This window comes from Humulus lupulus, chromosome 7 (assembly GCF_963169125.1).
Source record: "Humulus lupulus chromosome 7, drHumLupu1.1, whole genome shotgun sequence".
Taxonomy (NCBI): domain Eukaryota; kingdom Viridiplantae; phylum Streptophyta; class Magnoliopsida; order Rosales; family Cannabaceae; genus Humulus; species Humulus lupulus.
The window spans coordinates 18,812,100-18,884,188 of record NC_084799.1 but is presented as its reverse complement, the minus strand read 5'-3'; the positions used below and the strand labels follow the sequence as shown (position 1 = coordinate 18,884,188).

General features: G+C 36.5%; 3 protein-coding genes across 9 annotated transcripts; 1 reads left to right on the top strand and 2 right to left on the bottom strand.

Moving 5' to 3' along the window:
* The first annotated feature begins 41,249 nt into the window (after positions 1 to 41,249).
* On the top strand, positions 41,250 to 45,314 carry LOC133790851 (receptor-like cytosolic serine/threonine-protein kinase RBK2). 7 transcript variants are annotated; one of them, XM_062228656.1, is made up of 9 exons: positions 41,250 to 41,493; positions 42,733 to 42,839; positions 42,976 to 43,323; positions 43,411 to 43,662; positions 43,749 to 43,906; positions 44,080 to 44,159; positions 44,239 to 44,374; positions 44,465 to 44,614; positions 44,890 to 45,314. In XM_062228656.1, coding segments are annotated over exons 1-9 (1,404 nt in total). In that variant the 5' UTR covers positions 41,250 to 41,491; the 3' UTR covers positions 45,061 to 45,314. The 7 variants fall into 7 exon arrangements, with proteins under 7 accessions (XP_062084640.1, XP_062084642.1, XP_062084639.1 ...); XM_062228658.1 differs by having other exon boundaries at positions 41,251 to 41,518; XM_062228655.1 differs by lacking the exon at positions 41,250 to 41,493 and adding an exon at positions 41,635 to 41,684.
* Positions 45,315 to 58,898: 13,584 nt separating this feature from the next.
* LOC133791449 (uncharacterized) lies at positions 58,899 to 59,339 on the bottom strand. Its single transcript, XM_062229378.1, has 2 exons — positions 59,114 to 59,339; positions 58,899 to 59,023 (listed from the first exon to the last, which is right to left on the bottom strand). Exons 1-2 carry the CDS (start codon positions 59,337 to 59,339, stop codon positions 58,899 to 58,901), a joined length of 351 nt encoding a protein of 116 aa, XP_062085362.1.
* Positions 59,340 to 59,396: 57 nt separating this feature from the next.
* On the bottom strand, positions 59,397 to 60,563 carry LOC133791448 (uncharacterized). The gene has a single exon (XM_062229377.1). It carries the CDS (start codon positions 60,561 to 60,563, stop codon positions 59,397 to 59,399), a length of 1,167 nt encoding a protein of 388 aa, XP_062085361.1.
* Positions 60,564 to 72,089: the final 11,526 nt, after the last annotated feature.

Here is a 72,089-nt window from a genome sequence, read left to right as displayed (position 1 = left end):
ACATGGAAAATCGGTTTAGGCCTTTTTCTAGCTCGACAAAGTACGTGCGGATATTCAGGGCATACATTTGCCCCCCAAGCCCCTGCTCGTGACCTATGACGTCATCTTTGATCTTCACAGTGGGGGCTTTTAAACTTCATTTTTGACTCCTCATGTCCTGCCCACCACTTGGGTGTCGGACACGTGGAACATCGTGGTTGGCGTCTGTTCGGATTCCGAGGATTGTATTAAATGGCCTAGCCACCTTTTTGCCGCCGTTTCGTCTTTCGAGTTATGACCCTCGTATCTCGCATTAATTTGATCGGACGGTCCTCGTTTCCTCATGCCTCTTACGTATATATAAGGTTGGCAGTTTTCAGTACTAGTCACCCTTCATTCGAAATTTTCCTTTATTTTCTCTCTTTAGAGTTTTAGAAGCTTTTCTTCTTCTTCTGGTCATAATCCCAGAAATCCCCACATTCCTGCCACAAGAGCCTTTCAGAAGTCCAACCTTAAGGATTCCACCAGGACTCCTATTCCTACGCTGCCTGCAACTTTTATTCAAAATATACATTGTAAGTTCTCTGTCCCTTGTATGTTTTGATTTCCCTGTTTCTTCGTTATGCAAAACTATGTTTCATAGCCGTAAAAGATAGGCTATTTTTTGGCTGGTTTTTTGGGGCATAGGTTCCGATTCTAGGCATATTGAGTATACCTAAAAACATGTATAGGAATGCGATGTTCACAACTAGGTAACTTTCTGGGTAAATTTAGGAAACACCTATTCGGAAAATGGAAGGTGAGAGGTTTTCAAGGTGTAAAACCGGGTAGCTTAGGGATCACACTTCCTAGGTGGTTTTCCTCTCAAAACCTCTCCTCCAAGGCAAGTAATAATCTGACCCTCCTGACACAAGGATCCCTGGATATCAGGGATCCATTGGAAACCTTGGCGCGTGGCTATGACAGCGCGTGGCATCACACCCCGCGGGCTGAGATTACCTTAGCTCGTGTATGAAAAACCCTTATTCTCGCACTGCTTGTCCTTTCTTAGCTTTTAGGTCGCCTACTAAGTTTTTTCTCCGTCTTGTTCGCTAGGCGATCAGATGGGGCCCAAAAAGAATGTGTCCAAGAAAAGCGCGGTTGACTCGTCGTCCTAGCAATCCAGCAGGGGAAAGGAGGTCGCAGTTGAATCCCCCATCCCCCAGTTCGGTCCCACAGTGGAAAGGGAGATCGAGGTGGGACCTGATGCTTACTTTGAGGCGGAGAGGATAGTCTCGAAGATCACGACCCAAGGGAGGGTCAATAAAATTATGCTGTCCCATAACATCGAGATTGGGACTGGCGTTCTTATCGCCTGACCTCCCTTTGAGGGGGAGAGGAGCTGCACACCCCTCGAGGAAGACTTCGCGGCTTGGAGTGACGAGCATTTGAGGGCCGGGGCCTTCCTCCCCCTCGACCAGTACTTTGCCGACTTCCTCAACTATGTGAAGTCGGCACCATTTCAACTTCCTCCGAATTCGTATCGTCTGCCGGCCAGGTTGAGGTATATTTTCCTGAAGCAGATGTGGGAGGTCCCCACCCTTGCGGATATCCTCTACTTTTTTTGCCTTAAGGCCAGCCCAGATCAACGGGGACGAGGCGACGGGTTCTACTACCTGACCCGCTTCCCGAACTCACCTGTAGTCATCGAACTGCCCAGCCATCCCAACGACTTCAAAGACCAGTTCTTTATGTCTAATGGGTTTCGCAACTGCGACTACCATTACTTCAACCGTCCTCGCAAGTTTCATTTCTATTCTCAGTTCGTGAAATCATTTTTTTTTTCTTTGTCTTTTCAAGTGTATACTGATTGGAGCATCACCAAGCAGCCATTTTTGCGAGGACGGCCAAATCAGTGACCCTTGGGGGTTAATATGACACTTTGGCGGGACTTCCGCCTATTGAGAAGGATTACCGCCAGCTCGTGTCTGATGAGATGATGTTGGCGTGTACGTTAATTTCTGCGTGCCAGACTCTGGCCTTGAGGAGGACACGGGCTAGCTACCCAGTAGCTTGCGAACTGGCGCCTATCCCCGATGGAGATGCCGCAGTCGGCGACGGCAAGGAGTAGGACGAAGAAAATGAGGTGCCGCTCGTGCAAAAAAGGTGAGCTCCTGAGACTGCTCGGGGCCTCGATGTGGAACGGTCTCAATCGGGGGCAGCAGCCGACCCCTCTGGCTAAGGTAACCCATACCCTTTTAGGGACCTAGACAGGGCTGCCGCAAACCTTAGGCTTGTTAGGTTTAACCCAAACCAGCTCGTACACCGTCACAAAAACGACCCATACCGTAACATAACCTTGCTTCAGTGCGTAGATCAACTAGTATTACGCCATGACATGGGCCGTCCTAGGGGTACCGTAGTAGTAGACAACACCTTGTCCTTTAGGCCGACCTTCTTTGAGGAGTACGGGACCAACCTCAGGTTGTGGCCCTCCCTTCTTGAGGGTGTAGTCGCTCCAGGACTTAGACAATACGTAGAGGAGTCCAGTCCTGAGGTAGATCCAGACCCAGAACCCTTTCTGATTCATGAAGTAATAAACTTAGACTCCCCTATAGAAGCTCTGAGGCCGGAGGTCGTGGCAATAGACTCCTCCTCTAGCTCGGAGGGTAGGACTTTTTCAATACACCTTTAGATTTCCCTTGTAATAAAACAACTTTACATGTATAATAACGTCCTTTTCCTTTTGTTTCAGGCGAGGAGATGGCACAGCCCAGAGACAACGACCTGCGCTCCATCTTCCAGGGGGGATCCTTTCCTCCGGGCCATCCGGGCCACTGGTAAGAGACCCCGGCTGCCCAATAAAGCTCCTCCTGCCTCTGGGACAACCTCCAAATCCCTTACCAAGGGGAGAAGTCAGACCCCCGTAGACATAGAGAATATGCCTCCATCTCCCCCACGACACCTAACCCCTACTCGGGAACAGGTGGCACCAATTGGAACTCTGCCAGTCCCTTCTCCCACCGTGCGCATCCCGGTTAACGCCCAAGATCTGGAGAAAATCCCAGACACCTTTCGGGGAACGGTCTATGAGACCGCGAGCTATACGGTGGAGCATTATTACAAGGCCAATCCGAAGGACTTGAGGGAGATCGAGGCGAGGAGCCCCAAGAATGTCATAGAGTCTGCGCTGGGGATGAACCTCACGGTAAGCCTACTTAGTTAAATTTATTCTTTTGCTTTCTTCCCAGCACATGCCTTACTTTCTTTACTTCTTTGCAGGTGGCTTTGGCCCTACACCGCAGCGTAGCTCGGTCCAAGGCCAGGAATGACGAGCTCAGGGGCGAGCTCCAGATTGCTCAGGCCGCTGCCCAGGCCGCCCTCGCATCTGCTCAACAACAAGAGCAAAGTGCCAAGGCTGCCTTGACGGCTACCCAAGAAGGCGAGCAGGCTGCGCAGGCCTCCTTGGCCGCTGTGAAGGTTGAGCTCGTGGAGGCCAGGGCTAAGCAGCTGGAGGCCGAGGCCGCCACCAAGGCAGAGAAGGTGTCCTCCAGCTCCTCCATGGAGGCCATGCTCTACCACTGCTAGGCCTTCAACCAGGACAGCAACTTCTCTTTCCTGGCCCCCGAGGTGTGGGAGCCTTATCTCGAGAAGTTCAAGGCTCGTCTTCAATAGGAGCCACCTTCTGAGACTGGGGAGACCTCTGCTGCCGGCGAGCAAGAAAATGAGGAGGTGACCTCTTCGAGGCGTCCTGGGGAGTCCTAGTTTATTATTTTTGTTTAAAGAACCTCTTTCTCCCTTTTTTTTTGTAACCTGTCATTTTTGGCTTGACACGAGGTTATTTTCCTCGAGACCATTCATCTGTACTTTTGAAATATCTATTTTTCAATTAGTCCTTGATTTTGATTATATATATTTTTTTATATGTCTATAACTCATTCATCCAAAATTAAGGGAATGGACTTTTAGGTCGAGATAGACACAGACTTTGGTCGTGACCAGAATTGATGCTGATTTACATCTTACTTGTTAAACATTAGGCCTTGGACCTGGTTGTATCCAGGGTTTTAAATTAAAACTTAGTTCGTGTTAGTATGATTGATACCTTGTGTTTTTTAGGAAAAACACTGGTCAATCAAATTTTACTAACTTCCAAGTTTTTACCTGGTCGTATCCAGGATTTTAATTTAAAACTTAGTTCGTGTTAGTATGATTGATACCTTGTGTTTTTTAGGAAAAACACTGGTCAATCAATTTTTACTAACTTCCAAGTTTTTACCTAGTCGTATCCAGGATTTTAATTTAAAACTTAGTTCGTGTTAGTATGATTGATGCCTTGTGTTTTTTTACGAAAAACACTGGTCAATCAATTTTTACTAACTTCCAAGTTTTTTATTTCCTTCTCGGGGTATGTGCCCCCCAAGTAATCAGAAAGAGAACTTTCTCGGTTACTTTGGACACACCATCTTTCAAATCCACACGCACACGGAAACATACAATGATATAAGAAATATACTTCTCATTTTTTAATATAAAAAGGGTGGCTTTTATAATTAAGCCTTACAAAGGTACGATCATTGATAATATTTCTTTAGGTGCACAACGTTCCATGTCCGTGGGACTGTTTCTCCATTAAGTCGAGCTAGTTTAAAGGTCCCTTCCTTCACAACTTCTATTATTTGATAGGGCCCTTCCTAGTTTGGTCTCAAAGCTTCGTCTTTGGGATCCTTACCGGCTAAAAAGAGTCTTCGGAGCACCAGGTCGCCTAAGTTAAAGATGCGTCTCTTGATCATTGAGTTAAAATAACGAGTGATTTTTTGTTGATAATGTGCAAGCTGTAGCTGTGAAGCTTCTCGTTTTTCATCAATTAGGTCGAGGGACGCGCTAAGCAATTTATCATTCTGCTCTTGGCTGAAGGCCCGGACCCTGTGCGTAGCTATCTTTGTTTCGACATGAAGGATGACCTCACTTCTGAAAGTCAGGGAAAAAGGAGTATGCCCCGTCAAAGTTCGGTGTGAGGTCGAGTATGCCCACAGCACCTGCGAGAGCTGTTCGGGCCAGACTCCCTTAGCCTCGTCCAGCCTCTTCTTAAGGCTTGCCTTGAGCTTCTTATTTACAGCCTCGACCTGCCCATTAGCTTATGGGTAGACCACTGAAGAGAAACTCTTAATTATGCCATGTCTTCCACAAAATTCGGTGAAGAGATCGCTATCGAACTGGGTTCCATTGTCTGATACGATCTTCCTTGGCAGTCCGAACCGACAGACGATATTCTTAACGACAAAGTCGAAGACTTTCTTCAACGTTATTGTTGCCAGGGGTTCTGCTTCCACCCACTTCGTGAAATAATCAATGGCCACTACTGCATAACGAACTCCTCCTTTTCCCGTGGGCAGAGCTCCAATTAAATCAATTCCCTAGACCGCAAATGGCCATGGGGACGAGATCATTTTTAGCTCGACTGGTGGAGCTTGGGCGATCGTGGCAAGCTGCTGGCACTTGTCACACTTTCAGACGTAGGAAATTGAATCCTTCGATAGAGTGGGCCAATAATATCCTTGCCTTAAAATCTTTAAGGCCAAGTTTTTCCCCCCAGCGTGATCCCCACAAAAGCCTTCATGCACCTCCTGCAAAATAGTTTTGGCCTCCTCTGGCAGAACACATCATAGGAGAGGCAAAGAAAGACCACGTCGGTACAACATCCTGTCTACGATTGTATACCTCAGAGCTTGATAGAGTATCCTCCTCGCATCGTTTCGCTCTTCGGGTAACTTTCCTGTTGTAAGGTATTCGACTATGGGAGTCATCCAGGTTGGCTTAGTGTCGATCATCTCGACCTCTCTTGTATTCTCCTCCACGCTTGGCCTTTCCAAGAATTCCACCGGTATTAGGCTCAAGGTTTCGGCCTCCTTGGAGGTGGCGAGTTTTGCCAAAGCATCTGCATTGGCGTTCTGCTCACGAGGGATCTGCTCGACTCGGCTATATTCAAAATCAAACAACTCCTTCTTCACCTTGGCCAGGTAGGCCGCCATCTTGGCTCCTCGCGCTTGGTATTCCCCTAATACTTGGTTTACCATGAGCTGGGAGTCGCTGTAGCACTGGACGACCCTAGCCTTCAACTCCTTAGCCACTCTAAGCCCAGCCAATAGAGCTTCGTACTCGGCCTCGTTGTTGGACGCCTCGAATCCGAACCGTAGCGCGGAGTGGAAACAATGCCCCTCTGGGGATATCATAATGATTCCAGCTCCAGACCCGTTCTCATTAAATGAACCATCCACAAAGACTCTCCACATGGCCTGCACCGGTTCTCCCAACGGTTCCTCTTGGAATCCAATGCATTCAGCCATGAAATCAGCCAGAGCTTAGCTTTTGATTGCAGTCCATGGGACATAGAATATTTCGAATTGGCTGAGCTCAATAGCCCATTTCAATAGACGCCCCGATGCCTCAAGTTTCTAAAGTACCTGCCTTAAAGGTTGATCGATCATGACGTGGATTGAATGGGATTGGAAGTACGGCCTAAGCTTTCTGGAGGCCATGATAAGGCATAAAACCATCTTTTCCATTAAAGGGTATCGTGATTCAGCTCCGAGAAGTCTTTTGCTAATGTAATAGACTGGCTTTTGAACACGACCCTCTTCTCGGACTAGCACAGCGCTAGCCACATCTTCCGTAACAGCTAAGTAAAGAAAAAGAGGCTCTCTTACCGTCGGTATAGATAACACTGGCGGCTCGGCTAAATGTGCTTTTAGATCGAGGAAGGCTCGCTCGCATTCCTCGGTCCATTAAAAAAATTTATTCCCTCGGAGCAGGTTATAGAATGGCAAACATTTGTTGGTTGACTTAGAAATAAATCGATTAAGGGCTGCCACTCCTCCTGTTAGACTCTGGACGTCCTTTCATGACCTGGGCGGTGCCATTTCGATCAGTGATCTGATTTTTTCAGGGTTCGCCTCTATCCCTCTAGTGTTGACTATGAACCCTAGAAATTTTCCTAATGCCACCCCGAATGTACACTTTTGGGGATTCAGCCTCATACCATACTTCCTCAGGATCTCAAAACAATCCTTCAGATCGGGAACATGGTTATCGGCATTTTTTTATTTGACCAACATGTCGTCAACATACACTTCCATGTTTTTCCCGATCTGATTAGCGAACATTTTGTTGACCAATCTCTGATATGTAGCTCCCGCATTCTTCAGCCCGAAGGGCATGACTTTATAACAATAAACGTTGGTCAGAGTCATGAAGCTAGTATGCTCCTGGTCCGCAGGATTCATAGCGATATGGTTATAACCCGAGTACGCATCCATGAATGACATGAGCTCGTGCCCCGCAATGGTATCCACCAATTGGTTAATTCTTGGCAAGGGGAAGCAATCTTTGGGGCATGTTTTATTCAGATCATAAAAGTCGATGCAGGTCCGCCACTTTCCGTTGGGTTTTGGGACCAAAACAGGATTGGTGACCAAGATCGAGTATTTTGCCACGCGAATAAAGCCGCATTTTAAAAGTCGAGCTACTTCCTATTCTAGGGCTGCAGATCAGGTCGTGGCCAGGCGCCTCTGTTTCTGGAACTTCGCAGGCATGTTTTTGTCCAAGTTAAGGGTATGCATGATAACGCTCGGGCTGATTCCTATCATGTCTTCATGAGACCAGGCGAACACATCTAGATTTCCTTGTAGAATTTCAGCAGCTTCGCCTTTCTCTCATTACTAAGGTTTTTCCCGAGCCTAACCACCCTCGAAGGGTCTTTAGGATCGATGTTTACCTATTCGAGCTCTTCGATGGCCTGGAGCTCGGATCTATCTTCGCCTATTCTTGGGTCGATATCATCACTCAGGGTGGTACCTACGCCACCGGCTTGCTGAGGTTTTTCTATCCCAGGATCAGTTCTTACTTCCTGGGATTCCTCGTTCTCGCCTTGAATGGCCATCGTCTGCTGCCCAGGTTGTGACTTTCCCTTCATGGAAATGCTATAGCATTCCCTGGCAGCGAGCTGATCACCTCGGACTGTACATATCCCCATAGAGGAGGGGAATTTGACTGCAAGGTGGCGTACAGAAGTTATGGCTTCGAATGCCATCAACGTAGACCGACCCAAACTTTAATTGTACGCGGTGGGACAATCGATGACCACAAACTCGAGGACTTTGGAAATAGTTCGTGGTCCCTCACCCAAGGTTATTACTAACTGGATTGTTCCTATCGTTGCCGACCCTTCGCCAGAAAACTCGTACAACATCACGGAGGTGGCCTTCAGCTCGGCTACAGACAACCCCATTTTTTCTAGCGTGGACCGGAACAGCAGGTTCACCAAACTCCCATTATCAACTAGTATTCTCCTAACTCTCCGATTGGCGAGCTGGGCAGTTATGACTAGAGGATCATTATGTGGGAACTGGACATGACTAGCGTCCTTGATTAGTGGTGAAAAAAATACACATTTATTGATTTTAATAGTCAAAATAAATTAAGTTTTAATTAATATTTTCATGGAATCAATATGATTTATTTTATAAATGAAAATATTTGATTATGATTTAATTTATTGTTATTTTGTAGGAATTAATTGGTATTTTGGCATAAAGAAAATGAAAGAATAAAGAAAGAGTTAAATCTGAAAATCAAAAGGGAATGTGGCATTTTTGAAGTGAAGGAGCCCAATTTTTCGGCCCAAGCCCAGCAACAAGCTCTCTCTTCTCTTTGCCCAGCTGCCACGTGTCATCGCCACAGCCCGCCATGCGTCCCAGCAGCCATCTTTGACCCACCTTTGACTGACCCATGTTAGCCCTTTGCTTCATTTCAACGTGACCATTGCATTGACCCACATATATGCATATATGCATATTTCCTTCAGCATTTCAACGTGACCATTCCACAAAGGCCCAAATGCATATGAAAGCCCAACACTCCATGCACCCAAGGCACCCAACGACCCAGTCAAGGCCCAAGGCATTTTCTTCAGCCAAGGCTGCCTACGTGGCACTCTCTCATTGGTTGAAAATGGGTCAAAACCCTCTTGTGTCACCAGCCATGTTTTGTGGGTATTGAGCTTTGTAAATTGCTATTTTGAGCTTTATAGATTATGTTTTTGTGGTATTTTAGAAAAAGAGCATTTTGACTATACACAAAAATAGCTAGGGTAATATTAATAATAAGATTTGATTTTTCAAAATCATATTTTATTATTAATATTTCAGATTTATTTTGTAAACCCTATTTTGTTATTTAATTTCTTTTTAGTCCTTTTCCCCATCTATAAATAGGGACACTTTCTTCACATTTGGAATGTAATTTTTAGAGTAGAGAAACTATAGCAAAATTTCCACTCACTTTCTTCTCATATTTTCTTCTTAGAATTTTGTGAGAATCATGAGCATAATGGCCTAATCTTCCTAGGAAGGTTAGAGATGATTCCATATGCAAGTGATGTTATTTTGCTACTTTGATTTACTATGTTCTTAATGTAATATATTTGAGTTATTTATGTTCTTTCATCTCTATCTTTATTTTGTTATCTCTATTTACTTATGCTAATAGTATATAGGATTAGTCATGCTCTTTCTATGTGCTTCTAATTAGTAAAAGTAATATTGATACATAATTTTATGTCTAATCTTCTATTGCATTATTGCCCTTGGGTATTTTATCATTTTTAGATTTTTCATAAGATTAACATTGTGCTTTTAAAGTAAAGAACTTTATAACTCAAATGAACTTTTGTTAGAAAAACTATGGACTTTAATGTTAGATTTTCCAAGTAAATGTTGGGATGTGAACTATTTACTTGTGTATTTTTGTAAATCAAGTAACCAAGTAACTAAGCAAGCATATGGATGATTCTTGAAACCTTTCATTTTCTCAAACTCTTGATTACATCTTACCTTTATTTCACTTATCTCATTTCATCACTTTATCAAAATTCAATACCAAAATCTCAAACATCTTTCCATTTACAATTTTATTTACTTCTTGTTACTAACTTTTTGTGCTATTTTCTACTAATCTTTTGATTTTAGGTTACCTCCTTGTGGATCGACCGCCCGATTATACTACAACCATCGCTTAGTGGTTGTCACATTTTGGGCGTTAAACAGTCCTCTTCGGTAAAACTGATTGGTTGCCTCTCCAATTGCTGCTGTTTAGGTAGATGCTGCTCCGGGATAAACTTAACTCCGTTATGAGACCTCAGTTCATTGATGTATCTCTTATGGGCACCTCTGCTCGTGCCTGCCAGATGAGGGCCTCCGGAGATGATGGTTATCTCTCTCCCTATTATGGGAGGAGGGGTATCCTGATTCACCCGGACCCCGGGATGGTTTATGGGAGCCTCCGGAGCTTGCTGACTGGTAGGGACTCGATTCCGCGCATACTGAGCCAAAGGTCCGGCTTTGATGAGTGTCTCGATCTCATCCTTCAAATGCCTACAATCATCTGTGTTGTGACCGATGTCGTTGTGGAATCGACAGAATTTGGAAGGGTCTCTCTTAGCCTTCTGATTTTTCAAGGGCTCTAGCTTTTTCCAGGGAAGGCGGGCAGAATTTGCTGGGAAAATGTGCTCCCTATTGTTTGTGAGTTCAGTATAAACTGCGTAGACAGGTTTTGAACTTTTCCACGGGCTTGTTCTTCTTTGGACCGTGCTAGCCGCCCTCGCCGTTCCCTTTTCTCTTGCTTCCACCCCCTTGGTTATTCTGGGCAACGGTCTGAGTCATATTCACGACGTCCGTTTCCGCTCCAACGGGCTGGTCAGGGATTTGGGTGGTTCCCGGGACCGATGCTTGTGCTTCTTCCAAGTTTATCCATTCCTGGGCCTTGTTCAAGAATTCATCCACAATGCTGACACCTCTCCTCTGGATTTCTTTCCACAGCCTACCCCCAATAAGGATTCTAGTTCTCATAGCCATGAGTTTGGAACTCTCGTCTGCGTCCCTAGCTCAGGCCGCAACATTTGCGAACCTGCTTAGATAAGCTTTTAAGGGTTCCCCGGGCTGTTGCTTCACGTTCGCCAGGGTATCCGCTTTGACGTGAACCGCTTGAGAGGCTTAGAAGGCCCTCTTGAAATCGGCAAAGAAATTCTTCCACGAGCTGATCGACTGTTTCTTACACTGCTTGAACCACTGACTAGCTGGCCCGATCAAAGTCGAAGGGAATATCAGGCATCTCAGCTCGGGGCCGATATTATGGGCCATCATCAGGGTATTGAACATCCACATGTGATCCGACGGATCCCTGTCCCCATCGAATTTGGATAGATGGGGCATCCGGAAACCTGGCAGGTATGCCGTGGCTGCGATGTTGGGGGCAAAAAGCTCGAGCTCGTCCCCCGAGTCATATTCGTCTTTGCCCTTTTCTGATAAGATTCTCTTCATTAGCTCCTCCATCTGAGCTAACCTTTCGAGGGTCTGGTCCTTGATCCCTTGGTTGTTCTGGGGCTGTTCAACAGCTCCCATTCCATTGTACGCGTTAGGCAGGTTATTGTCCCTCCAAGCTTGAGCTTGGTTTGGTGGGATATTCCCGCTGTCATGTATTTTGGAAGGACCATCCTCTCGGCGAGTACGACTTTCATTTCTGTTCGGATCCCCCCTCTGCGAGTTGAGGCGATCTCGAAGGTCGGTCTGTGGATGGACTCGAGGACTTTGTGCCGAACTTAGATGATTTCTCAGATCTCCACCAGATCTACCACTTTGGTGGCTTTCGGTTCAATAACTCCCATTAGAGAAGCTTGGAGTCTGCCATCGAGAGTGAAGATCTGGGACATTTTTGTGCTCTCGCGGGGGGTGAGCAGGAGCAGCGGGAGGAAGATTCCTCTTGCTGTTTCCGTATACATGAATGTCTCGAGCAGGATGAGGAGGAGATGGATATCTTATCGGCGAAGGAGGATGCCTGATTGGTGATGCAATTCTAGTTCCGCCAGGTCGGACCAAACTATCTCGCGGTCTCTCTCCTCCACCTCCAGCCCTTTGCGTCTAGCGATCCGATCGTGGTGCGGGAGGGCTAGCTGGAGTAGGTTGGCCACACGAGCTCCCCCATACCTCTTCCGTGAATTGTCGTGAGCTCTCCTAGGTGCATTCGGAGATGGAGCTGAACTTGGGGTTGAAGTTCTGATCGATCGGCTGACTTGTTGATGGTTCCTGGGAAAATCATCAAACATAGTTTCCTAGTGATGGCTCGACATGGGCGCAGAACTCGAGGTAGAGGTTCTAACCGATCGACTGGGCCTGGGCCGACTATCCCAGCGGGACTTGTGAGTCCCACCTTGCCTCTTTCCGACGTTAACGTCGGTTGCAAGAGGGGGTAGTCGGGCTAAGACTTCCTCGATTTGCTTATTTTCTTTGGCTAGATGACTCCTCAACTGCATGTTTTCCATTTCTATCGCCGTCAGGTAACCTGGGTTCGGATTTGGCGGTAGGGGCGCTGAACTTCCGGTATCATCATGGCCCATCAGTTGTTTTCCCGATCGTTGCTAAATCTCTGGGTTTTGCTCATTAGACACAGCGGTATGGTGAGCCTCCTGCCCACCAAGCTGATCCGTTTCATCACCATGCCTTGAACTAGTGACCACCATGATGAATTTTTGTGATAGCACTAATCTAAACCCTCTCAATGAAAGCACCAAATTGTCGACGCAGTTTTTCGCCAATAGTGAATTATATGAATAAATAGGATGGATTAGTGCTGGATGATAAACCGTAATCAGAAAATGATAATAATCGAGAATGTGGAAACTAACTGCAGAGAAAGATGGTCACTCCTTTTTTACGTGGTTCGGAGGTTAAAATCCCCCTAGTCCACGAATCAATATTATTGATCTATCGTTACTATTTTTTACAGAGTATTTTCATTACAAAAAGAATACAACCCCCTGCATTATCTAGGGTTCTAGTATTTATAGGCGATTGATCTCTGAGTAGGTATTGGGGTCATCCTGTGATCTCTTCATCCATCATGTCATTTACGTGACACCGATGATTAATATCCAAACCTTACAGTGAAGTGTGGTCTAATCAATAGGTAAAGATGGGTAATGGGCCACATGGGCCAAATCAGGTGTGGGATGTCTGATCACGCACGTTTATATTGCGTATCTGGGAATTCGGGAATAAAACAGACACATGATGTCTAGTATATTCACATTTATATTACGTGGTTGACTTTATAAAGATCCAGGGGTATGTTAGGCCTCTGATGCACCACGAGCTTAATGTGGCGCTAGCTCGTGGCTTCTACTATGTCGACACAATGGCTCCAAGTGATGAGCAGCTAAATGATCCATCAACTCGAGCTATTTGTTTAGGGGACCGTAACAAATAGCTCCGGATGAACGGTGGACACGTGGCAGATCGGTTTAGGCCATTTTCTAGCTCGACAAAGTACGTGCGGATATTCAGGGCGTACAATACCCTTCCAAATTAATAAAACTTGATTAAGAGTAAAACTACGACATAAACCAACTTTTATACAAAAATATGGGAAAATAAACCCATAAAAGTGAAAATTCTTAAGAAAAGCCATATTTTTGCACACTCTATTAAAAATCTCATATAAAATATAATTTCCTCTTGATTTAAAGAGATTTTTCGAGATAAATATGACTTGAGGGATTTTACTTTTAGAAAATATAAAGTGTTCTTTGAAATAGCAAATTTACTTTTTTATTATTGCACACAAAAATAAACATAATTTCTTGTTTTATAACAATAGAATATTAGTTTGATTTTAGATGATTTTATTATAATTAATTGAATTTAGAGGATTTTGATTGTTGGTCAATTACTTTCATTTGAGAAAATTTTAGTAATTTTTTTAAAACTACAGAATTTTATCACTTGTTACCCATAAATAGTCACATATTTTATTTTTATAACTAATACCCATAATTAGAGATAAAGTGACTAAAATAACCTTATTATAATGTTTATATTTTGGGATGTATAGTACATTTTCAAGCACAATTTATATTTTTAAGCTTGTGGTATCCCTTACATTTATGAACAAATAGTTTACATTTTTAACTGGTGGATTACATTTTCCAGCTTTACACATGGGGTTGTGGTTTACATTTTGGAGATTGTAGTTGTAGTCATATTGTTTACTCTCATGAGGGTATAATTGGTAGCTTGTTAAAAAATTGGTATAAAAATGAAAATTTTAAAATACGGGTAGAAATTAAATGGGTTTTTTAAAATTGGGTAAAGAGGCTAATTTCCTTAATATTTTAGGCAATGTTGACCCGAGTTATGTGAGGTTCAATGCAAAATGTGTTATATTTCCAACTTTTATATATAAAGTGATAATTTTCTAAATTTTGAGCTTTTATGTGTAAATCGATGATATTTTTCTAAATTTTGGGTCATTTAACCAATCGCCCTAAACACAAGTTCGCCTTGCTTATACCCAATAATAAGCTTGATTTTAGGATGTATTTAGAAGTTAGTGAGTTTTTATTAGTGCATTAAATATCCAACTTAATAATAACATTGTATTTTAAAATATATGAGTGTCACCTTAACATGGTGGAAGTCATTAGTTCGAGACCAATTATTCTTAAACCAAATGTGAGTTTTTTTTTTATTAATTTTTTACTTTCTTTCAGTCGTGATCAAATGAGAATTAATAAGAGACTTATGAGAAGAGGTAAGAGACTCATGAGAAGAGGTAGGGATGACTATATTTCTAGGAACAAACCTCAACCGAACATAAAGTACATGGATATAAGGTATGAATTGGAATCAAACACCATTTCAAATTCCCTTTATCTATGAATAAGAAAGTCATACATAATGCAACTATGAATGTTATGGAGAGTTCGATTATTTTTTGAAAAAGAAGGAATTTGGCTTGAGGAGAGGCTCACATTTGAATAGCTAGTTGGCGGTGAGGCAATAGCTTATTGTTGATGCGATTTTTTGTCAACTGAGAATTATAAATAAAAAAGATAGTTTAGACCTGATAACAATCGTACATAATCAAAAGAAATAAGGACACTATTTTTATGTGGTATAGTGGTCAAATCTATCTAATTTACGAGTCAATATTATTTATGTGTTTTCTCAAAGATATTGTCTAATACATTTTCTTTAGAGTTTTGGTACATAAAAGTGTCGTCCATTTTTCTGTTTATTCCATCTCTATTTATAAGGAAAAATGAACAGGTTTATGTAACTTACAAAAATTGGTAACTAACTTTTATTACAATATATTCTATTAATTATTCGATTGATTACATTTATTATGAAAAATCATAATAATCTTTCAGGGATATAAAATTTTGGATCTTTAGGGATTTGTATCTACACCTTCGGTACATATCCAGTGATTTGAAGTCTTACTAAGTGAATTTAGACATTCCAGGATAATTCGATCTGTTTATCAGGTCACACGTACTAATCTTAAGCGATCTTAGGATCTACCCAAGCAGTCTCTCCATTTTCCTGATGATAACTTCATTTGGACTAATTTGAAATATCTAAAACTCTAGACTATGGACATGAAGCTAGAAAATCTTCATTAATCGTTGTATGAATGTACTACCAACAAGACAAGTTAGTTCTTATTTTTTCGATGTAATAATTAATATTTAACATTGTATGTATTGAATAAAGTAAAATTTAAAAAAAATGACGCTATACACTTTTGTTTTAGCACATAAATTATGCAACGCTATATGTGGTTGAAAAATTTGTTGTGCTATTATGTGTATAATGTGGGGATAAAAAATATATCACAATTATTATTCTTATAAAAAAAAAGGTTTTTTACATTTTATTATATAATTACACTAATTCTTATGTTCCTTGAGAATTAAAGAAGGTGACTGAGCTTCCATTATCACAAAATTACAATTTAATAATACAAACTAAACGTCTAACTTTGTAATTTCCATTCATTACATCTAATTGTAATTAATATGGGAGTTTTCAAACGCAAATTTAGTATTAAACCAAAAAAAAATCCCTTTTGAGTATATTTGATTAGAAAAAACAAAAACCTTTTAGTATAGTAAAAGGTAAAGGCATGTAAATAATCCTTAAATAGTAGTAGTATTGACTGTTAAGATCAGTGCAACAACAGTGTTTCAGTCCTTCTAGTCTAGTCCCCAAATCCCTGCCATGCCACAGGCACCACCAACAGCTTTGATATCATCATTATTACCAAAAAAAAAAAAACAAAGGTGAACCAAAACTAGTGATTAATGTAAACACATCAACCGGCACTCCAGGGACCATTCTAATGAAAACAAACACATTCAGATTAAAAACACACATCATTCACTTCCACCGCTGTTTCTGCTCTTCTCATTATTAAATATATGTATATGAGTGGCATCACATCACTGCCACTGCCACTTACAAATAATAACACACTAAAGCAACTCCCCAATTATAGTTTGATTCAATTCATTCACATATTATGTCATAATACCCAATTAAATGCACGAAGACATAATTAGTGAGTTTTTTTTTTTGTACAAGTAATAAATTACGTGAAAGAAGTATTTAATTACAATGTTGTAAATTTTTTGTTTAGTTAATGTTATTGTATCTGCCATCGAAAATAATATTTCATATTACTTCAATCAATCATATTTATTTAAGTTTGGTCTCACTTACTCAGTATAAATATCTAATTTATGTGCGCATATATTATTACTTATTTATTAGTGGTAAGTATAATTATAAACTATCTTAGATAGAATTGGTCACAACACTCAAATTCACCATATTATACAGCGTCATGATCAAAATTGATATTATTAAAATTAAATTTATTTTAACCATGGATTGATCAAAGCATATTCTTAGGTTATAGATGATGAGTTTTATTCAGGCGTGCTCAAGATTCGAACCAATTTAATTACTCCAAATCAATCCAATTATAAAAAATTAGATATCTAATTACAATTGGATTTAAAAAGTTTGATGTTAATTGAATTAGACCAGTTATTGGATGATACTTTAAAAAACCAATTAGCACCTATCAAATCCAACCTTAATTAAAATATATATTATATTAAATATAAATATATATAATTATGTTAGTTTATATTGGTTTTCATTTAGTATATGATATTATTGTTGTTGTTTTGATGCTATGTTAGCACTTTGGAGATATTATTGTTGTTATGTTCATGCTATATTAGTACTTTAGTTATTAGTTTGAGATTTATTAGTTTTAAAATTTAATAATTGTGGTGTAAGCTTAATATTTCACTTGTAAATGCATCATATTAATTATTTAATGTGATCATTTTGAGGTTATTATTACTAAATATTGTTAATTTTTTGTATATTTTTTTATACTTTTTTTCTTGTTAATCTTTTTAATATTAAAATTTAAGTTAAGAGATAAAAAAAATATGATTAAAAAAATCAATTCAATCTAATTATAAGATTGGATTAGATTTTAAAATTATGCTTATTTTTAACATACAATTTTTAATTAGATTTGATTGGTTAGACACAAAAATGTTAGACTAATTTGATTGGATTTTCCTCCAATGTGTAATGGTACTCCTTTATAACCTTAATTTAATACATTATTTTCTGACAAAAAAAATAGATTTATATATTTATGTCGTGGTGATGGTAGTGGTCAACAAAACAATATTCTTCTTCTTATACCGATGTGTGGTGGGTTCTCCTAGACTGTCTTATTACTGTTCTCCTTTGGTTTTGTGCTTGTGACTTTTCTAGCTAGTTTCTACTTCTTTCTCATCACCTGCAGGCTGCATTGAAAATATTATTCTATTTCTATATTATTTTTAATAATCATGTTACTCGTAAAAACAAAACATTGCCATTATAAATAAATTTCATAATAATTTATGATTAATTTTTCACTACAGAATCGTCATTTTCATCAATATATATAAAACCATGTATTATTTTTAGAAACAGAATATGCGTGTGGAGCATAGAAAATATTATTGCAGGCATGGAAAAGATAGAAAGAGATTACAACTATATGTAAAAATACACTTGACAGTAAAAATTACAACTCTATTGCATTCAAATAAACTAGATAGATGTGAAATAAAATAAACAAAAGAAAATACAATTCTAAGTAAAACAGTACAAATAAATATATGAAGAAGAGACAAAAGAAAAAGAAGAACAAGAGGAAGATCAGAAGCAATATAAATGACTTTCTTACTCACACAATCAAAGTGAAGAGTAGTGAAAACTATCAATTTGAACAAAACATAAGACTTTTGCCAAAAAAATTATTTCCCCCTATACCCAAGTAGTAAGGGATCTCACAAAAAATAACTCTCAATAATTATCAAGTATTTTGGTATATTTCTAACTAAGTGTTCTAGTAGATATAGAAACGGTATTCTTGCAAGTGAGCATTAGGCTCTAATTTATAGAGTTTTGAGATACTATTTGAATTTCAAATTCCACCAACCCCCTTGACCGTTTACCAATGTTAAATTGGATATTTATGGAATTAAAATAAAGATTTTAGAGTTATTTGAGATGTTAGAAACGTTCAAATAGGGCAGAAAAAAAAGACAAAATGGGATTTGGCAGCGAGCACCCCAGGCCGTCCATTGGGACATTCCAGGTCGCGACCGTTAGCCCCTCTGTAACGCCCTAAACTCCAGGGACCGTTACAGTGCGCATTTTAAACAGTGCTAAACTCGCTAACCGAGTCATTTGGCCATAATTGTGTAACTAAGTATGATTAGCGGTTTATGATTAAATTTTTTAGATAAGATATAACGTTTCACTAGAACGTTTACTGTATACATTGGGATCCCAAAATATAATTTAAAGGTTTATTACAATAAAATAATTACAACCAACCGATCTAAGCAAAACATGGTTTAGTCCTAGTTCCTCTTTCAACCATCGGCCGTGAGCCGCATATGTACACATCGTCACCTAAGCTCTCCAACTTAAGGATGTTCCAGCTTTCTTTTGCCTTTACCTGCACCACATAGCACCCGTGAGCCGAAGCCCGGCAAGAAAACTCAATATGCTCATGATCAGTAATATCATGTCATCAAATCATAAAGTGCATGCCTAGCAATAATAGCCTTAATCATGCATGCAAATAAGTTCAGACAATGAACGAGTGATTGATCAACAAGTCATTAACAGGGGGTCTGTACCTTTAAACGAGTGACTACTCAACAAGTCACTAACAGAGGGTCTATACCTTTAAACGAGTGACTAATCAACAAGTTACTAACATGGGGTCTGTACCTTTAGCCATGTAACGAAGCAGTCACCTGAGCCTTCTGGCCCTGGCTCTAGGTAACTAGTCATAGACTAGACAAGCGCTTATAATTTTCATCGAACTTAGGGTCGTCCAGCATTAATACTCTGATGGAACCAAAACGGGTATGTTTTAAAAATTTATACTCGCAAGCGCACGAATCGTATTTATAGAATAGTGTTCGTGTAAGCACGAGGTCGAACCCAAATGAGTTGTCTAAAATCGAAAAGGAAACTATTTTAAACCAAAATTAACAAATTCTAACCTAGCTCCAAAGATTGATGAGATTTTTGTATAAAAAATAAAATAAAAGATAATAATAAAGAAATTAAAGACAATATATATAACTAAATTAAAAGTAGAAATCAAGTTAGTAAAATAAGATTATTAAGGATTAGAATCTACAAAATATAAATTCAATAATATTTATAAGTACATTGATTCTCAAGTTTTAGTGATAGTTAAAATAAATCAAACTATCATTTTCCAAATAGATGTATAATTTTAAGCACAAATTACTTCTAAAAAGATAGGATTTTTCTTCACTTTTCAAAATTATAATTTCAAAGCATTTAGTGCAAATCAATCTAATGAAATAACAAATAAATCAATGAACATTATTTATAAGGCAAAACATAATATTTTTGTTCTGAGCATGGATGTGTACAATTTAATGACACATCTTACACAAAGAATATTATGTTTTAGCAGTAATGAAGAACAAAGTGTAAATATGTGCTAACAATCCAAAATACATGATATTTAAGATGAAAGAAGATATTTGAACAAGAAAAATCCATAAATTTTGTTGCACAAAATGAGAAATCAATATACAAAATAAACACTATCTAGTTACATATTGTTTCATCATCACCTTAATAATCTTAAAAAGATTAGAAACACATAACTAGAATAGCAAATACAAACTAAAAATTACAAACATAAATAGGAAAATTTGGAGGAGAAACCCCCAAATTTTTCCTCTAAAATTACATAGAAAATCACCAAAAAGAATAAGAAGATGAAGAGAATAGAGAGGTTTTGAAATGTGTAGAATTTTTGGTATGGTAACCTCCCTTAAAATATGCACCCCAAATCCCTTATTTATAGCCAAAGATGAGTATTAAAATAATCAATTTAAATTAATTAAATTGATTAAATTAATTTAATTAATTATAATATGGCATATATGGGTAAATTATAGGGTGTAATAATGATGTTTTGGGGTAAAATGTGTAGAAAGTTGGGTAAAAAGTGGCATTTTTTAACATAGGGGACAATGGTACATTGTGGCATTTTTATGGGCTCAAGAAAAATTGCTTTGTGGCTTTTGGTGGTTGTGTTGGCAGCTTAGTCTAGGCAACTCTGGCGTGGTGGGCCTGATTGGGCTGGGTGTGAATTGGGCCAGGCGTGGGCAAGGGAGCTGCTTCAAGAGGAGTTGGCTGCTGGGATTTAAGATTGTTGGCAGGAGTGTTGGGCGGATGGCTGGAGCAGCTGAAGGCAGGTGATTTGCTGGAGCTTCAGGTTGGAGGCAAGAGGACAGCTGGCGACATGATTGCTTGGAGGAAGGCTGATTGATGAACCAGGTTGGGCGTTGGCAGAGATGGTGGGCCGAATGGATGGAGGGAGGCAGCGGGCCTGGGCTTTGGGCTGAAGAGAGAAGGCAAAAATGCCACATTTTTCCTTGTCTTTCTTTCTTGAAAATGTCATATTGTAATTCATTTTTCTTTCTTTTCAATAGCAAAAATGCCATAAATTCCCTACATAATAAATATAAAATAAATCATAATAAAATATTTTCAACTATAAAATAAATCAATTTAATTCTTTGAAAATATCAATTATAACATAATTTATATTTAACATTTAATTTCAATAATACAAATTTTTTTTACCTCAAACTAAACAACAATAATTCAAATAATTAACTACAATATTTTACAACAAAATAACTATAAAAACACACAAAAATCTATAAAATTAAAATAAACCTAATAAATTCAAAATTACTTAAAAATTTAATAAATCAATTAAAAACTCAAGAATTAAGCAACAATTAGCATATAAAAGGTGGTAAAATAACTCTATTTTGTAGAGTTATCACACCCCCAGACTTAATATTTTGCTAGTCCTCGAGCAAAAGAAAAATTAAAAACACATACTTTTTTTTTTTAATTGGTGATGTCAAATGTTTAACTCAAAAATTACATAATGGAAATAGTTCAAAGAAAATCACAAATAAAAGTAAAGCTTACGTAATTAATTTGAAAAGTTAAAATTGTTTTCAAAATAGATACTTAACATACAAACATAAAAACATCAAATCATCATGTGAACATTTAGACAAGTTTATGCAAACAAAAATAAATTAAATCTCAAGAGATAATCAAGCAAATTCTACGATTTTTCAATTTTTTTTTTTTTTAGAGATTTAAAGAATTTAATGTTCAAATAAACTTTGTCAAAATATCACAATAGTTCAAATATAATAGAAAAATGACATATTATGAAAAATATATATTTAAACAAAACTAACTTAAAAATTAAAAATAAAGCTTAATAATTATTTATATTTTTCTAAGAACTAAGAACAATTTCAATCATAATTCTTATCATTAGAAAATGAAAATCACCAATATATATATATTTTTCAAGCAAAACAAAGAAAATATAAAATTTTTTTTTGAATTTTACAACAAATGAAAAACATGCATAATCACAAAGAAAAATACATACACATTACCCCCAAACTTAAATTAAACATTGTCCTCAATTTTTAATAAAATAGAAAAAATTAAGAACTACTCCCTTTGATGAATACTCCTTGATTTGGCTCTTTTGTTTTCTTATCTTCTTTTCTTTTTGGGCAAGAAGTTTCCTTCAAGCTTTTTGAAAAACATGAAACAAAAAACACACAACCACAAGTGAAATATAAAAACACACCCCAGCAACGGCGCCAAAAACTTGATGGACCCAAAACGGGTATATTTTAAAAATTTATACTCGCAAGTGCACGAATCATATTTATAGAATAGTCACTACTAGAAATATAGGCTTTTACTTCATTTTTTACACATAGAATATAAAAAAAACTGAAGTAAAAGCCTTTCAATGGGTTTTTACTTCGCTTTTGGGAATGGTAGTACATAAAAAAAAGGCTATTACTTTGGTTTCTTAAAAAAACAAAGTTAAAATAGAAAATAGACAAGGGCCATGTTTGGTTTGCACACTATATCGGGGCTTTTTACTTTGGTTTTTATGAAAAAACCGAAGTGAAAAGTGGAGCAACCAAACACGGCTTTTACTTCGGTTCTTATATAAGAACCGAAGTAGAAATGGTACTTTCTACTTCGGTTCTTATACAAAAACCGAAGTAGAAAGTACCCTTTCTACTTCGGTTTTTGTATAAGAACCAAAGTAAAAGAGTTTTAATACCCTTAATATATAGCTTCCACGGCTCATTCGTCTCTCTGAAGCAAAAATTCCAAACGTCAAACCCAGAAAACCTCTATTGTTGTCGTACTCCCACGAGGGTTTCACAAAATATACCATTTTTTATGTTTTTTTTACCATTTGAAACCATTTTTCTTACTTAAAAACAAAAATATTAGTTCCATTTTTATTTTTGAGGGAGAAAATAAAGACTTTGGGTGTGGCTATTTTAGGGTTCGAAAATGGGTATTGTTATTGGACTTTGGCTGGTTTTCTTACATTAAAATAAGTTCTTGAGCTTCAAAAAAGGTATGAATCACTAAATCTTTGTTTGTATGATTTTTTTTTTATTTTCTATAATATTTTCAGATTTTTTTTCTTATAGATATAATGTGTTTATTATATATAGGTTTTAGAGTTGCTAATATTGATTTAGAGATTATTTTGAGCATCCACTACTACAAATATAGGCTTTCTCTGCGGTTTTTTTTAAACAATAAATAAAAAGCGCAGAGAAAAGGTTTGAAATAGTCAAAAAATTTATATTTAATGTCCGCGCCTTATTTTATTGCGGTTTAAAAAAAAAACGCAGTGAAAGGTGTGAATGACTCACTTTTCTCCGCGGTTTTGGGTCTAAAACCGCAGAGAAAAGTGTAGAATTTTTCCCCACTTTTCTCCGCGGTTCTATACCCAAAACCGCAGAGAAAAGTCCACTTTTCTCTGCAGTTTTGGGTATAGAACCGCGGAGAAAAAAGCTCTCCACCTACTTTAGCACAATAACCTATTTTTCCCTCTCATTTGCACATGTTCTTCCCCTTCACAGAGACACGGCCAAAGCTCTCCCACCACCGTCCCTACCCACGGGTAAGCCCCACATTGTCCATTTTTTTTTGTTTTTTTTCCATTTCCTTGCATATTAAAGCTTGAAATCATGTATATATACTTAATCTTGAGTTATTTTGAAGTTTTAGGGTAAAAATGAAGAAATATTGTGTGGGTTTAATGGTGGTTTCTATGTATGTTTATATGGTTATTTTTTTTAATATTTTTGAAATTTTATATAGGATTGGAAGACATTTTCATTGTTTAAAACGTGTATTGATCACTAAAACTTGATTTCTTTAATGTATATTTCGGTTTTAGGGTATTTTTGTATTATTTTATTAATAATAATGTTGTTTACATAATTTTTTATATTAAAAATTAGTGCTTGCATAATTTTGTATATTATTTAGGTAATGATTTTTTTAAAGTATATTTTTGTTAATTATATTATTTTAGGATCAATTCAATTACCATATATTTACTAATGTTTAACTTTTTATTGTAGGAAATATTTGTTTGAGTGTGAGGTTGAAATTGTTGAATATTAATTTTTAAGGTAAGTAGTAATTACTACTTAATTTTTTATTTTTATTTTTTATATTTACAAACTATTGTTAGAGGAGTTTGAATATATTAGATATTCATCCATAGTGAAGTAGGTTCTGAGATAAAATTGTGTGCTGCGGAGATAACAGAAGGTTGAGAACATGTGTGTCTTAGTGAAGTAGGATCTGTGAATTTTCTGTGTGCTGCGGTGACTTATGGTTGAGAACATGCATGTTGTTTGTTATATGTTTTGTTTGATGTGAATTTATAGGTAGATAACTTGGGATATGCTATAAATACAGAGGAAACTCTGCCCAATTTTTTTTTGATGATATTAGTTGAACATGTTTTATAAGTTACTATATATAATAATAATGTTTTTGTTTTTGTTGAAATTTTAAATACATATGAATTTTGGATATGTTATAGAAATAAATGAAACTCTGCCCATTTCATTTTATAATTTAATAATTGAACATAATTTTAGAGTTTTACTATACTAATTTTCTTTTCATTATCAACTTAGGAATTAGGTAGATATTATCATTATGGATAAGTCATGGATTCTTGAGAATAGAGAAACACAACAATTTCAAGACAGATTCAACCAATTTTTATAATTTTGCCAAACAAATTGTAGTGATCCAGAAAGAATTCATTGTCCATGTATAGATTGTGGTAATGGAACAAAAGGAAATATTACCATGATAAAAAATCATGTATTTTGTCGGGGATTTGATACAAGTTATCGTACATGGTATTGGCATGGGGAATCATTGAAAAATAATAATCCATATCCATTCGAATACAAGTGATGAAGTCTATCGACCTGCCCCCAACGCAGATGATCATTTTCATCAAACCGAAGACTATCCTTTTGATGAAGATGATGAATCATCAATTTATGAGTCTCCGCCACCACCGAGCTATGAAGTTTATTTGTGTTCTGATAATATTGACAATGTGGTGGCTAAGGGTGTAATCATTGTACCAAACATGGGTAGCCAAATTACCGTCCATGGAAATATACTTGATGATTCAGTTGCGAGGGTTTGGCTTATAGATGTCTTACAAGAAGAAGCTGAGATCCATATTCCCTTTGGTAACGTACGATATGTTGGGGACGCACGAGACACATTCCTGCCTTGGCCAAAAAATTTAATTATGGCTTGTCAGGTATAAAATTATTTGCTTAGATATTTAAATTTTTTTTTTTAAATGGGTACACTATATTGATATGTTTAATGCTATTATGTAGGGTCCATCTTCATCTAAACACAAATCCCTATCACCAAGCCCACATTTATCATCAGTTGGATCTCACGTAGTCATCCCCGCTGAAATAACTCAACCAGAACCTTCAAATTGGTTAACAGATAACCAATGGGACAAAATTGATCTGAGTCTAAAATTTATAGTGAATGAGTATTATTCCAATAAAGGAATAGATGGGGTTGTACAAGTTCCCGTTGACCCGGAGTTTATAGGAGAACGCGAGGTTGTCTTCATCACTTCGGAAGACGTTTATCAAGTAGCCTCCATGGATAATATTGGATCCTCAGCTATGCTGTTTGGTATGAGGTATGTATCAATCCGTTATGTCATTACAAACTATTAGAGGAGTTTGAATATATTAGATATTCATCCGTAGTGAAGTAAGTTCTTAGATGAAATTGTGTGCTGCGGAGATAACAGAAGGTTGAGAACATGTGTGTCTTAGTGAAGTAGGTTCTGCGAATTTTGTGTGCTGCAGTGGCTTATGGTTGAGAACATGCATGTTGTTTGTTGTATGTTTTGTGTGAATTGAATTTATAGGTTCTAATAATTTTGGATATGCTATAGAAACAGAGGAAAATCAGCCCAATTTTTTTTTGACGATATTAATTTATTAATTGAAAATGTAATATGAATGATTGATTCTCTACAGATGCATTTGGGAAAGCATGCACCCAAATTCACGACAATTACATAAATTTTTTGACACCGAACATCTTTCTATTGGCAATGATGAAAGTAAAAACTATACGGTGGATCTTATAGCCAAATGGATGATGACTATGGATAGACGAGGCCAAATATATTTCACTCCTTGGATTGTTGAGTAAGAACGAACTACTTAAACATTATCACTACTATGGTTGAATTTTAATTTTATAATAATCATATTTTATTATTATTTTAGTCGACATTGGATGTTGGTGCTTGTGATGATGCGGGGGATGACCATAATTTTGGACCCTTTAAAAAATCATAAATCTCCACCAATAATTACGGAGGTTATGGGAAAGCAGAGAAATGTCTCTTTTCTCCGCGGTTTGCTTATTACAACCATAGAGAAAAATCTCTTTTCTCCGCGGTTGGCTTACTACAACCGCAGAGAAAAGTGTAGCTTTTCTCCGCGGTTTACGTAACAGTTTTCTCTGCGGTCGAATACACTGCGCTTTTCAATACTCTCGAGAACCGCAGTGTATTGAGTAAAAAAACCACAGAGAAAAGCCTTTTTTGTAGTAGTGATCAAAGAAGGTTTGTTACCTTAAAACTTTGTTTGTGTTAATTTTTTTATATTATTCCGAATTTAATACTTGTTTTTTAGTATATTTGTGTTATATATTTTTATTTTTTTTGTTATTTTATATAATGTTATTAATTATATATATATTAGTAAAATTTAAAAATTGTTGTGACTTGCTATTTAAATTTCTAAACATAGCTTCAATAGGTAATGTTGTTGCCAATGTTAGAACTTGAAATGTTTGGATTATTAGTGACATTTGTCTTTTGTTTTCTATAACTAGCTAGCTTGATATGTTGTTTGATGATTATGTAGCTAGTTTAATTAATTATGTAATTGATTTTTATTTGCTTTTGTTTAAGCTTTTTAATAGGGTTGTTGATTTAGTTGCCAATTCGGTATTGATTTTGGGTGACTTCAAGAGTAATATTGGAGGTGAGTAATCTTTAAATTTTATTTATTACTATTGCAATACTTGTTTATAAAATTAGAGTTAAATCTTGCATGCTTTATTTTAGTGAAGTAGGTTCTGGGAAATTTGTTGTTGGCGGTGATATAAGGATGAAATTATGTATGTTGATTTTGTGTTTGTTTGTGTTGAATTTATATATAATTATAAAATTGGGATATGCTACAAAAACAAAGAAAACTCTGCCAATTTTTTTATAGATTTTATTAATTGTTTTTCTTTTTCAATTTGCACACTATGTCGATATATTTTGTGTGTTATTTACAGATTTAAAATTTTTTGGAGATGTTAAAATGCAGTTGTTATGCTGCCGAAATTTTGTTAGACTTAGGAAAATTTAATAATTAAACTTCAACTATGTTTGATATCCTAGAAAAAAGAACTAGGAGTGGAAGATGTAGATGGATATGAAATTTGGATAAGAGCGCAAGAAACGAAGAAGACTCTTGTCGAAGATAATTTGGACAAAAAAATTGAAGAAAGAGATGTAAGTGTTTTAAAGCAAAGTAGGAAATTTTTTTAAGTGTTGTTACAAGTTACTAATTTAATCTATCATTGGTTTGTTTCGTAGAATGAACAAAATGACAAAATTACTAGTAGTCAAATTGTTGCCAAGGGTCGGGAGGACATCTTGCCAATCCAACAAGAATAGTTAAGCCGATTGATGACTTAAATTTATTAGTAAGACTATTTTGTTTATACATACCTTTAATTTTATGTGAATGTATATATAAATGTTTAGGTTATTTTACTTAATTACAGTTATGTGAATGTATATATGAATGATTAGGTTATTCTACTTAACAATTATGTGAATGTATAAATATTTAATTTTATAAGAATTTTAATTCTAAGTGTATAAATTTTGTGATTTTTATTTCTGTTATAAATTAAATGAAAATAAACCAATTCCAATTGTAAAAATATATATAACTATAAATTCATATAATTAGACTATTTAACATAATTATGGCATACAAAAAAGAAAAAAAATAGAATTTGGCCATTTAAAAATAATTAGAAATAATTATAAAAAAGGGGGGGGGGGGTTTCTACTTCGGTTATTATGTAAAAACCGAAGTAGAAAGTGGGGTTTCTACTTCGGTTTTGACATAATAACCGAAGTAGAAAGTGCCCAGCAGGGGAGCATACCCCACTTTCTACTTCGGTTATTATGTAAAAACCGAAGTAGAATCCCTACTTTCTACTTCGGTTTTTACATAATAACTGAAGTAGAAAGCCTATTTTTCACTTCAGTTTTTAACTACTTTTTACTTCGCTCCGAACTACTGCGGTTGCGAATTTTAGCGAAAACCGAAGTAAATCCAGCTTAAAAACCGAAGTAAAAGCCCTTTTTTCTTGTTGTGAGTGTTCGTGTAAGTACGAGGTCGAACCCAAATGAGTTGTCTAAAATCGAAAAGGAAACTATTTTAAACCAAAATTAACAAATTCTAACCTAGCTCCAAAGATTGATGAGATTTTTGTATAAAAAATAAAATAAAAGATAATAATAAAGAAATTAAAGACAATATATATAACTAAATTAAAAGTAGAAATCAAGATAGTAAAATAAGATTATTAAGGATTAGAATCTACAAAATATAAGTTCAATAATATTTATAAGTACATTGATTCCCAAGTTTTAGTGATAGTTAAAATAAATCAAACTATCATTTTCCAAATAGATGTATAATTTTAAGCACAAATTACTTCTAAAAAGATAGGATTTTTCTTCACTTTTCAAAATTATAATTTCAAAGCATTTAGTGCAAATCAATCTAATGAAATAACAAATAAATCAATGAACATTATTTATAAGGCAAAACATAATATTTTTGTTCTAAGCATGGATGTGTACAATTTAATGACACATCTTACACAAAGAATATTATGTTTTAGCAGTAATGAAGAACAAAGTGTAAATATGTGCTAACAATCCAAAATACATGATATTTAAGATGAAAGAAGATATTTGAACAAGAAAAATCCATAAACTTTGTTGCACAAAATGAGAAATCAATATACAAAATAAACACTATCTAGTTACATATTGTTTCATCATCACCTTAATAATCTTAAAAAGATTAGAAACACATAACTAGAATAGCAAATACAAACTAAAAATTACAAACATAAATAGGAAAATTTGGAGGAGAAACCCCCAAATTTTTCCTCTAAAAATACATAGAAAATCACCAAAAAGAATAAGAAGATGAAGAGAATAGAGAGGTTTTGAAATGTGTAGAATTTTTGGTATGGTAACCTCCCTTAAAATATGCACCCCAAATCCCTTATTTATAGCCAAAGATGAGTATTAAAATAATCAATTTAAATTAATTAAATTGATTAAATTAATTTAATTCATTATAATATTGCAAATATGGGTAAATTATAGGGTGTAATAATGATGTTTTGGGGTAAAATGTGTAGAAAGTTGGGTAAAAAATGACATTTTTTAACATAAGGGACAATGGTACATTGTGGCATTTTTATGAGCTCAAGAAAAATTGCTTTGTGGCTTTTGGTGGCTGTGTTGGCAGCTTGGTCTAGGCAGCTCTGGCGTGGTGGGCCTGATTGGGCTGGGTGTGAATTGGGCCACGCGTGGGCAAGGGAGCTGCTTCAAGAGGAGTTGGCTGCTGGGACTTAAGATTGTTGGCAGGAGTGTTGGGCGGATGGCTGGAGCTAGGGGTGCACACGGGTCGGATTTCCGGGTTTCGGGCTCATTGGGTTCGGGTTTTGCGGGTTTCAGGTTAAGAAAAATGGTACCGAAACCGATCCGAAATTTTCGGGTTTTTTCGGGTTCGGATTCACTCGGGTTCGGGTGTAATTTCGGGTTTGCTGGGCCATTTGTGATTTTGGGCCGAAAAGCCCAGATTTGCAAAAAATGCCATTTTTTACACTTTTTTTTCAAAAATACCATTTTTTTTTCATATTTCAGGTTTGATTTTGGGTTGGGCTGAGCCTATTGGGTTTTGGGCCGAAAAGCTAAATTTTGCAAAAATACCATTTTTTTTACACTTTTTTTCAAAAATACCATTTTTTTTTTCGGATTTCGGGTTTGAACCTGAACCCGAGGCTAACAAATTTTCAAACCCGAACCCGACCCGACTTTTGTCGGGTTCGGGTCGGATTTTACCCGATTTCGACGGGTTTTCCCAAAAAACGGGTTTTCGGGCTGCGGGTCGGGCGGGTTTGCGGGTTTTTCGGGTCAAATGTTCGCCCCTAGCTGGAGAAGCTGAAGGCAGGTGATTTGCTGGAGCTTCAGGTTGGAGGCAAGAGGATAGCTGGTTGCATGATTGCTTGGAGGAAGGCTGATTGATGAACCAGGCTAGGCGTTGGCAGAGATGGTGGGCCGAATGGATGGAGGGAGGCAGCGGGCCTGGGCTTTGGGCTGAAGAGAGAAGGCAAAAATGCCACATTTTTCCTTGTCTTTCTTTCTTGAAAATGCCATATTGTCCTTCATTTTTCTTTCTTTTCAATAGCAAAAATGCCATAAATTCCCTACATAATAAATATAAAATAAATCATAATAAAAAAATTTCAACTATAAAATAAATCAATTTAATTCTTTGAAAATATCAATTATAACATAATTTATATTTAACATTTAATTTCAATAATACAAATTTTTTTTACCTCAAACTAAACAACAATAATTCAAATAATTAACTACAATGTTTTACAACAAAATAACTATAAAAACACACAAAAATCTATAAAATTAAAATAAACCTAATAAATTCAAAATTACTTAAAAACTTAATAAATCAATTAAAAACTCAAGAATTAAGCAACAATTAGCATATAAAAAGTGGTAAAATAACTCTATTTTGTAGAGTTATCATACTCCATACGAGTCATTCAATGCCGATGCCGATTAGATTTAATCTTTTATCGGCTCTGCGTTCATGACGCTTATGCTGCTTCTGACTCTTAGGTCAGTAACACGCGACCAATGTCGATTCTGACTAGTCAGTGCCACGCACAAGTAAGCAATGCTACCAGGCATATATCATATGTCAAATATCCAAATATAGGGCATTCAACATGCTCATTTAACAATTTCTAGCATAATTAGGATCATGCACAAACACAGAGACTCAATGTAATGCCCCGAATTGCCTAATAAGGGTTAGGACCTTGATTAGGAGGCCGGGAGGGCCATAATTGAATTATGATACTATTTAATGATCATATGCATGTTCATGTGAATTATATTATTATATGATGGTAAATGTATGCATATGGGAGTATTTTTAATTATAAGGGTAATTTGGTAATTTGGCCGTTGTGGGCGTAATTGTGTATTTTGGGTGCATGGTTGTGATTAATTAATTTAGCCACATCATAAGGTGGATTGGTTCGAACTATTCGGCATGAGACGATCATGAGATGTAAGTGTTCAGTCTAGTCATAATGGGTTTAAGTTCGGGGCTTGGGATGAGTCTCGGGGTCATTTTGATGACTAGAACATTACCAGGAATAAAAGGGTAATGGGATATGATTTATTGGTATTCGAGATTATTGAGAATAGCGGGAATTGGAGAGCGTTAATTATAATTAACGAGATAGGCGGGAAATGACGGTTTTGCCCTTGGGGTGGCTTTAGGAACCTTAAATGACCTAGGGGCATTTAGGTCATTTGGGTTGGATGTATATGACTTTAAGGCTGTAGAAAAAACAGAACCAAAAACAGAGTCTCATCCTCATCTTCTTCTTCTCTCCCGTGCATGTTTTTCCCTTTGCTTTTCTTTGAATTTTGAGAGCTCAAATTGAGGAGTTAGGCTAGGAGATCAAATGTGGGAGCTTAGGAACTTGATTCAGCCATTAAAGGAGATTCAAAATCAAGTTTGAGGTAAGTTCCAGCCATTAGTTTCATGGTATACTCTGTTTTGGCTTTAAACTTTCAGCTTGTGATTTCTTGGTAAATAGTTGGAATTAATGGAAGTTTAGTTGATGTTTAACTTGGGTTTTGATGTGGGTGAGTTGTTGATAATATTTAGTGGTTGAATTGGATGTTAGGTTGAGGTTTGGGACTGGTTTGAAGGTTTGGTTTCGAGGAGAAACGCAGGGGAAGCAAGCTGGTGGCTTGCTGGTTTGCGTAATGTGTCGCGGCCTGGCTATGGTGTGTCGCGGCCTGAGTGTGTTTCTGGGAAGAATTATGCTTCTGGCTGAGGGTGAGCCGCGGCCCATCAGGGCAGTTTTGGCCAGAAATAGGTTTTTGACTTTGGGATGCTAGCCATAGGCCTCGGGATTGATCCTACTACCCAGTTAAGTGTGGATTGATGTCCCGGAGGTTAGATATTGATTTGGGAACCGATGTTGATCATTTTTATTGATGATATCCTATATTTAGTTATGACTAGGTGACCGCTAAAGGACTAAAAGTTAATCGTTCTCAAGGGTCGTTCTTTTAATCATTATAGCTCGAATCTGAGGTAAGAAAACTGCACCCTGCGTAAATGTGACATGCATGGCTATTATTGATGCATGTTGGTTGATTATTAAATGTGACATGCATGGCTATTATTGGTGCATGTTGGATTGTTAAATATAATGCATGTGATGCACAAGAAGCATGTGATGCACAAGAAACATGTGATTAGGACATGCTTTGAGTATTGAGTATGATATTGTTCAGAGCTTGTGCCTCTGGGTTTGTGCATGGTCCTAATTGTACTAGTACCTGTTAAGTAAGCATACTGAATACCTTGTTTATGGATATTGGACATGTGATATATGTGTTTGGTGGCATGGCTTACTTGTGTATGGCACTGACTTATTAGTCAGAATCGGCAATGGTGTTGGATCCGTCTGTGAGGTTGTGACTTATTAGTTAAGCTCACAACGGGTTGAGCACTAGTTGTGTTTCACTGACTTGAGGGTCAGAAACGACATAAGTGTCGAGGACGCAGGGCTGAATGAAGATTAGATCTAATCGATATCAGCATTGAATGGCTCTATGGCATTAATGCTGGACCGACCCTAAAGTCGATGAACTTGCATTGAATGGATCTATGGCATTAATGCTGGACCGACCCTAAAGTCGATGAACTTATAAGCGCTTGCCTGGTCTAAGACCAGATGATCAAAGCCAGGGCATATGGCCCCGGTGACTGTTTGTCACATGGCTAGGGAACACTGTTCCAAGGTTATGACTCTATGGTCATGGGGAAAGGTTATGTTGGTGACTATTCACCATACACCTATCCTGTTCAAACTTATGAAAGGTTCTCTTATCAGTTAAGCCCGGGTGACCCTAACGTCCCATGGCTAGAGGGGGCTGTACCCACTTTTGTGACTATTGCAACTGTCACCTATTTATATTGGGACTGAGAGTCCTGGATGATTATTATGATCATTGTTGATATTACATTATGTTATATTGTGTTTTCTTGCTGGGCTTCGGCTCACGGGTGCTTTGTGGTGCAGGTAAAGGCAAAAGAAAGCTGGACCATCCTTGAGTTGGAGAGCTTAGGTGATGATGTGTACATATGCAGCTGCTCGTCCGCCACGACCGAGGTTTAAAGTGGAACTAGGGTTAAACCCTGTTTTGCCGCATAGAACGGCCTGTTGTAAATATCTTTTTGTAATATACTCTGAAATTATATTTTCGGGATCCCAACGTATATATTAGACGTTCTAGTGAAACGTTACATCTTAACCAAAATTTTTAATCCCTAAACCGCTAATCATACTTAGTTCACGATTTTGGCCAAATGACTCGATTAGCCAGCTTAGCACTGTTTACAAGGCACACCGTAACGGTCCCTGGAGTTGGGGCGTTACACTCAAGCTCTGACCAATCTCACATTTAACATTCATGGCATGCCCTAACCACATGTTTCTCGTGCATCACATTTAAACACTCGACATGCCTCAATAATAACCACGCATGTCATATATATAGGGTGTAGTTTTCTTACTTCTGGTTCGAGCGATAAATAATAATTGAACAACCTTTGAGAACGATCAATCCTTTAATCTTTTAGTGGTCACCTAGTCATAACCAAATATGGGATTCCATCAATAAAATCAATAATGTTCCTGGACCAAGACCTAGCCTCCGGGACATCAAATCTCACTAAACTGGGTAGTAGGAACGATCTCGAGGCCTAAGGTTTGAGTCCCCAAGCCAAAAACCCAATTTTTGGCCAAAAATGCTCTTAAGGGCCACGACCCTACATCCACAACACCGCAGCCCGCCTCCCAAACAGAGGCGCTAACCTCAAGCTCCTACACACCCTATGCCGCGGCATTGCCTCCCAAGCGCCGCGACATTGCCTGGCCATCAGCCAAAAACCCCTGTTTTCTCCCATCAGAACCTCATTTTTCCCTCTTTTAATCCTTCCAAAACTTACTCAAACATCTCCAAATCCAAACCAAGCATTCCCACAACACAATCAACATTCCCACAACAAAACCCAAGCTTTGAACCACCAAAAACCACACCAATTACTCAATTCTATAATCAAAAGTTCTAACTCAAAACTAACTTCAAAACAGAGTACAAACCAGAAATTTCATGGCTGAATCTTACCTCAAGCTCAAGATTAAACCCCCTTCAATGGCTGAACACAAGCCTAGAACCTCAAGCCTTGATTCCCACACTTGAATCCTCAAACTTAGCTTCAAAATTTAAGAAGAAAATGATGAACAGATGACGAGGAAGAAGGTGAAGGAGATGCTCTGTTTTTGCTTAACTTTCCACAACCTTCTCAAGTTATATCTATCCTTAGGGTGAAAAGACCTAAATGCCCCTAGGCTTATCTTCTTTCCTTAACAAACCCCAAAGGCAAAATTGTCATTTCCCATCTAATCCCGCTAATCATAATTAACGTCCTCCAATTCCCATTATTCTCAAATGCTAATGAATCTCATCCCATTACACTTTAATTCCCAGCAATGTTCTAATCACCAAATTACCCCGAGACTCACCCTAAGCCTTGAAACCAACCCTGTTATGACCAGATCGATAACTTGCATTCCATGATCGTCTCATGCCGAATGGCTCGAACAAATCCACATATAATGTGGTATTATTCATAATTCACCCACATGCATGAAAATACACAATTATGCCACCAATGGGCCAAATTACCAAAATGCCCTTATAATTAAAAATGAACCCATATGCATGCATTTATCATCATATTATAATATAATTCACATAAACATGCATAAATCATTTAATGACATAATAAATCAATTATGGCCCTCCCGGCCTCCTAATCAAGGTCTTAAACCTTATTAGAGATTTTGGGGCATTACACCCTCACTCCTAGGCTGCGACCCTGGGATGCTTGTGGTCGCAGCCTGAAGGTTACAACCTCACAATTTTGCATCTTTTTCCAAAACGTCCCAATACCATTCTCACATGATTTTATAACCTCCATACACATAATGAGAGTTAAAAACATATCTTCAACAGTCATATCACATTATGGCTTTATGAAATTCAATAAAAAAAATGTATAACTCTCAATCTGCACATTATTGGACGATATTTAGAAGTTACAAATTTGTAGTTGATTTTGTAACTTCAAAATATGTTACACAATTGGATATACACAGTGTCCAATTTTGTAACTCTCAAATATTATTATGTTACAATATGTGACAAACACTTTTGTCACATTATTTAATCTAAACATTATATTATATAAAATAATATATCATTCCCCCACTAGATTAAATAGTTCATTTTTGTAACACTTATTTAATCAATCAAACATTATATTTAAAGTATGACATTTCCCCCACTTGATTAAATAATTACTCTCTCTTATAGAAGCCATTGCATTAGTGCATAAAGTAAAGTGTCTTTCAACTTGAACTTTACTATAGTGTAATTACCACAAAATTTGTTGAAATTTTGGTTGCACTAGGCATTGAACTAACTTTCCTTAGTAACAAATCGGTGATAACAAACACACATTTGCTACGTTCACTTGAGACATCAATGTCTCACTTTGCACCGTTAATGGCCATGTGCACTTTCCATTCATAGACGTTCTTGAGAATAACTCTCAATTCTCATGAGGGGCGGCATCACTCCTAGGTCTATATAGGTAGAACTCTTACAATATTATGTTACCCTAAAATACTTGTCTTTTCAAGATTGAGTTCTATTAAAAAACCTCTCGATTTTAACCCTCAATTTGGTAACTCGCAAGTACTCATATCTCATATGAGACTATTTTGAGTACTACTAATAATCACTTGATTGACTTGCTATTACCTATTGAGCCTAACACTAGTTAAGTAATTAATGTTAAGATAGGTTACCATCAATCGTGAATCTATTTAGGGAGTTTAAGTCCCATCCCTCAAGATGAGGCAGCCACTAAATCTCTTTTTAGTGGCTTAGTAAAAGGTTACGCCAAGATTTCACTTGCTCTTACATAGGATATTAAGATGTCTCATCTTTTAATTAATTATCTTACATATTCGTGTCTTAGACTAATATGTATAAACTTCTCATTATACACTCTAATGTATGCCCGAGCCAATGTTGCTTATAGATTGTTAGGAATGGTTCCTAGTGCGCAGCAGAAATTGCAGTAATGGTATACAACAAAAAATTTCATATAAACAATTTTATATGAGAATATTTTAATATGCAATATGTTAATCAATATATAATATGTATATGAAAAATAATACGAAACGATTTACCTCTTGTAGTCTATCAAGAATCCTTGATTCTTTTCGTATGTATTTCGATCTTCCGATCCTTGTTTGAGTACTCACACCTAGATCTTCCAAGACATTCTCTACACCTCAAGATATGGGTGGGCACATAGAGAACAATGATCAATTTTGTGAATCAAAAGTATTCTCATCACATGAGACTTTTGATTATAGGCTAAAGATAGGTTTTGCTTTTGTGAAAAAGATGATAGTTTTTCTTCTCTGTAAAAACTTGTTAAGCCTTGTTGTTTCTATTTTCTATCATATAGAATATATAGACATTATTACCATAATAATAAAATCAATCATCTTTTATAATAATAACAATGATGATAATCGAAAAAAAATCTAACATTCCATTTTTAAATGTTTTATTAATTAATTAAAAATAAAAATAAAAAATCAACATCTGATAACATCATATGTGCCATGCACATAGAGCAGTCCAAGCCCATGCGTGTGGCCTATCCCTGAAAAATGGGATCTTGATTTTTTTCATGTGTTATTATTTTAATTAATTAATAATTAGATATCCAAATAAGGTATCATATTTTTAAGGAAAAATATAAGAACTTAAATTTCAAAATTCAAAATTGGTATAAAGATTCAAGATTGCTTCTCCAATTTTGTAATGTCTCATCATTGGGACATTGAATATTTAAGAATTATTTTCACTAAATAATTCTCAAAATATTTTATCTTTTGACCAGACTTTAGACTCCAAGTTTATAGGTCAATATGTCATCCCATAATTTTGGATCCCGTGTTCCATTTTTCTTGCAATGGGAAGAAACATCCATAAAAAGATGTAACCCCCTTAGGTTCATATTTTCTCATCTCATGAATTGAGATGCTCAACACTTAAATGAGAAATTTTAATTTCCCAAATAATTCCCTTTATTTACCAAATAAATGGTAACTCATTACATTCAAACAATAATATAGGATAAAACCTATTTATATTATTATCACCTTAATAATTATATTATATAGTACACCATAATAATCATGATATAATTCACATGTATATATCAATAGAATTTTTTATATATTAACATAATTAACAAAATTATGTCTAAATATATATAATCAATAGACTTTTATATATTACCATAATTATGTCTAAATGTAATATCACATAATTTGTCAACATATATCTATCATATTAACATGCCTTTTGAACATAATTTATTATAAATATATATCACAAATATCATACAATAATTCACATATCCACATATTTATATATTCTATTGATTCACAAAATCAATATACGGACATATCAATTTTAAACTACCAACTTATCATGCTTATAAATTCTCAAAACATAATTTTCACTTCAATATATGTACTATCTCACAGATAACGTACATATAAGATTTACAATTCCTAGATTATGTAGATCTTGTCAAAAGTTCAATTCTAAGGATTACACATTAACTTTCACCAATAGATGTGTCAGCTATGTCACAATGTATCTCATTTTGTATTAACATGTTAACACATCTACACAATGATTCATATATCAACATATGAAAATATGCTAATACATAAAATAAAATATCATCACTATTATATAAAATAGTGTATGCCTTTACACTTACATTGTCTTACACTTAGTAAAATTGGATCCATCAAACCTATCAAACCTCACTAGGTCTTGGCTCATGATCTTGATGGTCTCTCCTTTCATTGAAACAAACAAAGATGTTAAGCTTTTGAATGTTAGAGAAAATATTATTGCCTCAATGGAAAAGATAAAACTAGATTACAACTCTATGCAAAAATACACTTGACAAGATGATTGATTAAATAAAAGTTACAACTCTATTGCAATAGATACAAATAAACTAGATAGATGTGAAAGAAAATAGATAAAAGAAAATACAACTCTAAGCAAACCAGTACAAATAAATACACGAAGAAACAAAAGAAAAAGAAGAACACGACTAAGAACAAAAGCAATATAAAAGAATCTCTCACTTACACAACCAAAGTGAAAAGTAATGAGGATTACAAACTTGAACAAGGTACAAGATCTTTTCCCAAAAGCTTATTTCCCCTATTCCCATGCACTAAGGGAACTCACAATAAATAACTCTATGAAATTATCAAGCCTTTTGGTGTATTTCTAGCCAAGTGCTCTAGTTGATAGAAATGACGTGCCTTGCAAGTGAACATTAGACTCCTATTTATAGAGTTTTGAGACACCCTTTGAATTTCAAATTCCACCAACACCCTTAGATGATACCAATGTTAAATTAGATGTTTATGGAATTAAAATGAAGATTTTAGTATACTTAGGATGTTAGAACCATTTAAATTGGAAAAAATGCAAAATGAGATTTGACTGCCAACACCCCAGGTCGCGCCCTGGGTGCTTGTGACCGCGGCCTGAAGGCTGTTACAGCCTCCCAATTTAACATCTTTTTCCAAAACGTCCCAATACCCTTCCCATATGATTTTGTAACCTCCATACATATAGTGAGAGTTAAAAACATATATTCAGCAGTCATATCATATTATGACTTTATGAAATTCAATAAAAATGTGTAATTCTCAATGTACACATTATTGGATGATATTTGGAAGTTACAAATTTGTAGTTGATTTTGTAATTCCAAAATATGTTACACAATTAGATATACACATTGTCTAATTTTATAACTCTCAAATATTAATATATTACAATATGTGACAAACATATTTGTCACATTATTTAATCTAAACATTATATTATATAAAATAATATAACATTACCAAATCTCAACACTGTATTTTTTTTAAGAATAAATAACATTTTTGCCCCCCCCCCCCCGAACTATGACCAATGTATGATCGTGCCCCTCGAATGATTTGTGATGTTAAAAATTCCCTTCGAACTATGCACGCTACTGAAATATGAGACTTCTGTTAGATTCCGTCCTAGGTAGCTAACGGATTGATGATGTAGTATTTTGTCTCTTGATGTGGCAGTTTCATGTGTAAAATAATTAGAAATTTTGCCCCCCGAACTTTGACCACTACCAAATTGTGCCATTTTTATCAAGAGTAATTTAATTTAAAAAAAAATGATAATTAAATCCTTAAAAATAAAAAATAAATCATTTTAAAAGATTAAGAAAATAATCAATACTAAAAGTTTCAAATTAATTAAATAAAATTGAAATACTCAAAAAATAAAAATCTAATTAATAGCAAATTTTTTTTTTTACTTTTTTTTTCTTTTACAATATATATGTTAATATAAAAATTAAAAAATAAATCCTAAAACAAATTTTGTCCCCTTTATCCTCCTCTTAAATTAAATTTTTTATTTATTTATTTAAGTCTTTTGTCCACCTCTTTAATTAAAAGTTTTTTCTTTATTTTAGTATTTATTTTAAATATTTTTCTAAAATAGTTTTAATTAATATTGTAAAAAAAAAGTAAAAAAGAGTTATTTGTTGATAATTATTATTTTTTGATTTATTAAGGATTTAATTATTATTTTTAAGAAAAAACATATATATATTTTTTATCAAAGGGGTATAATTTGGTAGTGGTCAAAGTTCGGGGGGCAAAATTGATAATTATTCTACACATGACACTGCCACATCAACAGACAATATGCTACGTCAGACGAAATCTAATAGAAGTCCCATATTTTAGTAACGATGAGAATTTTTAATATCGCAAATTTTTCAGGAGGCACGATCATACAATGGTCATAGTTCGGAGGCAAAAATGATATTTATTATTTTTTTAAAGGACAAATAAATTAATAAATGATATTGATTAATTAAAGTAGCTTGTAACAAAAATTGCAGCCTCTCTAAGTCTCTCCTCAATAATATATCGCATTCCCCACTTAAAAACATATTAACCACCACAATTAAATGAAAAAATAAAATAAAAGTAAAACAATAGTATATAATAAAACAATTGTCTTAAATAATAATAATAAAATAAAATAATTGCATAAATTGAACATGGTTTCAAGAGCTTAATTTGCATCTCACCTTAATATGTTAAAATCAACTTTACGTGCCAACTACACAAAATATAGATATCTATATATATATATACATATTAGTATTTTTGGACATGACGAAACCATATTAAAAGAGAACTTTATTCTTAATCATAATCAATATTGCGTGTTGAAATTGAAGTTATGTATTTAATAAGAGCATAATGTTATTATATATATGTCTTCATTGAATAATTTGTCAGTGTTAACGAAACAACCTAATGAAAGCTGCAAAAGGGTACAAGCTTAATTACAAAATTAGATAGCCTTGTTCCCTCTATGCATATTTATATTTATTGCTTATTAAATTTGCTTTCCTTTTAATGAACTTTACGTGTAATAAATAAAAGCATGAAAATCAAGACAAAGTAAATAACGTGTCAACTCGGTTTTTTATTTTCCAAACGTTGATTTTTTTATTAAAGAACCCATGATTTTTTTTTATAATTATTAATTATTTGTTATCATTCCTTGTGTAAGGCAACAATTTTTATTTAATCTTCTAATGATGTAACCAACATGTGGTCAGATTATGGGTTTAACTGTTTTATGACAAAGTTGAAGTTTAAGCATTAATGCTAAGTTATTATTAGCCACCACCACCACTCCCAAAAATAAATTTTACCCAAGAAGGAGAAACTAGTCCGGAGAGCCTCTCAAGTCTGAGTTTGCCAAAACAGTGCTTTCATTTCTCTCTCTCTAATGGGTCTCGAAAAGTTTTGATCTTTAGAGGTTGAGAGGACAAGTCGCTGTATAGAGCTTTCTCAACACTTGTCACCAACTCAGTGAGCAGAGGAACGATTCTTTCGGTTCCATGTAAGACAATAGAATACAAAAAAGAGTAAGAAAACTGTAGTAAAAGTCTCTCTCACAGAGAATAAGATCATAGCCAAAGTTAAATTAAAGTAAAAGATTTTTCCATATTTAGTTTACGGATTCTTTTGAGTTTTTTTTTTTTTTTTAATAACGTAGCGAAAAAAGGAGAGGGGTCCGATGGAAGCGCAATGGTAAATGGTATTTGCTATTATTGTGTCTTTCTTTTTCCTTCTCAATTAATACACATTGCATATTTTTCGGTTTTGTTTTGTTTGCTTTTCTTTTCTTGTTTTTGTTTTGGTCTTTTTATGGCCATTCATGGCGCATGGTGGAGAGCAGAAAGCTTCTACTCCATGGTATGAGTGTGTTAACTTCTTCATGTTCTCTAATCTGGGTATGTCTAATTTGTATCTTCTTTTTATTTTGTTTTTTCCAAAAATTCCCAGGAATATAAGATGCGTTTGAGCTGGTGGGTCTTCTCTATGTTGTATAGATATAAATATAAATATATATACATATATATATATATTAATGAGCGTCCGTCTTGTGTTATTTGACATTTTTCTTCATGAGTTTGAGACAATGTATATCATTTATTTGTGTTTTCTGCATAGACAAAGCATTTAGAAATTCTCATATCGTCTTTCTGTTTTGATTCGGTCTGAGGTTTCAGTCATATTCATCTTTTTTTCATTTTTTTGTTCTCTCAAAAAAAAAAAGAAGAAGTGTAGTGTTGATTAACTTTTAGAATTTTGATAACTTTTATTAGATGAGATTCTTCCTTTCTTCATGGTAGGCATAGCTTAGGCATAAAGTTTTCATCTTTGAGTATGTATCACCCCAAAGAAGAAAAAAAGTTCCCTCTTTAGGTTATGACCAGGATGTTTTTCACTCCCGGTCGGTTTTGAGGGGTTTTTTACCTTCTTTTCTACCCTTCTCTAGTTTCATGACTACATATTTTGTCTTCTAAAGCTGTATGTACCTGACCCTTTTATTAATTTTTTGAGTTTTAGCTCATAGGTCATTCATCTGGATTATGTATTGATAACTCAGATGTCAGCACATTCAGAAATTTTTGGTTCTTGATGGTTATGTGTTTGTTTTGGTGTTCTTAAATTTCTTTACAAGATAACAACTTTGTCCTCATTTAATTACAATACAATGCTTTCAAAATAATGGCTTTGCTCTGTTGAGAATCTTCTGCACTAAAATTTCATTAATGTCTTTTATTTATTTAAGGGAGAAAAAGTACTCTGGAAAAACAGCATCAAACATTCTTAAAGATGAGGTTGGTAAGGATGACATTAAGAAACAAGCTTCCCTGTATCCTTCTAATTCTGCTGAAGGTAAATTTCTTTGTTATATCAATTTGTTTCATAACTCACCATAACTGACATCTTTATATGCTCATTGTGCATGTTTTGGCTTTTCTTATTTACTCTCTAATTTCCTTGTGTGTTTTCTTCTTCTTCTGAATTGTAGATTTGAGGAGTTTAGATATGGAAAAAGGGAAACAAGATGCAACATCTCCAAGAGGAGTTTTAGATGCTTGTGACTCCAGAACTAACAAATTTTTTGGTGAAAACAGTAAACTGAAGTTTTCAATATCGAGGGGAGTTTTCTATTGGAATAAGCTATTCAAATTATGGAATAGAAAGTCTATTAAGCGCTTAGCCTCCTTTCCTCCTGTTAATGTACCAAAAACACCAAAAAGAAAGAGCAGAAGTGCAAGAGAAAATCCATTATTTTGTACCTTATATGACTTCAAGACTTCATTGGTCAACTTCACCATTTCTGAACTACAAGCTGCAACCAACAACTTTAGTGCTGGTAAAATAATGCTTCTTAAGAAAATGTTTTTATCATATTATTCACTGTTGTGCTGGTTTTGTTGACATTGAATTCGAATTTCTCTAGAAAACATGATCGGAAGGGGTGGCTATGCCGAAGTTTACAAGGGTTGCCTGAAAAATGGACAACTAATAGCAGTAAAACGGCTGACTAAAGGAACAGCAGATGAGAAAACATCAGGTTTTCTATCCGAACTTGGCATCATAGCTCATGTAAACCATCCCAACACTGCTAAGTTGGTTGGTAGTTGTGTTGAAGAAGGAATGCACCTTATTTTTCAATTATCACCACTTGGGAGTTTGGGGTCCTACCTCCATGGTTTGTCCATAAAACTCATGTTCTCATTGTTTAAACTGTCTTTTAGTAGAAGGGTTTATCAGCTAAATTTTGAAATGCTTTGCCAGGTTCAAATGATAACATACTTGGTTGGAAAGAAAGGTATAAAATTGCTTTGGGAACAGCAGATGGTCTTCTGTATCTTCATGAGAGTTGTCTGAAAAGAATTATACACAGAGACATCAAGGCTGATAATATTCTGCTCACTGAGGATTTTGAACCTCAGGTACTCTTCAAATTTCACAGATGTTGTCCTTTCTCTATCTGAATAGTAATTCTAATGTCCATTGGCTAACTTTCATACACAAAATCTGTCCTTTTCAAAAGTAGACTTCTCTTTTTCACCACTTTCCCTTTAGGTGTAGTCACTACTAAATGGTTTAGTCAATTTTAATCCAGATTTGTGATTTTGGGCTGGCAAAATGGCTACCTAAACAATGCTCTCACCACAGTGTCTCTAAATTTGAAGGGACATTCGGGTAAGTAAAGTTAAACCATTTGTATATTAAAGTCAACAAAGTTGTTTCTAACATTTTCTTTGCTTTTCTTAAAATCCAGCTACTTTGCTCCTGAATATTTCATGCATGGAATAGTAGATGAGAAAACTGATGTTTATTCTTTTGGGGTTCTGCTCTTGGAGCTCATAACTGGCCGTCCAGCATTGGATAATCTGCAAAAGAGCCTTGTTATTTGGGTAATTTTGCCTTTGCATATTTCACATATGCTTTCGAAACATCACAGTTGGGTATTTATTTTCATGTCATTCAATTTGACTCTCTTGTAGGCAAAGAAATTTCTTGATGATGCAAATACTAAGGAGCTTGTTGATCCTTCTCTTGGTGACAACTATGTCCCAGAAGAGATGGATAGGATGATTTTGACTGCCTCATTGTGCATCGAGCAGTCTCCCATCTTACGACCTCGAATGCGCCAGGCAAGTACAGAATTTCATGTACTTATATTTTCATGATTCATAACTGCCCAAGTCAGCTATGCTTCGATTTACAACAACTGCTGAAAAATGCAAATTAGACAGACACCACCTTTGGCCTATTTTGATCAAAGTTTACTTATGTCTGGTAAAATTACTTTATAATATGCTTTGGTATGAATCATTGAAGCGAAATTTCTTGGATCCTAGGATTAGGATGTTCCCTTTTTTGTAAATGTGTTTCGAGTTTTCAACTAACATTCTGAACATGTTGACAGGTTATAGTACTGCTCAGAGGTGATGAGTATGATTCTCAATCAGAAAAAGAGTGTAAAAAAGGAACCCTCCAAAGAACATACTCAGAAGAGCTCTTGGATGCACAAGAATACAACTCAACAAAGTATCTAAGTGATATGAACAAACACCAACAGGTTGCTTTCGGCTCTTGAAATCAAAATATTATTTAATGATGTGGACTTGTTACTTGTAACAAACAGTTCATACTTCATATTGATATAGATTAGGGAGTGTTTGGTAGCAAGTCCCTTGGAAATTTGGTCATTGAACATTGTTTTCCATGGCAATTGTTTTCGAGTTCCATGTGAAACACTTTTTGGAGTGAGTTTGTTTCCAATGGACACCCAAACGCCTTACCTGTATTGGTATTTATGTGTATAAGCTTCTGTTTGTATAGATTGAAATATTTGGATTTTGAACCAGCAAAACATAGCAACCATCACTACTATTTTTTTTTCTTGAATTATTATAACTATAGGCCCAAAATAACGTAGTTTTGCGGGAGAAATGCACAAAAATTATGGCTTGTTTTCTATTTGTTGTTTTCAAAATTGTGTTTTTAGAAATGAGAACAGAAAATAGATTTTGTAGCATGTGTTTTAGTTAATGTTTTCTAAAAATATTTTTTTTGTTTTATTTTTAAAAAAATCTTAAATGAAAAATTAATAAATATATTTATAAAGAGAAAAATCTTTTAAAAGTTTGTAATAAATAATGAGAAAAAATAATGTAAAAGATTAAGTGATGAAAAATAAGGAGAGAAATTTGTAGGAAGAAAAATTGAGAAGAGAGATATTGATGCAAGAAAAAAATGTGAGAGAAAATGACAAGAAAGAGAAAATGAGGAGAGAGAAAATGAGGCAAGAAAAAAATGAGAGAGAAAGTGACGAGATAGAGAAAATGAGGATATAAAAAATGATGAGATAATAAGTGATGGGAGACAAAATAAGAATATCAAAAGTGATGAGAGAGAGTGATTTAAGAGAAGTGAGGATAGAAAAAGTGAGGATGGATAAATTAATGAGAGATAAAGTGATGTGAGATAGTAATAATTAAAAAAGTTATGTGAGAAAAAAAAAATTAAGAACAATTAAAAACAATTTTTTGTTGTTCTCAAAATTTTCTATATTTTGTAATTTTGTTTTTAAAATTTATTTTCCGAAAATAATATTAGACATTCTTACTTGTTTTCAGAAAATAAATTTTAGGTTTTAAAAATAAAAAACTGTTTTTTAATTAAGGAGCATCCTCTAAATTTTTGTACAATAAATGGTTACTCCTCTAAATTTTTGTACAATAAATAGTTGTATTTTGCATTTATTGTGGCTCATTAATCTTACATTGTAATATTTATAATGCAATACCAACTTTAAGTAGTTTTAAAATGTATGTCAAATTTTTTGTTAAAATAATTTTGTAAAATTATGTTACTATTAGGATATATTTTTATTTGTTAATGGTAATTTATTTAAAAATTAAAAATATCAATAAATATTTTTTTTTGTTTGTAAAAGACTAATTTCATATACATATATATAGCGAGCGACTACAACACATTCTTTTTTTTGCAACACCGGTACATCCTTTTTCTATTTCGGCACCTGAATAGTTATAATCCCAAAAAAATTTATATGATAGTGTACATTATAGCTATCTAGAACATCCTATAAATTTTCAAGAAATCCTGAATAAATTATGGTACTGAAACAGGGTCTAAACTGTATGTTGCACGCGTGCTTGTTTTTTTGTGTACGTGTGTAAAATTTGACAGTTTGAATTCTGTTTTTGGCTTCGTAAACTATTTAGAATTTCTTGAAAATTTGCAGGATATTCTAAATACCTACAATGTACAGCGTCATATAAAAATTTTTGGGATTATATCTATCCAGGTGCCGAAATAGAAAAAGGATGCACCGGTGTTGCAAAAGAAAATGATGCATTGTAGTCGTTCCCTATATATATATTTATGAGTTTTAATAGGGTAAATGCCCATTTAGTACTGTGTGTTTTATCGAAATATAAACTTGTTACCCTCTATTTTTTATAATTATCAATCAGTACCCTCTGTTTGCAAAAATTACATAGTTTGGTACCACTCCGTGCGTTTAAATTTTTAATATTCCTATACTGCCCCTTATGTTACACCCAAATTTCGAGAATAGAATTTACGGCCTCGAAATGTAGGTTCGTAAAGTGTAAGCTCGAAATAGACAAGTATGCCACGTCATCAGCATATACGCAGATTGAGTTTGGCAGTTTCGCTCGGCATTAAGGTGACGACGATGGAATTGGTGAGCTCGGAGCTACATGCGGTCTCGAAGATGTTTCGAGGTTACAAGTTAAGCTCGAAGCTACAGCTAAATAATTGCAAGGGTTCAACACTTGTATAAATAAATTTTCTGATTTGTTCTTATTGGCGACCGAGCACCAGTTAAGAAGGTTCGAGCTTAGGCATCAAGCTCGAAAGGATGAATCTTCTCCAAAGTCTGAGTGCAATTCGAACCTTCATTGCAAGCTCGAGGAGGTTGATCTCCGATGGTTGAGCTCGGTAAAGTCACTGGCTAAGGGCGAGGTTAATCAGAATGATGAGCTCGTGATGTGGGTCGATCTTGAAAGTGAGTTAATTGTATGTTCGAGGTCGGTAATCCAGTTTGAACGCGATTGCTATTTTAAAATTTTTATTCCTCAGGGATTTGTTGTAATATGATAATAAATTCCTATTATCATGGGATATTATGTAATTAATGCATTTATTTGTATTTATTTCAAATTTGAATTGCAACTTCCCGAAATAACAGGGAAGATATTTTATAAACCATGCTATAAATTGACTGGAGAAATTCATTTAGAGATAATTTTTTGGTACTGGGAATACTCTGCGAAAATTGCTTTCTAAAACTTTGAGAGAATTCCACCACTCAATAATATTGACTCGTGGACTAGGCCGATTTTAACTACTGAACCGCGTAAAAACTCGTGTGTTTTTTATTAGCATTCTTAATTCTATGTTTAGTGCTCTTCTAATTTAAGTTGACGAAAAATGTCATTAACAGTTTGGTGCTTTCATTGATAGAATTAAGCAAGACGTTAGACTGTTTAATCAGAAACCTCCTGAACTATCAATGGCCGCCACAAACAACCCTAGCACTGGTGGGCGACCATTGCGCCAATTACCAGAGGAACAAACTCCTCGCACTAAAGACCACCCTCGTCGACCCAAGAAGCAACCCATGGTTGACCAAGGCCCTGAAGAGAGAAGTGATTCATCCGATTCCTAGGGGCCGCCTGCTCCCAGGCTTGATGAGGATCTCTACTATAATCCAGAGAGATACATTCCCATTGTGGAATTGGAGAATCGCCAATTGCACCAACAATATGCAGAAGCAACAAGGCGCAACGAAGAATTGGCCAGACAGGCTGCTGAGGCCGCCCAGGCACCACCCCGGAGGCCAAGAGGACGTCCCTGAGGGAGCACGGCTGCCAGGAGAGCTGAGCAAGGGGCCCAACAGGCTCAGCCAAGGCATAAAACAACTCCTGGCGTTCGGGCTGAAGCTACTGACAATCTGACTGCGGAGCTGTCTATGGGAACAGGGAATAACCGAGCTCCTCCAGTAGCTCGGAACCCAAACCTTGAGGCAATAAAGAATAACTCGGAGCCTTCCTGGGCCAATTCTAGTCCATCTAGGCCCAACAATGGAAGGCCGCCACCCTCTTCAATAAGACATCCACCGTCTCCAATAAGACACCTCTCACCAGTCCGAGAGGCCCCACAACATGCACCATAGAGGCCCTTTCACAATGGCAGCCGGGATGGAAACCGTCAGGCCAAACCCGATCATAGGAACAAGAGGGAGGCTACTCGAGAACACAGGGCTCCCCAACCATCGGGAAGCCATGTTTCAAGATCACAAATGGCTAGGGAGAGGAGGCCAGTAGATGATCTGCCTCGTAACCACCGAGCCTCACAACCGAAAAGAACTGTAAGCTTTGTAAGTGGGAGCTCGGATTACACCCGGTCTGTAAGCATATATAATATCGAGCCTAGGAATGCTGGGAATCGTGGGAACCATCCTGACCTTCGGGATCATCTGAACCATAACTGGGGGTAGGCTAATCCCACGAACCCCGACTTACGCGACCATTTGAACAGTCGAAAGCAGTCAACATATGGAAACCAGAACAACCTTATGCCAGGACAAAGAGCTGGAGCTTTTATAAAAAATAACCAGCTCCCTCAAGCTCGACCCATAGTGGACCCGGTCCAGGAAATAATTGACCAATTAGAAAGGGCGTTCAGACTCTTACAAGATGAGTGGAACTGAGAGAAGGTTGAAGACTCCAACGAGGAACTCGAGCATTTTGCCCCGCATATCTCTAACACCCCATTTTTGCAAGGATTTAAAATGCCCCATGTAGCGCTATTTGATGGGAACTCGAATCCGTACAATCATTTGAGCACATTCAAAACCATCATGCGAGCCAGCAATGTTGGATATGAGCTCTGATGCATGTTGTTCCCAGCTACTCTTACTGGACCGGCAAAAAATTGGTTCAAGAAGTTTAAAAGACATTTAATCTCGTCTTGGGATCAGTTAGCCAAGGAGTTTAAGAAACAGTTCAAAGCCATGGTTAGCATCAGGCCCGAAGCCTCGGCCCTGACTAATGTCAGACAACAACAGGGAGAGTCACTGAAGAGTTACCTTACGAGGTTTAATATAGAAGTGGCTCAAGCCCGTAATGTCGATGATAGTGGCCACCTGATGGCTGGAGGAGCAGGTATATTACCAGGGAGTCCCCTTCGGGATGATATACAAAGAAAACCTGTAAGGTCATTAACCGAGTTCAACCGGAGGGCCCAAAGATTTGTCAATGTAGAAGAAGCGAGGTCAGCATTAAACCTGACCTCTCAGCCCATAACTACAATGACAAATGTTAACTCAGCCTCAACCTCGGTGACCCCTTCAACGACAAGACCCTCTGGGGATAACCCTTTAAAGAGGAAGAAAAATGAAAGGAATAACCCCGAGGCTGACGGAGGAAAAAAGAATAAGGGAGACAAGTATTTCTCCATCTACACAGTGTACACCGAACTTAATGAGACTCGGGAAAATATATTTCTTGCCAATGAAAATCAGGTCCCATTCAGATGACCTGACCCAATGCGGAATCAGAAGGCAAAGAGAAACTCCAATAAATATTGTAGATTCCACAGAGACGTCAGACACACAATCGATGAGTGCCGACAGCTGAAGGACAAGATCGAAGGCTCGATCTCGAGGGGATATTTCGAACAGTATGTAAGAAACCGGAATCCCAATCAAGCCTCGACAAGTCAAAGGGCAGTGACTGCACAACTTGCCTAGCAGAACAACTCCCGAGCACGGGAGGATGAGCGACCTCCTCTAGTAGAGGGAGAAGATGTGGTAATCATCTAAAAAGATGCGTTAATAAGCTAAAGACTGGGGACGATTCTCCTTACGAACCCGAAGCACGAGCTCCAAAGCAGCAAAGGGTTAAAACTCAACCCATCACGTTTACAGAAGAGGATGCATCATACGTCCAGTTTCCTCACAATGACCCCCTTGTCATCACGCTTCAGCTCGCAAACAGGAGGGTATGCAGGAACCTGATTGATAACGGGAGCTCTGTGAATATCCTTTACAAGGCCACTCTAGAAAAGATGGGACTCACACTTCGACATTTGAAAGCCTGTGCGACCACGTTGTACGGATTTTCAGGAGAAGGGATTGCCTTTACGTGATCCATTGAACTTCCCGTGACCTTGAGAGACTATCTAATCTCAGTAACTAAGATGATGGAGTTCGTAGTGGTGGATGCCCCGTCGGCCTACAACATACTGCTTAGGAGACCCGCCCTGATTGGGCTGGGGGTAGTGTCGTTTGTCAGGCATCTGGCCATCAAGTTCCCAACGTCTAGTGGCATCGGGACGCTGAAGGGAGACCAGCTCGCAGGAAGGGAATGCTACAACATTTCCATAAGGGGGGAAACCAAACAAGTGCCCAAACACTTGTGGTCATTCAGGAGAAAGATAGATCTGTCTTTGAGATAGAAGAGGAGATCGACCCTAGAGTCAAAGAAAGGGCCGATCTCAAACCCCTAGAGGAGCTCGAAGAAGTCGAGCTCGATGAAAAGGATACCACGAGGGTGATAAAAATAGGGAAAAACCTTTATGAAAATGCAAGATAACAATTAACTTGCTTTTTGAAAGAAAACCAGGATGTGTTTGCATGGTCGCACTCGGACATGGTAGGAATTAGTCCTAATTTCATAAGCCATGCACTTAACATTGATAAAAGCTTCCCCCCAAAGCAATAAAGACGAAGACTCCTGGACGATGACAGAAAAAAGGCCCTAAAAAAGAGGAGGTCGAAAGGTTAAAAGCAATTCAGTTTATATCCTGACTGGATCGCCAATCCGGTGTTGGTCCCAAAACCCAACGACAAATGGCGAACCTGCATTGACTATTCAGACCTTAATAAGGCATGCCCCAAAGATTGCTTTCCCCTACCTCGAATAGATCAGCTCGTAGATGCCACTGCAAGCCACGACATCATGTCGTTCATGGATGATTATTCTGGATATAACCAGATTGCCATGCAAGCACCTGACCAAGAACATACGAGCTTTATGACAGATAAGGGATTGTATTGCTACAACGTCATGCCTTTCGGGCTTAAAAATGCTGGAGCCACATACCAAAGGCTGGTAAATAGGATGTTTGCTGAACAAATAAGGAATAACATGAAAGTTTATGTGGACGATATGTTGGTCAAATCAAAACATAACAATAACCATGTGGATGATCTCGCTGAGTGTTTTGTTGTACTTCAAAAATACAATATGAAACTTAACCCACAAAAATGCTCATTCGGAGTATCTTCAGGTAAGTTCCTTGGATTTATAGTAAATGCTCAGGGAATAGAGGTTAATCCAGACAAGATCAAGGAATTGATAGACATGCCCTCACCTCGAAAACATAAGGATGTCCAGAGCCTAACTGGATGAATGGCGGCCTTAAGAAGGTTTGTCTCGAAATCTATAGACTGATGCCTTCCATTCTTTAATCTTTTAAGAGGAGGCAAGACATTCGAGTGGTCGGAGGAATGCGAGCTCGCATTTCAAAACCTTAAGAAATACCTCACTGAACCACCTATCTTGTCTAAACCTATTACAGGAGAGATTTTGTACTTATACCTTGCTACAACCGAGCATGCCATTAGTGCGGTACTGGTACAGAAGGATAAGAAAATACAAAAACCTGTATACTACACCAGCAAAAGATTACTGGGGGAAGAATCGAGATACCCATTAATGGAAAAACTGGCTCTATGCCTGATGCATGCATCTTGAAAGCTCCAACCCTATTTCCAAGCACATCCTATCCATGTATTAAATGACCAACCACTGAGGCAAGTTTTATCCACGCCTGAAGCATCCGGAAGACTGTTAAAGTGGGTTGTTAAGCTCGGACAGTTCGAGATCACTTATCACCCAAGAACAACAATCAAAGGACATGCTCTCGCAGATTTTATTGTTGAATGTACTGGGATCTCCAATGACAAGGTTGTAACCTCAGTTCGCGAGCTGTGGAAACTTTATGTCGATGTATCCTCTAATGAAAATGGATCGAGGTAGGCATTATTCTAATTACCCCAACAGGAAATCGCTTCCACTCGACGTTAAGGTGTGGCTTCAAGGTGTCAAACAACGAAGTTGAATACGAGGCATTATTAGCAGAACTTTGGATAGCCACTGAGCTCAAAGCAAAGGCCATACATTACTATAGCGATTCTCAGTTGGTTGTTAACCAAGTCTTGGGGGAGTATCAGGCTTGGGGTATAAAAATGGTCACGTACCTAGAGAAGGTAAAGGCAACACTTGGAGGGTTGATTTCTACGCTCTAGAACAAGTCCCCTGAGAGCAAAATTCGAATGCAGATGCATTAGCCAGGCTTGCCACAACTAATGAGGCTGACACGCTAATCGTGGTCCCAATAGAATTTCTATCGACCCCGAGTATTAACGAGACTGACGAAGAAGACGTATGTATGATTAACTCACAACCAACCTGGATGACCCCAATAGTTGACTACCTCGAAACCGGAAGTCCCCCAGTAGATCGGAACAAGGCTAGAAAGTTGATGTACCAAATTCCAAGATATACTATTGTGGAAGAGAAGCTGTATAGAAGGGGATACACTATGCCATTACTTCGGTGTGTAACTCTTCCCGAGGCAAAAAAGATTTTGGAAGAAATCCATGAAGGGTTTTGTGGATATCACACTGGGGGGCATAGTTTATCAAAAAAGGTCATAAGGCAGGGGTAATTCTGGCCCACGATCAAGGCAGGCTCGTTCGAATATGTTAAACGATGTGATAAATGTCAGTGGTTTTCCTCAATTCCACGAGCTCCACCCACCGAGCTCAACATGATGAGCTCCCCATGGACATTCGCAGTATGGGGAATTGACCTTATAGGCTCCTTGCCAACTGGAAAAGGTGGAGTAAGGTATGATGTGGTCGATGTTGATTATTTTACAAAATGGATTGAAGCTAAACCCTTGGCCACTATTACCTCGAAGAAAGTCCTAGATTTCGTAGTAAAGAATATCGTCTGCAGATATGGGATGCCCAGAAAGTTAGTATCTGATAATGGGATGCAGTTCGACAGCGATTTATTTACACATTTCTGCGAAAAAATGGGATAATAAAAAGTTTTTCCTCTGTGGCCCATCCCCAGTCAAACACCCAAGTCGAAGCAGTCAATAAATCCTTAAAGAGCTCCATGAAGAAAAGGTTAGAAGAGGCAAAGGGGAAATGGCCAGAGGAGTTGCCTCAAGTATTGTGGGCTTATAGAACCACAACACAAACTTCAACAGGGCATACTCCCTTCTCCCTAGCTTATGGATGCGAGGCCATGTTTCCAATTGAGGTCGAAATCCCAACAATACGACGCGATGCGTACAATCAGGCCTCAAACCACTCCTAGCTCGAAGAAAGTCTGGACTTCATTGAAGAAAGACGAGATGAAGCCTAATTGAAAAATGTTGCATACCAGTAACAGGCTACTAGATATTTTAACAAGAGGGTCTGAGATAGAAAATTCGAATTGGGAGACCTGGTGGTAAGGCGCGTATTCTTAGCTACACTAGACCCGTCTGCTGGGGTACTTGGGCCTAACTGGGAAGGACCTTACCAGATCGAGTCCATTATTCGACCTAGAGTGTATAAGCTGGCAAGGTTAAATGGAGAATTGGTTCTGCAAGCTTGGAATGATGAACATCTATGACCTTATTATCAGTAATGTAAGAATGATGTTTTCATTGTAACCAAGCAATTGCTTGATTCTTTCACTTTTTATCAATAAAATTCTGAATTTTGATTAAAAGTTGTATTATTTATTGTTATACTTTTTTGCAAACCCTCAAATTTCAATAACTTAAGATCACAATCATAAGATATTAAGGGGGCATAAGTAGTATACAATCATACCATAGGTTTGAAAAAATATAACTTAAATAAAATAAGTTTATGTCTGGATTATTAACCTGACATGAAAACAAGTGTATGGATTACAAACCAAATACGCGAGCTAAATAAGTTTATGTCTGGATTATTAACCCGACATGAAAATAAGGGTATGGATTATAAACCATACACGCGAGCTAAATAAGTTTGGACCAAACCAGCAAAACCTAACTGACGATATAAAGTTGGAATTCTAGATAAACCAACCAAGTCAACACTAGGGCTGGAAAATTTTGCAAATAAGTCTCGACCTCGCAACCTCAAGGCCATACTCGAGGATAAGGAAAAGTGACTGAAAAAAGCAAAGTATAACTAGACTACTAAAATTACATGCCAATTAAGTACTTTCAAGTACATGATAAAACTAAGGTTTGACATTGACAATAACGAAGTCAAACATAGATACTTTGAAAAAAAAGTGCATAAATGCATTAATATTTGAACCTAAATCCAATAGATATATTTGTGCGAATAAACAAATATAAAAGCAAGTCCTTAATAGTGGCAAGCTCGAAATATTTCGATCTAGAAATGTAAGGCATAATATGTTGGGAATTGTGCCCAGAAAGCATATGTAGTAGACATTGTTTTAAGAAATAAATAAATAAATTGAATTTGTTATGCATATATTTTATGGACTATATTATTCTGTGATAATATTATGTAAATATCAGAAAAATTCACAAGTTCATATATGTGATCTCAAACACGTATTGGTACGGGAGGATTGTGTTTGAGATAAATGAACTTGAATAGTTCGCAGTAAAATAAAGTTATGAAATCTTTAGATTAATTACTGCAAGTACGATCCATTAGTATTATGAATACATGTGATCTAGATCTGGATCACTAGTGTAGTAGGACACTTTAGTGGATGTACTTTATATATTAGAGAATATATAGAATAGGACCAGATATGTTTATTAATACTTAGTTAAATACCGTTTCGAAGTATTAATTAAATATATCAACTGATGATCATATACAAATAGATTTTAACCCTGAAGTTACTATGAACTCCTGTTTATGTTATATGAGTTCTTTGATTCACTCGTTAGGGTCTATCTGAATGATCAGGCTAGAAACTTTTGTTTTGGGAACTCATTAATGTAAATGGTTGGTGACATAGTATACGGATACGAAATCTATACCTTCTCGTAAGAGATTGAATAATGGTTCTCTTAAGGATTGACTTTTGGGACTGGAAAGGTTATTGAGCTCAAATTCATAATTAAGTTATGAATTAACCTTCACTAGTAAAATCAATGGTACTTAAGGAAACAAGATATAATTGAAAGGGTAAAACGGTAATTTTATTCCCGATTAATTATGAACCATTATTAGAGGGTTAATTTGCATGTAATGATTATATCAATGGACGCTTTATTTTATAAAGTACTCAGTAAATGAATGTCTATAATTACAAGAGTGCAGTCTCATATTTATAGTGGAATAATCATGAGATTAATAAATTAAGATTATTTGATTAAAGAGTTTAATTAATAATCTCAAATTTATTGGAGCTTGCAATTATAGGTCTATACGTCCCCATAGCGGCTCTATCAATACTATTCAAGGCAAGAGTTGATATAAATGGAAAAATGGTTGAAAGACATATTTAAGAAGACATTTGTTCTTCGGGCCAAATATGCAATTATGTGATAATAGTGATTAATTAATTAATTTTAAATTAGTTGTAATTAACAAAATTAATTAATATTTAATTATTTTTTCATTTTCAAAATTATGTTAAATAATTAAATTAATTTTTGAAATTGTATTAAATAATTAATTAATTATAATTTTTGAAATTATAATAAATTAAATATTTAATTTCGAATTTTATATTGGTTTTAATTAATTAGTAGAATTAATTAAATATCTTTATTTGAGTGGGAGATAATAATCTGATAAGTTCAAATTGAATTTAAAAGATTGTTATTTATTCAAATAATTAATTATATTTGATAATTAGTTAAAAAGATACTTAATTCAAATTTGAATTAGTTATCAGGTTATTAGATTTTTATTTGACATAATAGTTTGAATAAATAATTAAATAAAAATAGAAAAATCAAGTATTCCTAAAATATAGGGTGGTACACGACCACACACAGTCCATGGACTGTGTGTGGCGTGTACTGCACAATTTTCAGGGATAGATTTTTCAATTTTATTTATTTATTTAATTAATTAATGAAAAAATCAAAAATTAGTTTTTGGATATTTTAATTAATAAGATAATTAATTAATTAAAAGAAAATTGTAAGTTGGTTACAAATTTATTTTTTAAATTTGAATATTTTCTTTTTAAGTAAGACTTATCAGAAAATAAACAAACACTCAAGAATTCGCTCTGTGAAAAAGAATGATACTTTTCTATCTCTCCTGAAAAGATACAGAACCAATTTCAGGCTTTATTCTCTTGATCTCATGTGTTGAGTACATCAAGTAGAATCATAAATTAACCATCATTTATTCTCTAAGTGCCAACACACTTCTTGAGGTGTAGAGAATGTTGTGGAAGATCTTGGTGTGAGTACCTGGGAGCAGCTTGGATAGGAAGTTCGTTCAAATTACGAAAAGATAGCAATGACACTTGATAGGCATTAAGAGATATGTTTTTTATTTACTTGGTTATGATTAATGTAGGGTTATTTGCGGCAATAATGCCTATGTAGTTCATTTTGTTGCACTTAAATGCTTATGTAAAATTTTTGGCGGCAATAATGCCTACCGTTACGATTTTAGAGCAGACGTTGGTCCCTGGGCCGTTAGGGGTATATTTGATACACGTGGCACGACCCGATTGGGTTAAATTATTAAAATTTAAAACAAAAATAATTAATGGTTATGGTTTTTAATTAAAAACAAAAAAAAAACTAACTGTGATTAATTAATATAACCAACAAAACCGTTTGTCTAAAACCAAGTTCTAAAACTAATCTAAAACAAAAAAAACTCAAAACTCCATACCCAGAAAAACGATGAAGATGAAGCTTTCCCCCCGACCACACCCAGACGATCCACCCCCGACAGTATAGCAAGTGAACCCAGTAGAAGAAAACTTGTAATTCCTTCGAATTGGGGGTTAGGGAATCTTTTGCATCGGGTTAATGGAGATCGAAAAAAATTGCCATTGTCGACCACCAAGGCCAGTGGTAGAAAGAACGACTTGGACAAACAAAATCCTGGGCGAAGATTCAGAACATGCAACAAGTATCGGGTAAGATTGGTCTCCATTTGTTTTTGTAATCTGATTCATTGAATAAATGGTTATGGGTGTTCACTAGAAATTTTGTATGTTTTGGTCAACTCAGATTCATGGTGGGTGTAATTTCTTTGAATGGATAGACCCTCCAATGTGCCATCGAGCAAAGGTGATCATCCTTGGACTACTAAGAAAAATTGGTGACCTTGAAACTGAAATCACATCCCTAAGTACGACAACTGACATTGGAAGTCATCGGCAATGCAGTGGTTCTTCAAATGGATTTGAGACACAATCTCACAACCTTCAAAATGTTGGAAGAGAAAGCTGTGAAAGTTGTGCTGAAAACAGGGGTAGAGTAAATGATGGAGGTCGAATGCAGTGTTACTACTTTTTGAATACTATGTATTTTGCTGTAATTCTATTGGTTGTGGTTATTTGGGCTACAAAATCAAAGTAGAAGTTGTTGGTATTGTTAGTTTATTTTTGGGTAATCTTCATGTGCAGTATTGACAATGACAAAGCTATTGCACCCTAGGCATTGATTTGTAATGAATTTTGTTGTAAAATGAAACCCCTAATCAATGTAATCTATCTTGGTCTATTTTGAATTCAGTATTCTAGTTTATGTATTTTGTGAAATAAATATGATCAACAACTAGTTACATTCATTACCATAAGAGATAGGTACAAAAATATAGGCCTAAAAAGCCAAATGTATTTGATCTGTACATGACCAATATCATGGCCAGCATGACCCTGTCATGACTCAAAAAAAAGATATGATCAAAAGGTGATTTGTACATGACTCTAAAATGGTCAACATAACAGACACCAAAATACAATATTCGACCACTAGTTCAAAATAAAATCAAAAGATGAAACTTCTTCCAGTCAGACAGTATCGGGTTGAGCATTGGTTGCACCACTAGTTCCTCCTTTAGCATGTTGTTTCAGTCTTCTTTCCTTCCTTAAAAGTGTGGATTCAGTTGGGTTCTGCAGTGGTGGACGACCTCGCTTTTTGACCACACGATTCTAAAATAGGTTGAACAAACAAATATTTAGCTCCAAATTTACAAAACAATGATAAAGCAACTAATCAATGATAAAAATTATCTGGACTGAGAAGAAAGCATAAAGTTTATACCCCAACCACCTTAGCAGATTTGCATGTTTCTCTCCTGTGGCCTGTTTTCAGACAATTGCTACATGTTTTAACTTGTCCAGTTCTTCAAGCTTTCTTTAAAGCAGGTGGAGGTTCATCTGTCTCCCTTCTCCTAGCTTTCTTAGGTCTTCCAGGCAGCTTCGTCTCAGGTGGTGGATCAATTGGGTTGAGTCCTGTCTGAGGCCACATATCTGGACTAGGCATAGGATGCACACTCTGTTCATATGCTTTTTGCAATGATTATTTTTTATAGAATCCGTGGACATAATCAAAGACATTACCTCCCATGAACCAGATAATAGCTAGTGCATGGCCACAAGGAAGCCCAGATAGTTGAAACCTCCTACATGTACAAGTTCTGAATTCCAAATCGACAACCAAGGCACTACCATTGCTGCATTGAACCTGAAACTGAAACTTGTCAGACCTAGTAACCAGACAATGCTTTGCAACCTCTTTTTGCTTCTCAATTATCTTCAAAATTCTCTTCCCCACAGGTTGAGTCATCTTCTCCAACTCAGCTTTTTTGTTATAAAACCGAGACATCAACCAAAATCTAATTTTCTATAGTAAAGTTATAATTGGCTTGTCGCGAGCATCAAGTATGGCTGCATTGAAACTCTCACACAAATTATTCACCAAAATGTCACATTTTGGGTACTCTGAAATATGTGACTTAGTCCATTCTGTGGGGTTCTTCCCTGCCAGCCAATTGTAAGCACCATCCGAGACATCCTTGACTTCTTGCATTGCTCGAGCAAACTCAGCTTGTGTTGTAGTATTAGCTGCTGCCCACAAAAGTTGCTTAAGTAAAAGTCCAGGATATTCCTTTTTAAAATTAGCATGAAGATGTCTGACACAATACCTCACCTCACACCCACTAAAGATGGCTCCCACTGCATTTTCTAATCCTTTTTGACGATCACTCATCATTGTCACCTTGGTGGGACTCAAACTCCCAATATCAGCCTTCAAGAGCTCCAAGAACCAAGTCCAAACCTCAGTGTTTTCCTTTTTAGCAACACAATAGGCAATGGGAAACATGGAGTTATTACCGTCAATGCCTACTGCAGCCAATAAAATGCCCCTACAATATCCTTTTAAAAAGCAACCATCATGACCAATTAGAGGTCTACAACCCCCCAACCAGCCATCTCTACATGCCTTAAGACAAATATAAATACGCTGAAATTGCCTTCTCCCATTAACCAAATCAGTTTTCAACTTCACAGTAGAGCCAGGATTGGTGGCCAACAACCTTTTACAGTAGTCATCAAGAATGGCGTATTGTTCCTTGACAAACCCATCCAACATCTTCCTTGCTTTTGTCTTGGCCCTGTAAAATTTCCAGCTAGACACACGTGAGTACTTGGTCTTTGCAGTTATCTCCCTAAATGCATTGTATTCCATACTCGGATTTAGCCTAAATTGCTCCAAAAAGTGCTTTGCAAGCCAAGTTGAGGTGAGCTTTTTATTGTCCAAAACAATGCCATAACTATGCTTGTCAACAAGTGTTTTGACCCTCATTGTTTTGCCATCTATCTTGTTAACTATTGAAGCAAACAACATCCACTCACAGTTTGCACCCTTGCACTTAACTCTAACTCTATTTGAATCATTGGCAATAAATACATATTCTTGATCACCTTCAATAAAGTACTCCCTTATTGCATTCCTTAAAATTGTAACAGTGGCAAATTCCATGCCAAGAACAAATTGGAAGTTTTGCATTTTGGATTTCGGGTTGAATTCTTGGGAATTTTTACCAGCATCAAACTCATCATCTGACTTCAATTCGTGTAACTCCTCCTCAAATCAAAGTTTGAACCGGGTCTTGGTTCTCCTCAATTGTATCCTCCCTCACATCACCAATATCATCCTCTGAATCTGAAAGCACAACCACCTCTGGTATTTGGTCTTCCATATCACTTTCATCATCCATGTAGTCAAACTCTTCTTCATATTCCTCTTTATCAGGTTCATCAAAGGCAGCATCATGAAATTCCTAAGAATATTGATCAGTATCAAACTCTTCTTGTTCCCCATCAATGGTTGCATCAATAGGGCTACCAACAACATCTGTAGGGACATCACAATCATCTGGTAATTCCTCTATAATACATCTTTTCAGAGGAGGTAAAATGTTAGCAGGGACATGTTTAACAGCTTCTGAATCTTCCTTCCAATCTAAAGGTAGAACTGTTTCAGGAAAAACAAGATATATGTCAATCTTTGTAGCCCGATTCCTCTCAATATCCTCTACAATTCTTAGGATCTCCTTATCCCCTACCACCATGAAGCTCATATTAAGCACATTTCCTATTGGTTTGTACATAAAACCCACTGGAAGTTTATGTCCTAAGTCCAAGGCCATTCCATCCAATTCCATCCTAGTGAAGTAATCAGTATCCACCCAATCAACATAATCAACTTTACCTCCCTCATATATTCTATTGCCAAATGGAGTAAACCAGCTTCCCCCATGGTGTATTGCAATAGTGAAGATGTTAGTATGACCACCTGTCAATAGAAATAAAAAATGCAATGTCAACACTTCACACACACACACACAAACCGAAACACAATATAGTTCACACACGTGAAGAGCAACACAGTGTACCACACGATTGAACCATGGACCACAACAACAAAGATTCCTTTCAATAAACAAAGTATATATTTCAATGGACCCCACTCTGTCAATTGTATGCACATGCTTCCCAACAACATTTTTACCCAAATTTAATAATACCACCTACCATAAATCAACAATATTCTCACCCCCAAAAAATTTTAAAATCGACACCCTTCCCCGGCCAAACTGCTCTATATAGAGCATCATTATCATTCTCCCCCAAAAATAACTGTATGAAGACTTTGAGAAATGAAACCCAATCAACAGAAAAGAACTCACCGTAGTCGGGTGGTTGTTCCCCCGGTTGTCGAATGGTCGACATTGTATTGCAATAGTGTCGTCGTCGTCTCCTCCGGTTGTCGTCGTCTCTTCGATCGTGGGGGGAAAGATGATTTTTCTGGGTATGGAGTTTTGAGTTTTTTTTGTTTTAGATTAGTTTTAGAACTTGGTTTTAGACAATCGGTTTTTTTGGTTATATTAATTAATGAAGGTTAGTTTTTTTTTTCAAATTAGAAACCTGAATAATAAATAGAGTTTTGTTTTAAATTTTAATAATTTAACCCAATCGGGTCGTGCCACGTGTATCAAATATACCCCTAACGGCCTAGGGACCAACGTCTGCTCTAAAATCGTAACGGTAGGCATTATTGCCGCCAAAAATTTTACATAAGCATTTAAGTGCAACAAAATGAACTACATAGGCATTATTGCCGCAAATAACCTATTAATGTATGTATATTAATGGATCCGCATATTTAAAGTTAGTTTAAATATGTTACAAAATTTTTGTTGTACACTGGGCCAACCCACCACCATTTCGCTGCGTATTAGGAAACTCGTTCCTAACATAATATTGAGGCAAAAAACTAAAGGAAAAATCAAGTGCATAAAGATTTCTGAGCTAGAAAATTGTTTGCATAAAAATTGACATTGTTATAAATTGATAACTAAGATAGCTCAAAATCGAGCTATAAATTGTCTTTGCCCAAGGGCACAAAAATAATAAAAGTAATTACAAAAAAAAAAAATTACAATGGGTCCCAGCCCATAAATCTTGGCCTCAAGATTTAGATGTTTCTCCAACTGCAATCCCCGAGGTCTCTATTGCTTCCTTAGCCTCGAGCATGGCCTCTTCCTCCTTAAGCCGAGCTTTCCATTTGGCGATGAAATGAACCTCCAGATTGGCTAGGAAACTGGTGTCGAGGTTGGGATTGTTCACCCAAATTTGATACATTGCCATATCTACGGCGCGATCTTTTTTGGTTTTGAACTCCTCCAGAAGACGAGACTTCTCACCCTCAATGACTTCGAAGGTCATCTTCTTTTCCTCCTCCAACTTGGCATTGAGTTCTTGAATCTCCTTGATCTTGGAGTACTTCTCTTTGACCTCAAAATTATTAGCCTCAACCTCCTTCAGGGTCACCGCCAGCGTCGACTCAAGGTCAGGGACCATCTGGACCTATTTCAGAGCAGCCTCCAGCCTTGACTCGAGCTCAGAAATTTTTTGAATGGCTGCATCTCTTTCTGCTTCCTCGAGCTACGCTGCTTTCAGCTCGTCTGCAAGCCTCAGCTGGGCATCTCTAGCTTCCTGCGCATGCTCCTTGCTCGCAGTCATCTCGTTGTTCAGCATAAAGTTGTGCTAAACGAAGGATGCGAAAGCCTATACACAAAAATAAACACAGGTTAGTAAAGCACAATATAAGTATAAAATAAGAAGGTTAAAGCATAAATGACTAACAGAGGAGAAGAGCTCGCCACCCTTGTCGAAGATAGTGTTGGCATCCTGGCAGGAGGTTAGAAACTCCCATTGAAGGGCCTCGAGGTGACTGAGACTTTGACCCATGCGAGTCAAGGTGTTAGATCCTAGGTTGACTCCATGGGATCCCGCTACACTGTCAACCACGAACTCAGGAACATGAGTCAAGATCGACAAAAAGCGCTCACGCGCAGGAGCTTGGCCTTTTCTTGTAGGGGCTGCAGGGACCTTCTGGATTGTTTGGACAGTAGGAGGCAGAGTGGTGGCAGGCATTGCTGGCTCGAAGACAATGCTCGGTCCGAGCTCGGGAGTAGGATCGGCAGCTTGACTCAAATTTTGGGCAACCGAGACTGAAGGGACCACCTCGGTCATTTTGGGCATCTGGGAGGGGCGACCTCTTTTTGTGAGGCTCGCTGGTGCTTACTCGCCTTCGCGGCCACGGGCTGGTTGAGCACGTTGTCTAAATCTGATTCCATTTCACCCGAAAAACATAAAGATCATACTTTAGTGATCTAGCAAGAGTTACTAAAGGAAATAAGACTCATGGATAATAGAAACCTAATTGGTATCCTCGACTGAGCTCGAGCTCGTGGACCAGGAAATTCCCCTATCTTTTAAAGACACTGGGGGAGTCCCATTTCTATAAGTGGGAGACAGCCTCGAAAGGTCTCTATAAATGTTAGTTCCATATTGAACGACTATCCCATCCCAGACTTCATTTAAACTATACACAGTCTGGTACTGACCTAGCCAACTATCAAACCTACGAACCCTAAAGTCTATCCACGACCATGCTAAGAAGTTATTCCTAGGGTCCTCGAAGAGGATCATCACGTCGAGTTTGTGCTTAAGTAAGGACGGAGACCACATGGACGATTCAAGCACAACTTTACCTTCGTTAGCCGAGCTTGGTGAGGCTTCGTCGTGAGCTTCGTTGCCTGAGACTAGAGGGTCGTATCGGCGAGATGTAGCCGCATAAGATCGCAATCCTGAAGATTTCCTCCTGCGGGGAAGTCTAGTAGTTGGGAGTGGCACATGTTCCCACCTCAGGTATTTGCGATACCTCGAGTCATTAGTGGACTTGCCTTCGCCTAGAAGGCCGCAAGCTCGGAGCTTGTCTTCATGAAGGAGGTAGGACATGGACCTTCAACCATAGGGAAGTCGAAGGATGGTTGCCTTATGTTCCATCATCGATTATGATGGGGTGGGTGTTAGGGTTTTATGCCCTAATTAAAATCTAATTTCTTTGTAATCTCATTTATTATCAATAAAAATATAGAAATCATTTTTTGACTTGGTCAATCACTTTGCTCACATGTTTTATTTTCATGATTATTTGTTTAATATAAACTTCTATTAAATCCTGAACATATAGCTAATCGTATTTATAGTGACGTAATCACAGTGGAATATGAATATGATTATATGTTCAAAATAAGTTAGTCTTAAGATTAGTCAGTGCACATAATTTACACTGACTTGTCAATCTACGATATGATCTACTTACACATTGTAGTGTTATGTTCTTCCCAGAACATTAGCAAAGTAGATAAGATCGGATGTATTTGTTACATCGGATATGACCGATATTGACAGTTGATAGGATAAGTAAACATATCGTTATTATCTATTCTAGTCATATCATATAGTTGACCATATGTCAATTCAATCTCAATTCTGAGTGGTTAGTATTCTAACTGATTGTATTATTTGAGTTCTTTGACTTATTCGTTACTAGCTTACCCTACGGACTAGCCCATACTTACATCTTGGGAACTTGGTAGTATAATTGAGTGGGAGTGTTAATCATAGATAAGAACATCTACCAAAGTGAAGAGTGTTGGGGATCACCAACTTGAACAAGGTTTGAAACCTTTGTCCAAAAGCTTATTTCCCCCTAACTCAAGCACTAAGGGATCTCTCACAGATTTTTGGAAATGCTTTCTGGAATAATCAAGACTCAAGGTATTTCCAGCCAAGTGCTCTAATGGATAGAAATGTTGTGTCTTTCAAGTGAGCAATAAGCTCCTATTTATAGAGTTTTGAGACACCCTTTGAATTTCAAATTCCACCAACCCCATGGCTGTTACCAATGATTAATTGTATGTTTATGGAATTAAAATAGAGATTTGAGAGTTACTTGACTATTGGAAACTTTCAAAATTGGATAAAATCGAAGTTTGGAAAATGCTGTCAGCCGCTTAGGCCGAGGCCTGAAAAACACAGGCCGCCCACAATGTGTTTTTGCCTCTTGGGCCGCGGTCTAAAAAACTCAGGCTGCGGCCCAAGACGTTTTTTCAGCAACCAATTTTCCAACTTTGCCAAAACGTTCCAAATTCATTCCCACTTGATTTTGTAACTTCCATACACATTATGGGAGTTAGAATCACATCTCTAACAGTCATATCTCTTATGACTTTAAGAAATTCATCTTGATATTGTGCAGCAACAAACTTACCCAATAATGGGTAATATTTGGAAGTTACAAATTTGTAACACCAAATATGTTACATATTTGGATATTTCACATATATCTAAATAATGTAACTCTCTATTATATGTTACAATATGTGACACTCTATGTCACATTTATTTACTCTAAAACATTATATTATAAAATAATATAATATTACATTATATTATAAAATAATATAACATTCCCCCACTAGATTAAATAGTCATCTATTATAACACTTATTTAATCAATCATTATATTTTAAAAATATAACATATCCCCCACTTGATTAAATAAGAACTCTTTCTTATAGGAGTCATTGCATTGATGCATAAAATAAAGTGTTTTTCAACTTGAACTTTACTATAGTGTAATTATCACAAAATTTGTCGAAAATTTGGTTGCACTAGGCATTGAACCATTTTTTCATTATAACAAATCGGTGATAACACACACACCTTTGCGATATTTACTTGAGACCTCTATGTCTCGCTTTGCACCGTTAATGGCCATGTGCACTTTCCATTCATGGACGTTCTTGAGAATACTCATAATTCTCATGAGAGGCAGCACCACCCCTATGTCCATATAGGTAGAATTTTTACAGAATTTTGTTACCAAAAATACTTGTCTTCACAAGACTGAATTCTATTAAAAAACCTTTCGGTTTTAACTCTCAACTTGGTAACTCACAAGTACTCAATATCTTAGATGGGACTTGTTTTGAGTACAACTAATATTCACTTGATTGACTTGTTGTTACCTATTGAACCTAACACTAGTTAAATAACTAGTGTTAAGATAGGTTACCATCAATCGTGAATCTCTTTAGGGAGTTTAAGTCCCATCCCTCGAGATGATGTAGCCACTAAATCCCTCGTCAGTGGCTTAGTGAAAGGATCCGCCAAATTTTCACTTATTCTTACATAGGATATTGAGATGACTCCTATCTGAATCAATTCTCTTACATATCCATGTCTTAGACTAATATGTCTAGACTTCCCATTATACACTCCGCTGTTTGCTCTAGCCAATGTCACTTGGCTATCACAAGGTATCGATATAGTGGATACATTCTCTTTGATTACAGGTATCTCTATCAACAAAACCCTTAACCATTTGGCCTCTTTGCCGGTAGCAGCTAGAGCTATAAACTCTGCTTCCATAGTAGAATGAGATATATAGGTTTGTTTCTTAGAACCCCAAGAAATTGCACCCCCACCAAGTGTAAATACCCAACCAGTTGTGGACAAGTTGTCCCCAAGATTGGATATCCAGCTTGCATCTGTATATCCTTCTAAGATTGAAGGAAATTTGGAGTAATGAAGGCTTAGTCCTTTGGTTTTCTTGAGATAACCTAGGACTCTTCCAATTGCCTTCCAGTGATCCACACTTGGATTACTTGTAAACCTACTAAGTTTACTCACTGCAAATGCTATATCAGGTCGAGTACATTGGGCAGCGTACATTAGACACCCTATAGCACTAGCGTACTCCAATTGAGCCACCGCTCTTCCTTCATTCTTCTCTAGTTTTACACTATGATCGAATGGAGTATTGGCATCTTTAACCTTGAGATGGTTAAATTTGTTCAATACTTTATCAACATAGTGGGCTTGCCCTGACGCAAAACCCCCACTATGTTTCTTTACTTTGATACCAAGTATGGTGTCAACTTCTCCAAGATCTTTCATCTTGAAGGTTGATGATAGAAACCTCTTCGTTTCTTCCATCCCTTTCATGATATCACTTAGAATAAACATGTCATCCACATATAAGAAAACAATGATCACATATCCCTTACAAGTTTTGGAATACAAACACTTGTCTCCATTGTTATGTCTAAACCCATTAGACATGATGGCTTGATCAAATTTCTCATGCCATTGCTTAGGAGCTTGTTTCAATCCATATAAGGATTTGACAAGTCTACATACTTTATGTTCATATTTTGGTAGGAGAAACCCTTCGGGTTGTTCCATATAGACCTCCTCATTGAGGTCACCATTAAGGAATGTCGTTTTGACATCCATTTGATGAACATACAAGTTGTGTATAGAAGCTAAAGTGAACAAAATTCTTATAGAAGTTGTTCTTACAACAAGCACATGGGTATCGAAATAATCGATACCCTCTTTTTGCCTAAACCCTTTAGCTACTAATCTAGCTTTGAAGGTTTGGATAGTGCCATCAGTGTGGTATTTTCTCCTAAATACCCATTTACACCCAATTTTCTTAGACCCCAGTGGGATGTCTACCAATTCCCAAGTGTTGTTGGAAAGAATTGAATCCATCTCATCATTGATGGCTTCTTTCCAAAATTCACTATCTCTTGATTGCATAGCTTCTTTATAAGTCTTAGGATCATCCTCAACAAGAAGTACAATAGGAATTTTCCTAATGAGTTCCTCTCTATTTCCTTCTACTATGTAGAATGAAATTTGTTGAGAATCTATCTCATCCACTACTAGACTTTTCTCATTATTTTTTTAGCCTTTGACTTCTTCTAAGTTCAAAGGGTTGCTTTACATTCTTTTGAGAATTCTCCTCTTGAGAATTAATTTTGGATGTAGAAGCTTGAGAATTGTTCTCATATAACACATTCTCCTTTAGAGATGTTGAAGCTTAAGAATTGTTGTCACATAACATGTTCTCAAAGAATTCAACTTCTCTAGATTCAATCACAATATTAGACTATAAGTCTAATAGCCTATAAGCTTTACTATTGTTGGCATAACCAACAAAAGCACACTTTATAGCTCTTGAACCTAACTTTGTTCTATTATGTTTGTTTTTCTTGCAATATGCAAGACACCCCCACACTTTGAAGTACCCTATGTTGGGTTTTCTTCCTTTCCATAACTCATATGGAGATATCTCGTTTTTCTTCATCGGTATTCGATTAAGAATGTGACAAGCGGTTAAAAGCGCTTCACCCCATAAGTTGAAGTTCAACTTAGAAAACACCAACATAGAATTTATCATCCTAGATAAGTCCTATTTTTCCTTTCGACAACACCATTGTGTTGTGGTGTATAAAGTGCGGTGCACTCATGAATTATACCATTTTTTCACAAAATGTATTGAATTCATTAGAGAAGTACTCTCCTCCTCTATCACTTCTTAGAACCTTGATTTTTTTATTTAGTTGATTTTCAACTTCTAATTTATATAATTTAAAAGCATCAACCATTTCATCTTTATGCTTTAAAAGAAACACATATGTATATCTACTAAAATCATCTATAAAAGTAAGAAAATACCTTTTACCACCTCTAGTTAAAATACCATTTAATTCACAAAGATCACTATGGATTAAATCTAGTAAATTAAATGATCTTTCTACACTAAGAAATGGTTTTTAATCATTTTTTCCTTAACACATGTTTCACATTTACCATAGTTTTTAATATTGCATGCAATCATACCACATTTTACTACTCTTTTCATGGTTGAAAAACCTATATGTGATAGTCTAAGATGCCACAAATATAAAGAATCATGCTCAACAATATAGGCGGAATTTGCAATTTTATTGATAACATTGAAAGTTACATCATTGGTGCATAATTTAACCATACCCTCACAAGAGTACCCCTTTCTCAAAAATACATTTTATTTGGTAAGATAAGTTTACCGGACTCAAAAATGGCTTTAATGTCGGGCTTGCCAAGCAAATCACCACTTACCAAGTTTCTACTCATTTTGGGAACATAAAGTACATTCACTAATGTAACTTTCTTGCCGGAGGTGAAAAAGACTTCAATGGTACCTTGGATTTGCCCTCATTGCCCATTTGAATCTCATGGTTGCCCTTTGACTCTTCAAAGGTCTTGAACAATGATTTGTCATAGGTGACATGGACGGTGGCATATGTATCATACCACCACCCTTTCACCTTGCCTTGGACCGCATTCACCTCACTAAGGGTAGCAACTATGTTTTCCTCTTGAGTTGCATTCACCTTAGGTTCTTGTTGGTCTTTTCTATGCCTACACTCTCTAGCATAGTGACCCTTTTTCCCACACACAAAGCAAGGACCTTTCTCACCCTTAAACTTGTTTGAGTTGGTTTTTGAACCCAAAGGTTTCTCCTTACCCTTTTCCCTTTGTTTTTAGGATGTTTTGGTTGTGACATCGCATTTGCTTTGGAAGTCTCTTCATTAGACCCCTCCACAAGTTTATCTCTACATATCGATTCCTCTTCGATTTGAATATGTTTTTGGATTTCCTCCAAAGAGTAATCCTCATTTTTATGAAGGATTCTTTTCCTATAGCTCTTCCAAGTTGGTGGTAATTTAGCCACTATAGCACCAACTTGAAAGGCCTCGGGAAGCTCAATCTTTAGCACTTTCAATTTGTTAACAATAATTTGCAATTCATGTATTTGAGGAAGCATGAGTTTATTACCAAAAAATTTGAAATCAAAATATTGCAATATCGAAAACTTTTTGGTACCTTCCTCTTCCGCCTTGAATTTTGTTTCAAATGCGTCCCATATCTCCTTTGCCGATTTGGTCTCGATGTAGAGGTCATAGAGCCTATCAGAAAATGCATTGAGGATATGACCCCTACAAAGGAGATTGTCCTCCTCCCTCTTCCTTATTTTCTCCACCACCTCGGGAGTGTCTTTGTCGGATGGTGTTGGAGAGATTCTAGAGTGGATTCTAGAATGTAGGCGATTTTGATAGTGGTTAAAAGAAACCTCACCTTGTCTTGCCATCTAGTGAAATTGGACCCATCAAACCTATCCAATCTCACTAGGTCTTGATTCATAATCTTGATGGTCTCACCTTCCATTGAAACAAACAAGGGTAAGCTTTTGAATGTTAGGTAAAATAGTTTTTGCCTCAATGGAAATGGTAAGAAATTTACAACTCTAGACAAAATATTACAAATAAATATTGATTGATTAAATAAAGTTACAAATCTATGACTGAAAATACAAATAAATGAAAGAAGAAGTAGAAGAAGAGAAATAGAGAAATACAACTCTATGCAAAATAATACAAATAAAGTGAAGTGATTGAAACAAAAAGAAAAGAAGATTACAACTCAAAACAAGAAATACAAATAAACAAAAGAGAAGAATATCAAAATGAAGAGAAATAGAATAGAAAGAAAGAACAAGAAAACAAAATAGAAACAACTCTCACTCACACTACCAAAGTGAAGAGTGTTAGGGATCACCAACTTGAACAAGGTTTGAAACCTTTGTCCAAAAGCTTATTTCCCCCTAACTCAAGCACTAAGGGATCTCTCATAGATTTTTGGAAATGCTTTCTGGAATAATCAAGACTCAAGGTATTTCCAGCCAAGTGCTCTAATGGATAGAAATGTTGTGTCTTTCAAGTGAGCAATAGGCTCCTATTTATAGAGTTTTGAGACACTCTTTGAATTTCAAATTCCACCAACCCCATGGCTGTTACCAATGATTAATTGTATGTTTATGGAATTAAAATAGAGATTTGAGAGTTACTTGACTATTGGAAACTTTCAAAATTGGATAAAATCGAAGTTTGGAAAATGCTGTCAGCCGCTTAGGCCGAGACCTGAAAACACAGGCCGCCCACGATGTGTTTTTGCCTCTTGGGCCGCGGTCTAAAAAACTCAGGCTGCGGCCCAAGACGTTTTTTCAGCAACCAATTTTCTAACTTTGCCAAAACGTTCCAAATTCATTCCCACTTGATTTTGTAACTTCCATACACATTATGAGAGTTAGAATCACATCTCTAACAGTCATATCTCTTATGAATTTAAGAAATTCATCTCAATATTGTGTAGCAACAAACTTACATAATAATGGGTAATATTTGGAAGTTACAAATTTGTAACACCAAATATGTTACATATTTGGATATTTCACATATATCTAAATAATGTAACTCTCTGTTATATGTTACAATATGTGACACTCTATGTCACATTTATTTACTCTAAAACATTATATTATAAAATAATATAACATGCCTAGTATCGACGTAAAACCTTAAAAAACTGGTAAAAACCAGTGATGGTATCCTAGCAAACGAATAGAACATGTAAGTATATATATATATACATATATATATATATATGCCAAAGAAAAGAAAAGGATCAAGAACATGAAATTACACAAAGTTGTTCGTGGAAATGATGAAATCGTCGACTGAGGGAGCGGTTGCAGGAAAGCTTTCATGGAGTCGAAAGTGCTGCAGTTACTTTGTCTCTTTAATTTAGAGAACTTGCAAAGAATATATATATATATATATGTATGTAAGGCTCTGGTTTGATTTTTTCCTTTTTTCTGATAGTTAGAATGGGAGTGATGAAGAATAAGGGCATATATATACGTCCCAGGGGGATGTCAAAGGTCGAATTGATCTGGGCCTTTGGTTTGGGTTGAGGAACGATCTGACGAATGGGGTGTAGT

What these genes read in the sequence shown, in the direction of transcription:
- LOC133790851 (XM_062228654.1), top strand. Translation starts at nt 41,812, where the DNA reads ATGGCGCATGGTGGAGAGCAGAAAGCTTCTACTCCATG. An exon ending in CTGAGGATTTTGAACCTCAG is followed by an intron (nt 43,907 to 44,079) that starts GTACTCTTCAAA and finishes ATTTTAATCCAG; the next exon opens with ATTTGTGATTTTGGGCTGGC. An exon ending in AAAAGAGCCTTGTTATTTGG is followed by an intron (nt 44,375 to 44,464) that starts GTAATTTTGCCT and finishes ACTCTCTTGTAG; the next exon opens with GCAAAGAAATTTCTTGATGA.
- LOC133791449 (XM_062229378.1), bottom strand. Translation starts at nt 59,339, where the DNA reads ATGACTCAACCTGTGGGGAAGAGAATTTTGAAGATAATTGAGAAGCAA. An exon ending in TATTATCTGGTTCATGGGAG is followed by an intron (nt 59,024 to 59,113) that starts GTAATGTCTTTG and finishes TGCCTAGTCCAG; the next exon opens with ATATGTGGCCTCAGACAGGA.
- LOC133791448 (XM_062229377.1), bottom strand. Translation starts at nt 60,563, where the DNA reads ATGCAAAACTTCCAATTTGTTCTTGGCATGGAATTTGCCACTGTTACA.